The sequence below is a fragment of the Quercus lobata genome, chromosome 4 (assembly GCF_001633185.2).
Source record: "Quercus lobata isolate SW786 chromosome 4, ValleyOak3.0 Primary Assembly, whole genome shotgun sequence".
In the NCBI taxonomy this organism is placed as follows: Eukaryota; Viridiplantae; Streptophyta; class Magnoliopsida; order Fagales; family Fagaceae; genus Quercus; species Quercus lobata.
This window is the reverse complement of record NC_044907.1, coordinates 49,240,937-49,310,003: the sequence shown is the minus strand read 5'-3', so window position 1 is coordinate 49,310,003 and position 69,067 is coordinate 49,240,937. Positions and strand designations below refer to the sequence as shown.

The 69,067-nt window shown below is 34.8% G+C and overlaps 2 protein-coding genes, 2 long non-coding RNA genes and 2 pseudogenes across 4 annotated transcripts; 2 read left to right on the top strand and 4 right to left on the bottom strand.

The window, feature by feature from the left end:
* Nucleotides 1-6,522: 6,522 nt before the first annotated feature.
* On the top strand, nucleotides 6,523-12,070 carry LOC115986729. Its single transcript, XR_004090825.1, has 3 exons — nucleotides 6,523-6,576; nucleotides 6,662-6,724; nucleotides 12,048-12,070. It is a non-coding gene; the product is annotated as an uncharacterized LOC115986729 (long non-coding RNA).
* A 14,284-nt stretch (nucleotides 12,071-26,354) lies between these two features.
* On the bottom strand, nucleotides 26,355-31,175 carry LOC115986728 (annotated as a pseudogene).
* An 875-nt stretch (nucleotides 31,176-32,050) lies between these two features.
* LOC115986723 lies at nucleotides 32,051-34,717 on the bottom strand (annotated as a pseudogene).
* Nucleotides 34,718-36,307: 1,590 nt separating this feature from the next.
* LOC115986724 (salicylate carboxymethyltransferase-like) lies at nucleotides 36,308-39,404 on the bottom strand. Its single transcript, XM_031109990.1, has 4 exons — nucleotides 39,216-39,404; nucleotides 38,452-38,859; nucleotides 36,796-37,050; nucleotides 36,308-36,674 (listed from the first exon to the last, which is right to left on the bottom strand). Exons 1-4 carry the CDS (start codon nucleotides 39,339-39,341, stop codon nucleotides 36,312-36,314), a joined length of 1,152 nt encoding a protein of 383 aa, XP_030965850.1. The 5' UTR covers nucleotides 39,342-39,404; the 3' UTR covers nucleotides 36,308-36,311.
* An 18,299-nt stretch (nucleotides 39,405-57,703) lies between these two features.
* Nucleotides 57,704-60,202, bottom strand: LOC115985391. The gene is made up of 4 exons (XM_031108332.1): nucleotides 59,616-60,202; nucleotides 58,862-59,574; nucleotides 58,420-58,656; nucleotides 57,704-58,305 (listed from the first exon to the last, which is right to left on the bottom strand). The coding sequence occupies exons 1-4, from the start codon at nucleotides 60,200-60,202 to the stop codon at nucleotides 57,704-57,706; spliced, it is 2,139 nt and encodes a 712-aa protein (XP_030964192.1).
* Nucleotides 60,203-62,393: 2,191 nt separating this feature from the next.
* LOC115986730 lies at nucleotides 62,394-64,922 on the top strand. Its single transcript, XR_004090826.1, has 3 exons — nucleotides 62,394-62,439; nucleotides 64,730-64,790; nucleotides 64,894-64,922. It is a non-coding gene; the product is annotated as an uncharacterized LOC115986730 (long non-coding RNA).
* The last annotated feature ends 4,145 nt before the right edge of the window (nucleotides 64,923-69,067 follow it).

The following is a 69,067-nucleotide window of genomic DNA, read 5'->3' as shown; positions in this document are numbered from 1 at the left end:
CCAACTCTCTGACTGCATTAATGTGGAGGTGATACCTGAACAGTGATGAAGCAGCTTTACAGTTGCTGGTTGGAGGTTCCAAGAGGTGTTGGATGGGACAAGAAGGGATCCTTCGAATCCAACCTACACTTGTGTGGTGAAGATGACACCAAGAGGGCAGTATATAACATGGAAGAATGCATTAGGAGAAAGGATTGGAACTTCTAAACAAATTGATACTTAGAAGAAAATCTTATGAAATAGAGAATTTAGCTTGTTTCAAGGACTAATTGAGAGTAATATTTGTATTAATCCATCTAGAAACGTTAAGTTTAATCGTTTTTCTTCTGAAGTTAATCTAGTTCTTTTATATCCACGCTCTACAAATTTATTGTTTGGGCCTTTAGCGTTCAAACCCAATACGAGTTTGGGATCGATACAAATTGAGTCCTTACAATTAACATATACCTCTCCTTATCTTTATCTTCGGTTACCACTTTTTTTTTTTTGTGGTAAATATTACCACTCTCTTGGTTAAATGTTTTCAATTATTTTTAATAGAATTTGTTTTCCTTACTCCGTGATTTTACTTCTTTTTTTTCAAATATTTTCTTATTTATTTTTAATTTGCAGGAAAAAAAAAAAAAAAAAACTCCTATTAAAAAGCTATATTACTATAACTTCCCATCCATCTCCTTAAATTTAGCAAATTATTAACATATACTTCTCCTTCTCTTTATCTTAGGTTACCCTTTTTTTTTTTTTAAAGGGAATTATGTATGGTTAGTTGGTTACTTTAAAGCAAAGAAGCAAACTCTCCTAACAAGATCAAGAAAGTTTTATTATTAAAAAAAAAAAAAATTCAAACAAACGTGAGATCATGGAGTAAAAGGAGAGGATGGCTACCGCGTTACCGAAAAAAGTGTGGGGAAAAGTAAAAGGAGTTTTAATCAGATTTGATGGTTGGCAGAGAAATAAAGCATGTTTTGTTATTTAAAAAGAAAAAAAAAATCAAGCATTTGTTTTTGTTTTTCTAATCTCAAACAAAAAGAATCAAATTTAAAACAAAGTGATAAACTTCAAACTAAACAATTTTTAACAGTCTCCATCATGCACGCCTTTTACTAACTCACTTTCAAATAATTTACATAACTAACAAGCACCAACACTTCTCCTTGCTATTAAAACAACACAAACTTCTCCTCCTTCAAACCGTTTCCAACAACACAAAGCAGATGCAAATGGTAAATCCTTATCAACATCTCCCTTTGTTTACGTTTATTTACTTTTATCTCTATTTTTACTTAATTTTTTTGCTTTTTCAACAGGAATCAACGAATCATATTAGGATTTTCATACCGGTAGACCGAGCCTTGGCGTTTTCATCCACTCCATCAATGACTTAGTAGCCGACAACGTTAGAGAGAAGTAGTACTGACATGTTCATGCAAATCTCTTTCACACTTCAAAGTGGAGAAGAATCCTTCCCATCAAAAAGTAATAGCTTTTCTTCATAAATTTCAAGCCTAAAATAGGCATTCTTAATAAATACTAGCCTCTAAGCTATTTTTTGGGTAAGGGTTTATTTAGAACATTTTTTTTTTTTTTATTTTGGGATTACTACATTTTCCAATTACAAAAAAAATCTAGGAGTGTGATGAGTATTATGTGTGGTGAAATAATTTTTCATCACACCCCTAGGTTTTTTTTGTGATTGGAAAATGTAGTAATCACAAAGTATAATAAATGTTCTAAATTAACCCTTACTCAAAAAATAGAAGAGCCTCTGAGCACGCGCGCTAGTGCGTGCTCAGAGGCTAGCAGGTAATATAATGAATATGTATTTATTTATATAGGTTGAGATTGCTAGATACTTGTTATCGTTCGGTGAAACTACAATAGTACTTTTTATATACATCAGGTTCATTGTTTTACATTTAAAAGTTATTTTTATTCCAATTATTATAAATATATTGTTTGATTAGAAATGTCTACTAAAAAATATGCATTTCAGTTTTCAGTTTTTAGTTTCAGCAAAAATAAGTTCAATCCAAATGGACCCTTTGTGTCCCTACCATCACCTTCATCCACACCTCATAGACTAGTTGTCCATCATTTATTTTTGTATTGCCTCTTTGGGTAAATGGAAATAATGGAATTCTTAGGGGCTTTCTTATTTATTTTTTATTTTTAATAATCTTAGAGGCCATGTGTAATTTTAGGGGGGCAAAACTTTAAATGTTGATATAACATATATATCCTATAAAAAGTAAATTTGAGTGAGGGGGTTGTTGGGACACATAGGTCCCTACTTAAGCTGGCAATAAAAGTATGCCCTGGTATAGATTTGGAAACCAATTGAGCTCCACTAAAGTTACTTTAGTATGACTAATGACTATGACACAAAAATGAAACTAAATTTTTTTTTTTGCGGAAAGTACTGTAGAAAAAAAATTAAAAGCTATCTGAGTAATACTAGGACCCATGAATAATACAAAAAATGTAACAAGACCTGTAAAGAATAGCAAAAATAAGCTAAAAATTCTTATAAGCTAAGAAATTCATGGTCAATGCCACTGTTTTCTACTTATTTCTGCATAAAATATTTTTTGAAATATAATTTTCCTATCTTTCATGTTTTTGGCAATAAAAAATTCATGGTCAGCAGAAACATATACATAAAATCATTTTTGTTCTACTATGAGATTGTGTTTGGTGCAATCATTTTTGCCAACAAAAACATGTTTGGTGGAATAAAAGATTCATCTTGTGTTTCATACACATTCTTGACCCCTTTCACTCCTCTGCATTTCCACTACTACCAATCTACCATGAACTCCCTCTCCCCAATGCTTCACTACTTTTATGCTGCTGGTGCCACCTCCCTCCCCTTACTCCTTTGCATCGCTACTATACTCTTTGGTGTAAGTTGTATGGGTACATTGAAGCAGAATTAGTGTGGTTTGACTTGATGGCCTAGCTCCATAGCGAAATCCCTAAGTGGCTACAACTTTGACATATAAAATTTTGTTTCAAGACCCCCATTGGGGGTATATATTAAGTGAGAGCCTAGGCTAATCATACACTAACCCTAGGATATTATACAAGTTAGAACGTGCAATATAAGTACTATTGTACATGTACAACTTGTAAATGGACATTGAACTTGGACTGATATCTCATACATTCTTAATTCTGATGCAAGTCTATCATAGATAAAGTATCACTTATTCCAAAAGGTTAAATTGATAGGAAATAATGAATTTAATCACTTAATTATTATTCTTAAACTTCCCTTTATGTGTGTGAGCCGACTATCAATCAGGCTGGGACTAGGCTTTTACATATTAAATAAAAATGTCGGACAGGTAAAGAAACAAAAAAGAAAAGAAATTATCCATGTAACTGGATAAGGGATGCATTTTTTTAGTAGTTTTTAATTTGATTATGTGTTTTGCGTCACTCATATGACCTATCATAATTCATTGCTTGGCATGATTTATTCGCAATATATTCATGCTAATATATCCTTTGTGTTCTTTTCAGCGTTGCCAATATCGTCTCTTTTTCCATTCCTTTATTTCATGGTGAGTCTATACATCTTACAGTTTATTGTCGCCTTACAAATGGCTCTGAATGAAAATTTGGAGAAAATGTATGTTTGTTACATATTGGAGTTGCATGTCTAATTCTTTCCTAATGATTCTGAACATTGATGTATTTAATTCTACATACTCTATGGTTATGTCATTTCACTACTTTCAATCAAAATAGCAACGGAGATCTCTTCTAGAATGTCCTGAATAAATCATGGCCTTTCAGTTTTAAAGAGATGATGTTGTCTTATTATCCTCAATGATTAATTGTAGGTAATTCCATATGTAAGAGATAATAAGGAACATCCTAAAGAAATATCCTAACTATTGAAAGCCTCGCAACTCTTGAGGGCATTGGTAATTGTAAAGAATTACCAAAGAATTTAAGAAGATTTCTTCATCTATGAAGTAGATTTCTCATACCTATCAATTGAAGTTCCTAAGTATAGTTAACATTAAGACCCTTTAATGCAAAGTAAAGCTATAATATGCAAGTTTCATTCCTCTCCAACGAAATATTTGGCCTTTTATGCACTATTATCACTTGTCTTCCATGAGCTAATTACCTTACAACGACAAGTTCAAATTATATTTTATCTAATATTTCTTGTCATCTATTTCTTACTTGGTCTTTGTGATGGAAAATCTGGTTTTGTATCACATACAAAACACACAGCGAAAGCAACAAACACAGATCTACTTCATTCATGAGAGATAACATGTAAATTTGAATTCTAGAACAAAGAATAGAAAGCGTACCTTGATGCAGTGAAATTCAAAAACAAGACTTGAGAATACCTTCAATCTTCATCCCAATTTCACATGGTGCCCAAGATGAGTGGTCTCTCAATCAGTTCTTGTGTACATTGATTTTCTTTTGAAAAAGTATATTTCTAAGATTCTGTAGAGAAAAACAGTTTTCTCTTCCTTTTAATCATACGTACTATTTGACTACCTTGATGGTTACTTTATTTAATAACTCTTATTAAATAAATAACTGATTATCTAATTGGGTTAGCCTTTTTGGGCCAACCCAACTGGGTTTAAGTGTGTGGCTTGAGATGGAACCAAATGGACTAATAAGACTCTAATTCCAATGGGTCTCAGACTTATTTGTCAACTTTTGATAAGTCCAAAGTTACCATTAGAAATATAGAAATATAATTGCACTCTAGGCCTTATTAATAAATTATTTCCCAAGACTCTAATATGATATTATTTGACCCCTCCATGACATATTCATAGTTAACAAAGTCATAATAAACTGTCACTTTGTAAACAACTATTTTATTCCTTGAGTACCCAGTTTAATCTCCTGTTATTCATATTTATGAAATCTAATTTCATAAATATAAACTCTAGTAACTCTTTACTAAAGTGGCTAGCCCTGAATAACCAGTTCCCATTAAACTTATCTCAAGGGGATATTTCGTGTCACTATAGAAAGAGATTATGGATTCCATCTTTAGAATATGTGTTCTCTCAACACTACGTGTGGTTACCCAACATACTGAGGTTTTGATCGTTAAACTAGATCTCACTCCTGATATATCAAAGTAACCTACCTTTCATGATCAGGTCCACTATCCTCTTAGGATTGAGAGTCTATGAAATTAGAAGTCATGAGATTAATTATTTAGGTGACAGTTGTTGATTTAATAATTAATCTCATAATAATTAATCTCATAATGGTTCAGTTCAATATGTCTTTACTCTTAAGACACATCAACTAGAAGTCTTCACTTCCATGATCAAGACAAATCATCTTAGTTGATGTGTTATAGTTTTCGCAGATAAAACGCCCAATTTCACCTCTGACTACAAACTACGTTTTGAATTTACAAGGAATTTGTGATTTATATCTTGTGTGACTAAATCACATAAATCACATATAATGCATCTCAAGGGCTATGACGATGTCCCATTATAAATAATCTCATATAATTAAACAATTAATTATTTATGACATGCCAATAAATTGGATTTTAAGGCATAAACCTCAATACTTTGTTTTCATTTTTCTTCTCTAGAAATTTATCGAGTTGAATCTCTATGATTGTGTATTTGAGAGTCTGTCACAAATTTTGATCCAAAAAAAAGTCTGTCACAAATTAATCATAATTTGAGATGAAGAGAAAATAATTTTGTTTCAATCTTGTGTGCTTATTCTTCCTCTCTTTGGAACTCAAGAAATCAGACCTTTGATCATCAAAACTTGACAACCTTTTGAACTTCAATTGTTACACTCATTTGTATATGATAGAACTTCTTGAGCATTTTTATTTGTAATTTCTACTTGCAGATTAGGGATTTTAATATTGCAAAAATAGAGGAAGATATTGGCTACTACTAGTTATGTGGGTGAGAATAGTTTCATTACTTAATCTTCATTTGTAGTACATTAAAATCTTGATATTCTAGTGCCTCAAGAAGTAGTCTGAACAAACTGCTCAATATCTTGAAGGGTCTTCATTTATGCTTAGAAGAGTTTTGACATCTGTTCCCTGGGGAATGGTGGCTAATTGCTATGGTCGAAAACCTGTTATAATTATAGGGACTGTCACAGTGTTAGTACACACCACTATTACCCAATTAATATATTTGCTAATAAAATTTGAATGTTTTCTCCAAAATGTCTAAAATGTCTGTTTGTTTGTGTTATTTTATTTTATTTTATTTATTTATTTATTTTTCCTTAGGGTAATTTTCAATGCTCTCTTTGGCCTTTGTGTAAATTTTTGGATGGCTGTTACTACAAGGTTTCTTCTTGGAAGTTTGAACAGCTTACTTGGACCAATAAAGGTACAATTTCAGTATTTTATATTTCTTTCACGTGGTAAGGAAGTACTAGAAAGTTGATTGTGTTCTCAAATTTTAACTTTACTTGTTGGTTCGCTTAATCCAGTTTTCCAATATGTGCATTCATTAACTTCCTCCATGTTACCAAGCATATGTAACATAAATTTTCCGTGATGAATACCAAGCTTTAGGAGTATCAACAGTGAGTCTTACTTATGTGTATAATGTATGTTGAGTTCTTGAAAGTGGATCATATCAACAAAACTATGAATTATGACTAACTTCAGGTTAGTACAGCATGGGGCATAGGATTGATCATTGGCCCAGCTTTGGGAGGATTTCTTGCATAGGTATGTTTATGTCTTGTGTTGTTGTAGACATCCCTTTTTTTCACCTAGTTACTATGCTGAATGAATAAATAAAGTTTTCATTTGACCAACAAGAAAGAGAGGTTTTTGTTTTGTTTTGTTTTTTGTAACATGAAAACGAGTAAAATCAATGAGAATTAATAGCTTACCCTATCAGAAATCAAAGAAACTAGAGTAGCAAAGTGATCTAGATAGTTGCAGAGCTGAAGAAAAAGTCCAGATCAATGAAATACTTTTCTCAATAAATTTCATATGGTATCAGAGCCTTCCTTCTCTATTTTTCCCCAAAATTTCTAGGGTTTGTTCTTGAGAGCTTTGAAGCTTCTTCAAAGGTTGAAGCAACTAATACTTCATCTTCTTCCTCTGTGCAAGATCCTGCACTCATAGAGGATATCTCAAATCCTCTGTTTCTTCATCACATTGAAAATCCTGAAGCCATGCTTGTGTCTAAACCGTTGATTGGTGAGAATTACCATGCTTGGGTTCATTCAATGAAGAAAGCATTGGTTGCCAAGAATAAGTTTAGCTTTGTCAATGGTAGCATTACTCTCTCTTCACCATTGATAAAGACTCCAATAGCAGTTAATGCTTAGATTCGCTATGGCAACATGGTAGGTTCTTGGTTGATGAAGGCTGTGTCACCTCAGATTCAAGTGAGTATTACCTACAGAGACATTGCTCTGGAAATCTGGAATGATCTCCGAGATGCACATTCTCAAGGGAATGGACCTAGAGTTTTCCAGCTTCAAAAAGACATAGTTTCAATGTGTCAAGGTGAGTCTTCAGTTACCAATTATTTCACTTACTTGAAGTTCTTTTGGGATGAACTTCAGAATTTTAGGCCTACTCCTACCTATTCTTGTGGAAAGTGTACCTGTAATCTGTCTTAAAAGGTTGAAGATCTTTGTCTTCAAGAATCAGTGATGCAATTTCTAATGGGGCTCAACGAGTACTTTCAGATCAAAGGGCAGATCTTGTTAATAGAATCATTGCCAACCATTAATAAAGTCTATTCCTTGTTGATTTAAGAAGAGAGGCAAAGGAGTGTAGGGCTTGGCAATTTTGTCCACAGAATCTTCTACTCTAGCAGTGAAGGGTTCTAATGTCAATTCCAATTCCAATTTTCTTGGATTCTTTGGTAATTATGGTGTTTATGGAGGAAAGAATTCCAAAGGCAAAGACAGACCTATATGTACTTACTGTGGGAAGCTTGGACATGTCATGGAAAAATGCTTCAAGCTACATGGTTTTCCTCCAGGCTTCAAACGTAAAGGCAAGAACTTTATGGTGAATCAAGTCAATGTTTAAGAAGCTTGTGCAGACAATGGTCCTCCATCTACTACTTTTCCTTTCACTCAAGAGCAATGTCAGTAGTTTTTTACCATGTTAGGGACTCAAATGCAAGCTGTTCATCTCAACTTTGGGGGCAAGGAGACTCATTTCAATATGGGCAATAAGCACACATGGCCAATAATGTGATTAAGCTTAATCTAGTTGTTCCTTCTTCTTCTAGTACCACAGATGCTCTTGCCATGGCAGGTATGTTAAGTTCTACTAGTCTTGATTTGAGGCATTCAATCTTTTCTGCCCAAATTGTGCATAGAACAGCTTTTGGTGGTAATACTTGGGTCATTGACACTGGTGCAACAGATCATATAGTGTATTCTGTTCATCTATTGACTGATTTTACTGCTGTTAATTGTGTGGTTGAACTTCCTAATAATGAGACTGCTTTGGTAACTCATATTGGTTCTATATGTCTTTCTAAAAATCTGATCTTAACCAATTTGCTTTGTGTTCCATCTTTCTCTTTCAACCTTTTATCAGTCAGCCAACTCACCAAGAAAATGCATTGTTGTCTTATTTTCTTGTCTACCTTCTATTTCGTTCAGGACCTCAATTGCTGGAGGACAATTGGTGTGGGTGAAGTTCATGATGGATTGTATCTCCTTCAACATAGCCCTTCTGATACTTGTGCCATTCCAACTTAGTCCCATGCTACTCCATCATTCCAATTTGTTTTTAATTTTGTTTTTCATTCCATTTTTAGTACAAATAAGTCTCATGTAATCAATAATGTTAAGATTCCAACTTCTGTCTGGCATTCCAGACTTGGGCATCCCTCTGATGCTGAGATTTCTATTTTGAAGAGTGTACTTCCTGATCTCACTTCTATCTCTAATGAAATTTGTGAAATTTGCCCTTTAGCTAAGCATAAAAGGCTTCATTTTCCTTTTCATAATCATGTTTTTGAATTTCCTTTTGATTTGATACATTGTGACATTTGGGGGCCTTATGTGGTACCTACTGTTGCAGGTCACAAGTATTTCCTTACCATTGTTAATGATTGTACTAGATCAACTTGGGTTTATCTTATGAAATCTAAGTCTGAAACTAGATCTCTATTACAATATTTTTATACCATGATTAAAAACTCAATTTGGTAAGTCTATTAAGGTCTTTAGGATAGACAATGGGCTTGAGTTTCAAATGATTGACTTCTTTAAGCTTCATGGCATCATTCATCAGCATAGTTGTGTTGCCACTCCATAACAGAATTCTATTGTGGAGAGGAAACATCCACATATACTTTGTGTTGCAAGAGCTTTTAGGCTTCAATCAAACATTCCTATTGCTTATTGGGGTGACTATATCCTCACTACTGTGCATCTTATAAATAGACTTCGTTACCCTCTTTTGAACAACAAATCTCCTTTTGAGCTTCTTTACAATCAAATTCTAGATTATTCACATCTCTAGGTGTTTGGTTGTCTATGTTTTGCTTCTACTCTTTCTCATAATAGAGGCAAGTTTGATCCTATTCCTGATCTTACTCCTTCTTTGTCCATTGAACCTAATCATGCTTCTGATTCTCTTCCAGCTAGTCATGTTCGTGATCCTCTCCCTAGGAGGTTTAGAGTTTCTAGACCACCTGCTTATCTTCAAGCCTATAAGTGCAATGCTACTTCCACAAAATACCCCATTGCCAATTATATTTCTAATCACAAACTCTTTCCTTCTTACTCTCATTTTTGCAATATTATCTCTACTCTTCAGGAACCACAGTTTTACCATCAAGTCATTGGTGATCCTATTTGGGATGCTACCATGGTAGCTAAACTTCAGGCTTTAGAACTTAATAACACTTGGTCTCTTGTTCCTTTGCCTCCTAATAAAAGGGCTGTTCGTTGTAAGTGGGTCTTCAAAATCAAATACAATTCTGATGGTAGTGTAGAGAGATACAAAGGAAGGTTGGTTGCCAAAGGTTATACTCAACAGGAGGGTTTGGATTATACTGAGACCTTCTCTCTTGTTGCCAAGATGGTGATTGTCAAGCTTTTCTTATCTTTGGCTGCTGAGCAAGGCTAGACTCTTCACCAATTGGATGTAAATAATGCGTTTCTTCATGGTGATTTGCATGAAGAAGTGTATATGTGTCTTCCTTCAGGCCTGTCCAGCAAGGGGGAGCTTGTGTGCAAATTGAATAAGTCCTTGTATGGCCTTAAACAAGCCTTAAGGCAATGGTATTCCAAGTTTTCAACCACTCTATTGCAACATGGTTTTCTACAGTTTAAGGCAGATTATTCTTTGTTCACCAAGCAATCCGGAGTTTCTTTCATGGCACTTTTGGTATATGTTGATGATATACTCATTGCCAGCAATGATCCTCAATCTGTTGTAGACTTGAAGGTTGTCTTAGATAAGCAATTCAAATTGAAGAATCTGGGCAGTCTGAAATACTTCTTGGGTTTGGAAATGGCTAGGTCTGAGAAAGGCATTTCATTATGTCAGACAAAGTATGCCCTTGAAGTGATCAATGATGTGGGAATGCTTGGATGTAAGCCTGTTAAAACTCCCATGGAGGTCAATTTTAAACTAAGCAAAGATGAATGCAAGTTATTGGCTAATGCTAGTATGTGTAGAAGATTGATAGGGAGGCTGCTATTTCTTATTATTTCCAGGCCAAATATCACTTACTCAGTACATAGGTTGAGCCAGTTTATGTCTAAGCCTAGAAAGCCTCACCTCAAGGCAACCTATAGGGTAATTCAATATCTTAAAGATACATTAGGACAAGGCTTGTTCTTTTCAACTCAATCCTCCTTACACATCAAAGCCTTTGCAGATGTAGATTGGGCTATATGCATTGATTCTAGGAGGTCCATCACAGATTACTGTGTATTTCTTGGTGACTCTTTGATTTCTTGGAAATCTAAGAAGCAAAACACAGTTTCAAGGTCCATGGCAAAAGCGAAGTACCGAGCAATGGCTGTTGCAGTGTGTGAAGTGACATGGATTCTGTATTTACTTAAGGATTTGAATGTTAAACACAATCAAGCTGCCTTATTGTTCAGTGATTCTCAAGCAGCAATCCACATAGGCACTAATCCAGTATTTCATTAGCGTACAAAGCATATTGAGATAGACTGTCACATTGTGAGGGATAAGGTGCAAGCAGCAGTTATAAAGCTAATGGATATTAGAACTCAATATTAGTTAGCTGATTTGCTAAAAAATGCTTTGAGTTGGAATCAGTTTTATGGTCTTCTTACCAGGATGGGCATCTCCAACATTCATTCTCATGATGTCCATCCTGAGGGGGAGTATCAAAAATCAAAGAAACTAGAGCAACAAAGTGATCCAGATAGTTGCAGAGCTGAAGCAAAAAGTCCAGATAGTTGTAGAGCTGAAGTAGAGCTCAACAACAAGTAGCTTAAGCATAAAAACTACATGTAGTATAGTATTGGTTAGTGAACATGTGAGCTACATGTGATTGACTTAAGTGTACACCTCTAGTAGTTAGTTACGAAGTTTGTTAGATCAACTAAGTTAGTTTTTGGCTTGAGTTAGTTGCTTAGTGTTGTATATAAACACTTGTAATTATCTATTTTTACTCAAATCAATGAAACACTTTTCTCAATAAATTTCATATACCCAGTCGACATTGTGTAAAGAAGTGAGAGAGAGGACCAACTACATTTTCAATTTTTTTGTGTTCTAGTATTTCTAAAAAAAAAAATTCATTTGGGAAACATAAAAAAAGGACTGCCTTTAAATGGAAAAATGAGAATGGAAGTATAATGTATGAAAAATGGAAAAAACAATTCATATATGTGGTTAAAGTTCCACAAGTTTGGGTGTACATATCATATTAACACCCAGCTTGTAAGAAGATTCTTCAAAAAGATTGTTATATGTTAGAAGACTTCAATATATGTGATAGTTAGTTACGTAATCAAATTTCTCTGTCTTTGTACATAGCTTATTTACTCCACTGTTATTGTTACACAATTTTGTCATTCAGCCAACAGAGAAGTATCCCAACATATTTTCCAAAGAATCTTTTTTTGGGAGGTAAGTGTATTTTTTTCAGTTGAACATTTAAAAAAAGATGCAATTGAAACTTCTCACTTCAACATTTTTACTGTTCTTTGACGTTAGTTTTATTTATGTGGTTATGATGCAGATTTTCGTACTTCTTGCCTTGCCTTTGTGTATCAGTTTGGCAAAAAAATAAAAAATGAAAAACAATAGGCAAAAAAGAAGTAGTTTATGGTTAGCAAGGTATATCACCATTCATAGAAAAGAATCTTTTAAGTCACTTTGGATGGGTTCAAGATATATACATTATTATTTTTACCGATATTACACCATTTGATAACTTTCTATTGGATGCAATATTTTGACTATTAGTAAGCAACCGAGGAACAATTGAAGTTTCGATCTTATAGCATTCAATTTTAGTTCTCAACCCATGACCAATATGAGTTTGAAGTTTCCTTTTACTTATTCTTACAACTACCAAACTTGCAAAATTATCAAGATGATTAGAGATAATCGAGTTTATGAATCAAATAGTACATAACATCTCATTAATATGAAATTTGGCATAACTTAATAAACAACAAAACATGGAATCAAATGGTGAGATTTCAAAATATTAATTATATAAAAAAATTATTAATTGGTGCAACAGCGACAAAGAATTACATATGTGTAACTTCATTCTTTTTTCATTTGTACGTTGCCATTTTATATTGATTTTTTTACTCCATAATCTCTTATGGAGGCATGATATTTTCTAATTACATCTTTTGTTTGGATATCTTGGTCTATAGATTTTCATGGGCACAAAAGCGTCAAGATGCTGCTTTCCTTACTCAACTACAATTTTGATCCTTTTTCTATACTTGTAAGCTGAACTGCAAATTTCAAAGGACAATTCTTTGTCTACACTTCACATTTTGAGGAGATTGTCATTAATTTCATAAGGATTTTAGAAAACTTATGCATGAATGCCCAAGGAAGAGAGACTACAACTTTAGGAAGCATAGGGTTTATTTCTGAATGTAGACTCTCCTTTTATAGGTAAATGATGGGGGTGGAGATGGGATTCGAACCACATACATGAGGCACCACAAAGGCTATCACTTGAACCCCAACTCCCTTTATTTATGCTTCAATAAATAAACATAGAAAAAAAAGATTTGGCATATTGAATATGTGAAAAGTTTAAGTGTGGAGTTTGATGAGAATAGTAATGATAGAGAGATCTTACTCGATCCTAACAATTTTTGATACTAAATAACTTCAAAATTTGTGTTGAAATATAGGTGACAATATGGTTTTCTTTGTTTTGAACGTGATTGAAGCAATTGGAGTGTTGATGACATTCAAACCATTTCTTATTGAAAGATGAATTCCATGATCAGAGAGAGATGGCTGTATTATATTTGAGAATAGGGGTAATCTTGAGCAGTGTCAATGTTCCGGGGGGGGGGGGGGGGGGAGGGAATGAAAGAAACAACTCAATCCCCATTTATGTCATAGGTCACTGAAAAATTTTAGATGTTTTCCTTCTACTTTTTTGTAATCCATGTATTGTAATTAAACAATTATATCATGATTTAATAAGAAATTGCAACATCAGATTTTTTTTATTGTTTTTTGATGCCTCGATCTCTAGTGGTTTCCTATAGAAGTCATGAAGATAGTCTTGAAGTAGGGAAATGGTGACATAATTGCTGTCAATTAAAACACCAAGCAAAATGGTTTGACTAAAATTTGTGAGTCCATGTAGTACTACTGATTATGAACATAGAACCAATCTAGGGTCCAGTCACTTAACAAAGGCACATGAGTTTTCGAGCTTTGGCACAAATCACTTATGAGCTCCTTATAAATGGGTTCAAAAAATTAAGTAAATTTTATTTTCTTGATGTTGATGCTCATTTTGGAAGGTCCAATAGAAGAAAGAAACCCAGTAACATGGGCAGAAAAGAGTTAGTAAGTGGATAAAAAATCATTAGGCCCAAGTGGTAGGAATAATGGATCATAGGCCTATAAAATAAACAAATGAGCCTTGAGGAAGCAAACGGGCTTAAAGGAGCTCGGAGAGATAGAAGTAGCAAACCCATGGCCAATATGTGATGTAGAAAAGTGAGAATGGGTTACAACAAGCTTGAAGTAATGCAAGTAAAGAAAGTAAGGGGCTGATGGAAAGCCCATGAGCCCCAAGAATGAAGGATAAGATAATTGGGCCAGAGAAGCCCAAAGGAGTTAGTAAAAGCCCATGAGAACGCAAAATTAGAAAAAAGGTCCAAGGATGCCCAAGAAAAGCAAATGGGCCAAGGATGCCCAAGAGGAAAATAAATGGGATATAGGAACCTGTAAGCAATGTAATAAAAAGCCCAATGATCAAACTGAGTCATTGAAAAAAGAATAAGCAGCAGGCTCAAGGAGGCCCAGTAGGCTTGGGCCAAATAACATCACAACAGGAATGATAGAGTGGTATGGTAGGAAATGGTAGCAAGAATGCAGAAAGGAGCAAAAGAGTAGGTTGAAGGAAGAAGAGCCCATAATCAAGCAAAATACAGCCCTTAAAGGGAGTAGGCCATAAAGGATGAAAAATCATAAAATAGTTGACGCCATAAAAAGTCAAAGAGGTGCGGCAGAATGTGTAGATGAGTCTCTAGACCACGGCAAATGCATGAGCAGTGGGCAAGTTTTGGACATACACCGAAATGGAGCATGCGCAAGGCTCAAACATCACCAGCTTGTACCCAGCCAATACAAGAGTTGGTGGGTCATAGGTCAGAGGTAAGAGAAGGCATGGTCTGGTGGTGGGGAGAAGGGAAAACCTATTTTGGGATTCTTGTTCAGGCTTTTTTGGGGGAAATGTCTTGCTGGGATGAAATACAACCCAAAAGAAGTAAAGATGAGTTGGAACCACTAGGTGCATGCCATGAGGGATAGGGATAGAGAGAGCACCCACACCATAGTAGGTAGGAATGCCATGGCAAACAAAAAAACAAAATAGTCTTCTTTATCTGGTGATAGGAAGTGGTATAGCCAGCACAGGTAAGTGGTGGTGGCTAGACAACTGACAAACCAGTAGTGGCCGACAAGGACACCAAGACCAGACAAAAGTAGTTAAAGGCTAAAATGGTAAAAGTCAGTTACGGCAGGCATTATATAAAGGACTGTTGTCATGCACAACCAAGGGGATCATAGTAATGGTAACCTCTGAGAGAGAATCACAACATATAAGCAAGCACTGAGAAAGGGTAAAGGAAAAGGAAAAGAAAAGAAGAATTAGAAATAACGAAAAAACTGAGAGCATAGAATGGCAGACATGCACCAATAGTTTAATCCCCTCTTTCCCTCTAAAGCCCAGCTTTTTGTCAAAGGCAGAGAATTCTTTTGGGCACAGGCCATTTAGGCCCGTTCCTTAAAGCCATTAATTTCTTTCTGGAGAGATTATTTGCATTGAGGAAATGGTTCCCTTCTTGGTTTTGGTCCTATAACATAACTTGGCATGACAGACTGACATTTTCCTCTTTAATTCAACAACTCATTACTATTTCTTCCCCACTTATTTATGCTATTTCTTGCACAGGGTGCTTCTTGTTGTTGCCCTTTATTTATTCTATCCAAGTAGCGAACATATTTCTTTTGTTATTTTTATTATATCTACCTGCCATAACTCTCCCACAGCAGGTTCGCCTGTCATGGGCACATGACCAAGGTTTTTTGGCAAACGGGGTGTAGTTTGTGCACAAGTCAGACTGAGGTGGGTTACAATTGGATCAGTCCCAACTCCCTCATCTAGAACACTTGGGCCCAGTACAGCAAGAGGTAACCTAGCCCAACACCACAAAAAGGCCCACCACACTCGATGCAAATGATGTGAGATCATTTTTAGACAAATTGAGATGAGCAAAAGTAATGGATTTAGCAAGCTCCGTAGTTAGTTCTTAAGATGTCCACCCATTGATACTATTGGAACTCGATAAAATTAAAATCAAGTTATGACTAAATCCACCTGACGTCAATGATTCCCCATCCCTTATTCCCTAGGCTACACCTATCGGGCATTGACTACTTCATAACTTTCTGCATGTGCAGCTGAAACTTCAGAAGATTATTTTCAAACAAACAACAAAACCAAATCATTTTTCTTGGAAATATTTTCTGTTCCACCTAAACAAACAGAACCTAGAAGTGATTCCTAGGAACCTATAGGCATGATGCTATAGTTAGTTTGGGGAAAATGGGCTTTTACCCTTAATTTTTAAACTATGCAGTAAGTTGTCCATGTTTTCAAACTATTTAGGTGTATGTCCCTGTTTTGGAACTTGATTTTCTGAAAATTGAGTTCCCCTTATAACTTGAGTTTTCTTATTATCGATTGGTATTTTGAGTTTTCTTATTAGTGATGATCGGTATTAATTGGGAAATTATTAGTGCCAGTCAATATTAATTGGAACCTAAATAATACCGATCGGTATTAATATGATTTCCCTTCAGAAAATGCTCAAAAACCATTACAATTTTTCAGTAGCGACTTGAATCACATTTTTGTCCTTGCAAACATTTGCGATTAAGAATGCTAGCATACAAATGTATTTGAACATTGCTAAGGACTCTTTTTTCATGCCACATGGCATTACTTCATTGGCAACCCACACCACATCAACATATTATTGATTTTTGGTTGAGACTCTTTAAATCCTAAAATAAGCTCATATTTTATTCAACTACATGGATTGGGTTCATATGGCCCACAAGATCATCACTTCAAGAGGCGGATTCATGGTCCACATTTCCTCTTCATCAATTGGGCTTATGGCCCACGACATCATCAACATCAATATATGGATAGGGCTCAAGTAATCAATCAAAATTCACAGCCCATATTACCTCTCTCATATTCATGGAAAGTGGCTTCTCCAACAAAAGCCCATACATACACAAAATGACAGCAAAGCCCAAGATACATCATCTCATCTTTGGCTATGATCCAATCTCACGAGTCTCTTTGGGAAAACTTTGGAAGTCGTGGTTTGGAGGGCCAAGAAGTATGTTTAGTAAAGTTCTAGCAGCTTAAAGTTGACAAAAAAAACATGTTGCTTGGCATGTCTTCTCTAACTCCTTGAACTCTGACGAGTCAGTGTGTAGCATGTAACATTTGGTAAGCCTCTCTTATCACATGAACACTTAAAATGATAAAACTCCCCATTGTTCTTTGACAAAAACTTAATACTCATTGTATAACAAATACTCAAAAACTCTAGCCATCTAAATGCTAACCAAATAACTATTCATTAATTCAATCTCTAGCTGTTCCTATACGAATTTGGAAACATAATCATATTATTTCGCATAAACTACATTTCTACTTTAAGCTAAAATCCAACTCAAACACATGGTCAAATCTAATTGGCTATCTTTAAACTTCAAATATAAAATATTCATAATATCTTTAAGGCCAAAACTCAAAACTCACCTTCTAAGTTGCACCACTTTTCATTTCAGTCTTCTAAGTTTAGTTTTTGTCATTTCAATCTTCTAAGTTTCATTTTTTCTCAATTAAGTCATCCATTAACAATCCATTAGCTTCTGCTGTTATCCTACCCAAACAATGTTGTTTTTATCAATTATTTAATTTATTATTTATTTACTAATTTTAAGAAAAAGTTAATTTAATTAAAAAAAAAACCAGAAATTGGATTAATCGACGTCGTATTTGGTCCTTGGAGATAAAAATTGAAAGAACAAAGTTGAATCGCCAGCCCGACACTGAGAGACTAAGAGGTAGAAAGAATGGGAAAGCAAGAAAGAGAAAATAGGCTGGTCTAACACAGTAAGAGTTAGATCTAGGCAACCATAAAACATGCAAGCTTTCTTGAGACTTGAGAGTTAAGAGTAAATAAGAAATTTAAATTACAATCACATATCATCAAATCGCACAAATCATTGACCAAGCAATTGAAGGAGGAAAATCAACAATCAAATTGACAGCATTCCCAATAGCTCCACTTGAAATAAAATGTCAAATCTTCACTTCTAATGCCTAAAAGATAAATAGATACCACCTCACCATGTGAAAATTGCTACGTGAACCTGATGCCTAAGATACCGCCTCTACTACTACTAAATGAATTGAGAAAGCCACTTGAAACCATCTAGATACTGCTTGGAGTAGTATGATTCAGCCATAAAAACCTCAAGGGGACGGACATTTGCTGCCAGCTCTACATTACCCTTCCCGGTGGTGACATTGATTAGGTGGAGCAAGGAACAACCGTCATTTTTAGAGCAAGTAGATACATCTCTTGTTGTGCCTAAAATAAGATGCCCTTTCTTCATCTAATTTCTAAGTTTTTTTTTTTTTTTTTTTTTTTTTTTTAAATTAACTTTTTCTTAAAAGTAAAAAAAAAAAATTTAGTTTTAATTTTAATGGTTGTAGCTAACGGATGGTTAACGGAGGACTTAATTAAGAAAAAATTAATCTTAGAAGACTGAAATGACGAAACCTAAACTTAGAGGACTGAAATGAAAAATTGTGAAACTTAGAGGGTGAGTTTTCTATTTTGGCCTATCTTTAATATCCAGTTGCCATCTACCATAATCTGACCAAATATTCCCCTGTCAGTTGCTTGAGCAGAGCATTAAATGCTCTTCTTGCTCACCTAGATTAAGTCACAACATAATGAGACATTGACTAGATCTCTAAAGCTTCATTAATTATCAATCAATCATTCTATTACTTACTAAAAATGTATTGCAATGAAATCTTGGACTAAAAATACAAATACCCAAAAGAGAAAACAGTTCCAGCAGAATACCAGCAGTGTGTTCTGCACTTGATACCTAGCCGAAAGGGACATTACCAGCCATTTAATGCTCAATCCCAACAGCCAGCTGCTAATCCAAAACAGCAAGATATCCTTAAAAGAGATCTTACCATTTTCAGCTAAATCCAAGAAATAAATTCTGAATTTCTCTCCAACAGCTTGACATCATCCAACTGACCTCATCTACTTCAGCTCCAAGCAACAGTTGTCTTATGACAGTTGTGACAGCTTTTTTCAGACAGTTGTTTCATTACAAATGTGATAGTTGACTTAGCAACCTTGGCATTACAGAATTTCCTTATTTGGATAAAAACCAAAACCAAATAAAGAAACTATATTTTTCTAACTAAAATCCCATCCTTTTTTGCTGGTCTTGCCTATAGTTGAACTGATTTAGTTTTAGACTTGGTTCTATATAAAGAGGACCAAGCCACACATTATTATCACACCACAGCACCACAACTCTTCCTACACACTATTACCCATCTTACTCACTCCCTCACTCTCTAATTCTGAAACTTTATCATCTTGCTTCCCATATCTACAAATACCTAACACATCTCACTCTTCACTTCTCTTACAAAACCTCTTCTGTTGGAAAGCAACATAGGCCATCACTATAATCTATCCAGCAGCTATAATATCATTCCTTTACAATCTTACAAATCTCTCATACATCTTAAAAATTACATATCTCACAAAGTACCTACACATATCTCTCATACATCTTACAAGTTACATCTCTCACAACTCATCCATACATATTTCTCATATATATTACAAACACATCTCTCACCAAGTATTCTATTCATACTTATTACCCTTACATATTACAAATACTACATCCCACAAAATATCTATATCTTTTACCATCTTCGTACTTCTCAAGAGATATCAAACACTCATACTAAAAGCCATTTTCATGGAAGGCGTAAACTTCTAATACTAAACCCCTTCTCCTAGAAGGCACAAAGACTTCTTACAAAAGCCCTTCTCATGGAAGGTATTGACTTCTAATACATAAAGCCCTTCTTCTAGAAGGCATAAAGACCTTATACTAAAGCCTTTCTCATGGAAGACACAAACCTATCTTATAAAACCCTTTCTTATGGAAGGCAATACTATCCATAACTTCATAATAACTAAAAAAGCATTATCAAAGGAAAATTCATTTAAGTGCACGATAAAGGGAACAAACTTAACCAGCCTCTACACACTGCTAGACATGCTCTCTTTCCCTCTAGTTGCACCCATTCCCCCCCCCCCCCCTTCAATCTTGAAGTTATCATGGAAGGACATATCATGGCATATTATCTTTCCACCGCTAGAGACATTCTGCTGGAATACTATCAACTCATTGATGCTATACAATTGGAGCTACAAACCATACAAAGATAAGTGACTATTTCCATATCTCTAAATTTACATCATTGAGTACATGATTACTTCACGTTTAAATACAAATCACTTTACTATTACATTACTACACACTAATAATTTGATATGTCATTGCTGGACATATATCATTTCAACATAAATCTCTGCTGGATATATATTATTTGAACATAAACATCTCCTGGACATACTCCCTTGCTGAACATATCCTATTATCTTAAGCATGAATCATACCACAGTTGGACATGGACTATCTTGGACCCATCCTATTGTTGGACATATGAAAATTAATTATTCTCGAATATTGGACATCACCCAGTATACATCATTATGATCTTTAACTCATCATTCAATCAAAATAGTTCAATCAAAATATTTCATTAAATAGTAAATACATATTACTTTTGGTTTTACATATTTTGTAGGCCTAAAAATACGCCGGAAGCCATTGGACTACTTGGTCCAATGTCGAGTTCTGGACTCAACTCCCCAGAAAAATCCGGGTCTAACAAGGTCACGCTTTGAAAGGACAACACGTGGCTGCGCAACAAAAAAAAAAAGGCCCCCAACAAACTCTAGGTTTTGTTTGAGTGCTCCATTCTCTTTTTCCTATCTCCTCTACGCCCTTATTCTCATTCTCTCTCCTTTCTCCTCTAAGCAATTTGGCACCACTGTTGCTTCATTTTACGTCTCTCTTCATTTAGCTAAAAAACTCGGCACATGCACATAAAGCGTATAAATTCAGATTTTAGCAATATTTAGCCAAAGACTCAATTGGGCTTCCATAAGAATATAGTAATATTCTAGGGACTCACATTGTCACCATTTACAACAAGAGAATTAGCAATTAGCAAGAGTTTGTGAAAGAGTATGAATTCTGAACCACTGAATTGATATCAAGACACAACATTAAAGCCAAACCTCTACCTTGACTTGATTTTGGCACAACTAAACAATCCCTAAAGGTCCAAACAATAATAAATGTGATCCATACAACTAGCTTTCTGTCTAGTTTAAGTTTCAATTAAGAAAAAGATGCTGAGAACTTTGTGCTTCATAAGCTCATGAAGAGAACAAATTGACTAAGGGTTCCCAAGCCCGATAATTTTGAATCGTGGGCATTGACCTTTTCCTGGTGAGACAATGTTTTTATACAAGTATGTCACATTTTTGTGTGTGTATTTAGTTTTGTGTGATTGAAGATGTTTATGTTTTACTAAGAGAGTCAATTTCGTATAGGAAGCTATTTTGGTTTGGCGAGAGAAACAAAATATTTCGGTATTAGTTGATACTGATGTACTATTTTAGGATTATCGCTATTTATATATTTCTATGCATATGTATATGTTTGTATTTATTTATGTAAATATGAATTTATTAATAATTATGTTTATCAACATAAAATTTAAAATTCACATATTTTATAAGCCAAAAAATTAGCCTAAGTACAATAACCAATATATTAGCTTAAATAACATATCTTTTTTAATATAAAAATTTAAAATTTTAGCCCTTTTTTTAATTATTTTTTTTATAATTGTACTAGCCGAAACACCTATACCAGCTAAAACACCTGAAATATGCTTAGTACAACTCGGTATATTTTCGGGTACATTTTAGAGGAGTATCATTATCGGTTTAATGGTCGGTATAGTATATTTTTCCGGTATGGCTGATACCAGTACAATATTGATTTCCCTGTGTTTTATACTTTTGCTTATCTTAAAACATGTGTTAATGCTTTTAGATAGGGATAAGATATATAAATAATGAGTTGTTCAGATAGAAGTGAAAGAATGTCAAACTTTATTTAGCGTAGTAGGATGGAGTATTCCAATATGTTGTAGGTTCTAAGTCAAGCAATGTTTGTGGACTGTCTTTATCAACTTCAAAATTGACCCTTGGTGAGGTCTCGATTTTAGAGGTGTGAGTTAAGTCTCTACCAATCATAAGATTTTTTGTGTGATTGGTCACCTAATATCTAATTGATTTTATTATTGACCGAGGTTTAATAGTTTGTGAGGTCTCCTATTCTAAATTAGGTGATAAAGTAGCTATAAACCATTAAAGTCGGTTTGAGGATTCATTTATGCGCATGAAAAGTGTTAGGTACCTTGTAACATTCTTCTAACAATGATTACCATATTAATATTTTTTTAATTATTGATTATTCTAAGATCATTTGCATTAGTCTGTGTAAAAATCCGTGTTTATTTTAGTATAAGAACATACTTTTTTTTATAAAAAAAAAGAAAAATTACATAACTACTTTTCTAAAATGCACTCACATCAGATTATTTATTTTATACTACATTTCATTATAATATTATTTCTTTATAATTTTTTTTATTCTGTCAAATCATCTCTCTCTCTCTCTCTCTCTCTCTCTCTCTCTCTCTCTCTCTCTCTCTCTCTCTCTATATATATATATATATATATATATACACACGGTTACTATAGCAACAATCTAAATTTACATGAACCAATGTTGGTTATTTTTGGAGCTATATGACGGTTACTATAGCAACAATCTAAATTTACATGAACCAATGTTGGTTATTTTTGGAGCTAGATGTAAAAAATTTACCTTTTATGCTATTATACATTAACTGATATGAGTGCTCCAACAATCTATTATATAATGATAATAAAATCATCTATTTATGAATATTATTAAGATAGCATCATGTTCCTATCATGCTAATGTGACTTCGGTTAGGCGGGAGCTTCATCCAAGCCGGGGTCCAAAGTTCAAAAGGGTATAAAGATGTATTGGTGACTTAGATACATCTTTGGGCTAGAGTTTAGGAAATCTCCTTCTTGTAGCTTTTGAATAGTTGGGAAACTCACTATAACTTTTTCTATAAAAAGAAAAAAAACATTCCATGTCTCTTTGGGAAGTTTCTTGGAGTTCTAGGTTGTATTCAAAATGTTATGAATGGTAACGAATGCTTTAAGGGCATTGGTTATGGTGCATTCAATACTTTATTAAATAATGTTTTTATACATTATTTCTATAAAAATAAAGTCAAACTATATATATATATATATATATATATCCAAAAAAGCATATACAAACACAATAAATTTGTGCCTATATAGGCCAATGATTCATTAACTTGCGTATTTTATTTTTTGAAAAGTGTGTGCACATTATGGCTCATAATTCAACATTTTTTAGTTTTTAACCTTCTTCCTTAGGACACTCGTTAACATGACCCATTTATTTATAGTATTTGTACATTTTGTTGTTTGCTTATTGTTCCGATAGAGCATCAAATGTTGGTGGCTCTAAGTAATGGTATAGGACTCCCTCCAATTGAATGTACCAAATATAAGACGTGGTATTTTAAAATAAAATAAATAACACATGTCTCACATCCTTCTAAAAATGAGAAGTAATTAGAGGGGATACTTTCTCAGAAGTAATAATTATTTTCCCAAGCTTTTAACCTCAACAAATACTAACTAGTTGTTCAATAGACAAGTAAATTTATACTAGATTAGTCCACCCAACTATGCAATATATTCAATGTTCTGATGTCCACAAGCTAGACTAATTTTGATTGAGTTGGGGAAATGACCTCGGTTTGGTGACAGTTTTAAAAACTGGAATGTTCAAATAATAAAAAAATGGGTATAGTTCTCGATTTTTACTATTTTTACCAGATCAGTTGAGGGTTTGACTCCCAATTAAACCAATGAGTTTGATTCAATTTTAAAACCATGGACTCAATGGATTCACTTTATTATTTAAAAAGCAAAAACTCTTCAATTTCTATATTTTGGTCATATTATTAATTTGGCCCTTGATTTTCACACCTTTCATTTTGGTTCTTATATTTTAAACTTGCTATCATTTTAGTATCTGTTGTCATCTCACTTACAGAAAATACTATTTTTAAATTAGTAATGCAGTACATTACTAATATAAGATTTTCTATAAATGAGATGGTAATAGAGACCAAAATGATAGCAAATTTAAAAATATAAGAACCAAAATGAATGTTATAGTCTCACTTCAACACTAAAGTTGATAATGTGTCGTCAATGTGTCTTTTCAAACGGTTTTTGTTTATTGTCCAACACTACAAAGATTCAGCATATTTATTATATGAAAAGTTTAAGAGTGGAGTTTGATGAGAATAGTAATCATAGAGAGATCTTACTCGATCCTAACAAATTTTGAGACTGAACAACTTCAAAATTTTGGTTGAAATATAGGTGACAATTTGGTTTTCTTCATGAGGCAATTGGAGTGCTGATAACGTTCAAACCATTTCTTACTGAAAGACGAATTCCATGGTCAGAGAGAGATGGCTGTATTACATTAGAGAACAGGGGTAATCTTGATCAGCGTCAATATACTACTTGTCAATGTTTTTAGACAAAAAGAAAAAAGAATCAAAGAAACCATTCAATCCCAATTTATGTCTTGGGTCACTGAAATATTGTAGATGATTTCCTTCTAATTGTTTGTAATCCATGCATTGTTATTAAACAATTATATCATAATTTATTAGAGCAATTGCAGCATCAAATTTTTGTTATGCCTCGATTTCCAGTGGTTTGCTGTCAATTAAAACACCAAGCAAAAAAACTTGTGAAGCTATTCCCTGCCAATGCTTTCAAGAGGGGAATTGGCAATCTGCTGCTTTAAGCTAAGCGCGCAGTGGAGGCCTGGGCTTTCGCTCACCTTTAGCCAAGCTGCGATAAGTGCGTTCAGTGATTCTTGTACGCTAATAGATGTGATTGCCTGGGTTAAGGTGTTCTCGCTGATTAACCCTGAGGTCGATTAGCGTGACTAGCTTAAGTTGTTGCAATGTGCCCTTCCCTCTCCCTTTGCTTATCTAGCTTGTGAGTCCAAGTAGTAGTCAGATTATGTACATGGAACCAGTCCAGCCACTTATCAAAGGCACATGAGTTTTCGAGCTGTCGCACAGTTACTTAAATGGGTTCATAAAATTACAAGTAAATATTATTTGCTTGATGCAAATGATGTGAGATCATTTTAAGTCAAATTGAGATGAGCTACAATATTGGATTTAGCAAGCTCCATGGAAATATAGACTTTAACATGGTAAATGGTCCAAAGGCAAAGATTTATTCCCTTGTGGTTTGGTTGGTATCAACGCCCAGAGTTCGATCGAATCTACGGGAAGACAAAATTAGTTCCTAGGCCACCCGTTAATACTATTGGAACCCGATAAAACTAAGATCATGTTATGACTAAACCTACCTAAAAAGATCTGTACTTCCCCAACTAGGCCCCTCAGGTATTGATTACTTACCAAGTATTGTTATGGTCATGTCCTCCATCTACCTCTCCTCTACCCCAAATCGCCACCGTTACCACCTTCCCCCAATTGTCTGATTCTCCCACCATCATCTATCGACTTTCTTTTTCTTTTTTTTTTCTTTTTTTTTGGGGGGGGGGGGGGGGTTTAATTGTAACTTCAGATTTTTCTGTGCAAATAAAAATTTAGAAAATTATTTTCTAGATCCCAACAAAACAACATAATTTTGCTTTGAAGTATTTTTATTCCACTGAACAGACTGAACCTAGAAGTGATTCCAAGGAACCTACTGGCATGATGCTAGTAGTTATCTTATGCTTTTCATTTTTCTCTCTAGGAATTCCATCAAGTGCAACCAGTTCTGTTTGCATTAGTTCCCAACCAATTTCATCAATTCCCCAATCTTTTACAATCCCTAGCCCTAATTCCAAAAACCCTAGAATCTTCTTCAACATACGACTGCTACATCAAAGACTAAGAAGTGCCAGCATACAAATGTATTGGAATGCTAGGTTTCATTGGAGTGTTCCATTGTAGGAAACAATGATTAAACTCAATATGCTGGAATATGTTCCTCTGCAATGCTAGGGGGAGGACATGGAAGACACCAGAAAATCAAATACTTGAGAGGATTGTAGTCCTTGGTATCTATAGAATGATTACAGAATCAATTGTATGTAGTACGTACAAAAAAAAATAAGTGGTTTCACAAATATCTACTAAAATTAAACATGTGAGACTGCAAGAATCAGACAAAAGGCCATTCTTTTTTCTGAGCTCAAAAATACAAGCAGGAGATCCAATCCTCACACACCGTTGCAATAAGCTTCCAAGAGCCTTTCAAATAGGAAATCTACCAAGTAGAAACCACTAAATTTGAGGTATAATAAGTGCAAAGGAAGCATGGTGAGGCACGTAATTTGACAAGAGCCAACCCCAAGAGTGAAACATTGATTGCCTTCTACGAAAACTTGGACCCCATTGGTTACAAATCAATCACCACTTCTTTTCGATGCATGGATCCTGTTAAGGCCAATTTAAGATTAATTCCATTAATTTTTGGGTCATAAGGCACCTCAAGATGTCGATTCTAAAACCACAATTATAATAACATTTGAATGAAAAGTATATACTAAGAAAGCAATTCAGAATGCAACAACCATAACAAATGAGGCAATGTTTAGGAGCCTTAAAATACATCTGGAGTGCAAAGGTACCAAAGAGAACTGAAATTGCAGAGTTCTTGACTAAATGGAGCTAATAAAAGTATGATGAGTTTACTCAAACATACACAGAGAGAGAGAGAGTAACGAAATCAATTTCCATGCAGTTACACTGCAGAAATTGCTTGATACCCTTCATCCTCCAGAAGTTTTGCTATCGAACTGTCTCCCGTCCTCAAGATTTTCCCATCCTCCTAAAAACCATGGATTGAAATAATTATATTGTGATTAATCGGGGATTTAGAAACAATTTCATAAGTTGTATGATATTTACAACCTTTTCAATTGCACAAGGAGTGCCTTGGCACAGGAACCAAAATCTGCTTTGTGACCGTATCAATATATCCACTTTAGTGCATAATTTGGTGCATGTAAGTGATGAATCAATTTATAGATCAACAAAATCATAATAAAATTGAAAAGAAAGCGCTAATTTTTCAATTCTAATGGAAATCATTTCTTTCCATGGCACTTGAAGACAGTTCCTATAGAATTCAACCATTAGTTTTATTGAGCCATCATCAAGGCTATAGCAAAAATCAAAGCTAGAGTTGCAGCTTTGAATGGTTGAGGCGTTGAGCCAACTTAGAGGCCAACCAAACCTCAACTTGAGGGATTCTGCCACTTATCCCAACCTTGCACAATTATCTAGACCATAGTTAGGCTCATTTTTAACAAAATTGTGCTAAATTTTCTTAGATACATGCAAGTCAAAACTTCGTATTGAATGCCATGTAAGATTTTATAACTCTTTTTTTTTTTTTTTTTACATAATAGTCCCATGCCCTACCCAATCCCCCACATCATGGCAAACCCTAAACCCAAAACAAAATTAAGTAATTCCTGAAGATCTTCGAATGACTTACCATAACATGTATATATGTAGGCTTTATGATATTCAAAAAGTCTTGCATAATGAGTAATCATCAACACAGAATTCTTTGGAGTCAAAAGCCCATTCACCGCAGCTGCTACGTCCCGAAGTGCATCAACATCCAGTCCAGAATCAATTTCGTCCAAGATAGCCAAGTCTGCACCCAGAACCTGCAATTAAAACAGCATATTTATACGAGAGAGATTGAGTAATTTATATAATTCAAGCTATGCAACAAATCACAGGTTAAAAAAATAACACAGATTTTATACTCCTGTGTACACCACGTGCACCTAAGTTCCTTCTCATAATTGAATCCACATCATTTTAGCCTTCCTGAGAATCCTGACCCTAATGTAGGGTCTTAATTTCAAACTACTTAACTGTTATAAAAGGTAAAGTTGACTTCACTAAACCCATAACACACCATCCATCTCCTAATTAATATAATGGCACCCAATACTTATTGTCAAAATGTTAAAAAGAGAAAGAAAGAAAAAAAAAATCCAGTTTCCATCTTATAAGGTCAACTTTGCCTGACCAGATCACAAAAGAACAAATTTACAAGAAGAAATCCATAAGGTCCCGTTTGGTTGGGGTGATTCTAAGGGGGATAGAAAAATTGGTGAGAAAATGGGGGAGAGGGTTGTTTGGTTGGGAGAGGAAAGGGGACGGATTTTGGTGGGGCCAAAGTGATTTCTCCCTGAGCCCACCAAAATCCTCTCTCCCCAATTCGGGGAGATTTGAGGAGAGAAAATAGGGGAGGAGAGGGATCTTGAAAAAACACCAAAACTACAACATCCCCCCCCCCCCCCCCCAAAAAAAATGTGCCTTTATTTATTTATATCAAGTGGTGGGTTTTCTTTTTTTAAATCAAACAGTGGGTTTTGGGTTTTTTTTTTTTTAATCAAATTTTTCTTTTTAATTAAATGGTGTCTTTCACTTCTAATACTATATATATATATATATATATAGGGTTGAGTTCAAGTTACACTTGGTGTAATTCTAAGTAATGTTACACCACTCAATATTTTTTAATTGGATGCGAATATTGACAAATCCACCGTTAGATTACATTATCTTTGTATATTCTTTATGCTTGCAAAATTTCAAAGTGATCAAAAATTAATATCCATTTTATCAATCAATTGTTAAAATTCAAATTTTTGTAATTTAAAATAGTGCATAAAAGATAAGTTTATGGATCAAATGGTAAATAGTATCCGATTGATATAAAAATTGACATGCATGTTAAGAACATATAGAACATGTGATTCAACGGTTGGATTTTTAAAATATTAATTCAATAACAAGTTATTGGGTGGTGTAACATTGCTTAGAGTTACACCGGGTGTAACTTGAATCTAACTCATATATATATATATATATATATGTATAATGGAATCATGGAAAAGTATATTTATTTTTATTTAATGATTATGAAAAAATTATTTCTTATATTATGTAATAGAGAGGCATAGGAGTAACTTTATACAAACTATATTTTCTATTCTCTCATTTTTATTCTCAACTAAACAAAGGAGTTTTCCACCCCTTTACTTTTCCATCCTCCAACCAAACACACTAAAAGGGAAAATTAAAATATTTTCTATCCCCCATTTTTTCATCCCCCAACCAAATGAAGCCTAAGAGAATTGGCCAAGTATGATTATCCTCCAAAAATAGGTTCCACATGGATTTAGAGAAAACAGATCTTTTCTCTAACTTCCCATTGTGTCTTATATGAAAGACACAATGGGACGTTAATTCAAAAAATTAGTAGTCTGGATAATATGACACAAGATGGAAGATAAAATAGAAAAATATTCTTACTGCAAGTTGTAAAATTTCATTCCGCTTCCTTTCGCCACCACTGAATCCTTCATTTACATTTCTATTAAGAAAGTCTGCCTTCATATTCACAAGTTCAAGTTTGGGAAAAATGTAACCATAGAACTGCAAGGACAAGAACAAGGTCAGTGATTCAGCAAGACAGCAACAATCACCCAATTACTTTGTATTCCATCTCATTAATCAGAAACAGAAGATCTATATAGTCGCATAAATGTAAAAATGCACACAGATGCAAAGGAAAATATATTAACTTATCTAGCAAATCCAAATTCTCATATATACACATCTAAGCTCTGTATTTGATCAGCCATACAATCGTAATCGAATTTTCCAAATTGATGATGCATAACAGGGAGACAAAAGGTCACCAATTAATTTCTATATCATCTAAAAGGTTTAACCAAGAAGATTCTGATGCAGGAGCATCCGCATTAGTGCTTTGCATTAGTAATTGTAGTTGGCACTGTAGTAGCATGTGATAAGTCCACTAGCAGTGCAGCAGCTGGAGGTTGGTTCGTGCGGTGGTTCAGCTAGGGTTCCCAGGCTAATTTGCAGCTAAATAGATAAGTTTTCATTGTTACAAATACCACTTGTTGTAAAAAAGGTAGATATGCAACTGGTTAGTTAGAATCCAGCCAATCAGATTGCTTGTAACTGTCTGTTAATTGCAGCAGCCAATCATATAGACTTGTAACTAATTAGTATTAATAGTCTGCTACAGAGTTGTAAAGACAGGTCTGATTGCATGCATTTAGTCTTAGCCTTGTGCTATTTCAGGGACTGCTTTCTCTGTGCAGAGTTGTTGTTCACAAAAATTTTCTCTAATCAACTCTCACTAGTCTACACAGCAAGCATTAATAGCCTGCATCAGATTCCCAAAAGAATTTCACAAAGAACAAACTATAATGCCATTGTTGTAGCTTTTGTCCTAAGTATCATATATCACGCAAAGGAATTCATACTCATCTCCTTCCAGTTAAAATATTAGAAAATTTAATTCAACTAAACCTTAAATAAACTGGGGTTTAAGATATATCTTGTCAACTTATTGGGGTGGCTCACACGCAATACAAGCAATATATACTGATTTACAGGATTAAGTACAACCATCAGATTCTCAAGTCTCTGTAATAGCTTATTTAGAGCTTGAAAGTTAAAAGTACTTCAGTATTGTGAGGCAATGAGTTTAAACAAACTTAGTTCTGCAAAACAAACCTTAGATGTATTAAGTTGTTAAATATATTTTGAGTAACAACTAATAACCCAAGTCACAGAATGATAGAAACACTTATTCTTATTATTTTTATTTTTATTTTTATAGAATACAATAGAATTAGAACCTATGGTTTCTACTTTATAGGTGATAATTAATTTGGTTTTTGGTCTAGAGGAATTCAAACTCAGTTCCCTTATTTGACAATGGGGGATTTTATCAGTTGATCTAACTAAAATCCACGATAATAGAAACATATTTGTAAGTGAAACAACATGTAATGCAAATGAAATATTTAAATTTTGGTATATAACAATAAAACAAAGACAAAGATAAAGATGAAGGCAGTTGCTGATAACTAAACCTCAATAGGTCCAAGCTCAAGCAAACCAAGTTTTCTTCTCCGAGCATTATAAGCCATATTGAGAAAGTCAATATTGTTGAACCAAGTTTAGTGATGTAATCTAACAAGAAGTTAAAAAATGTGCAAGTTGTGGCAAAGTATATGAAAAAGTACGTGTCCTTAGAATAGTTGAGATTTAAGAGCGTGTGAAATCTCCTATCCTAAATTGGCAAACAAGTTTTTGCAAACCATTTCAGTAGGTTCAATGATTCATCTATGTTCATGGAAGGATGCTTTTGATGTCATTTTTATTATTCTAATAATCTATTACATAATGATGATATGATCATCTATTTATGAATATTATTTAGAAAAGCATCGTGCTATTATCATATATCGTCTTTAGAAATTGCGTTTTGGTCATTAGTGGGTAAGTTTGATAATGCAAAGTGTCAAAACGGTTTCTTATAGTATACTAATCAATGGTGCTCCAAAGGAAAGATTCAATCCTACAAGAAGAATCAGATGAGATGATCCGTTATCTCCATATTATCCTCCGCACAAATATTTTATTGTTCCCACAGAGCATCAAATGCTAGTGTTGGAAGTAATAATTTGTCTTTACAAGCTTTTAATTTGAACCAAATAATAAATTAGTTTTTCAATCATCAAGTAAATTTTTTACTAGATTAGTCAACCCAACTATGCAAACCAAATATCATATGTATGGGTGGGAAAGTGAATTTTGTTGTCATTCCTGCAAAACGGCTACAAACGCTAGTTAAGAAGGCCAATGGCACTTGTGAGTCAGGGAATCATGGTTTATAGATTCAACCGTGGCTCCATGAATGCAACTAAACTAACACAAAATTACAGCACCTTAGTACCACTACCAATATGTTCCATGAAGTATCGTTAAGCATTTTCAGATCATGAAGTTGTCAATGTATCAATTACTACCAAGCTCTACAATCATAGTTCCAAATGCAAGCTTAAGAGGCTGCATTATGCAAATAATTAAAAAAGAAATATGAGTGTACATAATACATATCAATTTGAGTTGCAATTTGGCCTCATCCTCCATCATCCGAATGACAATATATGCTGTGCCAATTCATTCAAGGCATTGTAAGTTGAACCATCCTCACTCAGGCAAAGCTCAGCTTTGTGCTTTAAATCCTTTGCTCTCTTTCCTATCTCCACCCCTTCAGTTTCCACCATTAGTCTTCTTATAGCTCTTTCTATTTTCCCTCTCTCCAAAACACCCTCCAATTCCAAGCCTATCTTCCATACACTACACACATACTTTGCACTCAAACCTTGGTCCCCAAAATAGGGTCGACATAGCATTGGAACTCCTTCACAAACACTTTCCAGTGTTGAATTCCAACCACAATGGCTCCAAAACCCTCCCACTGCACCATGTGCCAAATCTTCCTTTTGAGGTGCCCATTTCACAATGCAACCTCTTCCTTCTACTCTTTCTTTGATACTTTCTGGCAATAGCTCAATCCATTCCGACCTGCGAACTGAACCAGGTCTAACCACCCACAAGAAAGGTTGCTCACTCTTGGCTAAGCCCCAAGCTATCTCTACCAGCTCTTTCTCATCCATGCTTACCATGCTACCAAAGCTTATATAAATTACAGACTTGAGGGCTTGTTTGTCAAGCTAGGAAATGCAACTAGTATCTTCCTTCAGTTGTGAACTAGAGGCAGATGGAGCTAGTTTATGGAAAGGGCCTAAGGAAAAAACTGGAGATGGGAAATGTTCTTGAACCTTTGTCAGCGTTTGTTGTTCATGGAAGTGCACAGTGTTCACTACTATTGATGAGGCCTTTTTTGTTGCATCTGTCACTGTGAATCTCAGCTCCAATATGGGAGTTGGGATTTCTGTGGATCCTAGTAGGCCCTTCAGATCAAGGGACTGAAGCTCAGGCACGGGGGCTTGAGCCAGACTTTCTGTAACATAAAAAGAAAAAAAATATTAATATCATGACATAACAATAAAAAACAATTATCAAAAAAATTAAAAAAGGATGTCGTAAATTTAAATTATGTTATATCTATTACCAAAAAGGAGCATTTAAATTTTTTTTTTTATACGGAATTGTTAGTTGACAATTCTACGTTTCATTAGAACGTGATCTATTACCTTGGATTATCTATGAACTTAAATAGTGAATTCCACATAATCATACTAGTTAAATTAGAATCATATACAGAGTTAACAGTTAACCGTTTATCAAATGTTTATGTCAAGATAGAAGAATAATTTCTAATTCCCAATTAAAATTCCTTGTCAAAACTTTAGATCCCAAAGTGACTACCCCTATCCAAGATAAAAATTTTCACTCAAGTATTTAGATTTTCTTTTCCAATATTGTTCTGCTTTAGAAATCTTAGCTAGATATGACCATATGAGAAGAAAAAAAAAATTACAATAGCTTCAGAAAACCTATCTTTCTCATGTAAAGTACCAAATTAAATCATCAAGTTAATCAAGTCTAATATGTTGATTAAACTCATCAACTATTTGGTATAACCATGGATACCATGCTTTCAATTTTTGTTAGTGTTTTTCAACAGTACTGTATACTATGTTACCACAGTTCTTCCCTTAGCAGAACTGAGCATGCTCTGTACCATTGAAGAACCCAATTCAAACGCATTGTTGTATTGACTATTAAAATACAATTTATATTTTCTAAAGACAATTAAATTCAATACTGCTATGTGTTTAAATTTAATTAAAGAACTTAATTAATGTACTTTCACCTAAGGAATTGTCTACCCCAAAATTAAAGCTTTCAAATTCACACGTACCTGGAAAGGAAATATAGCCTTTCTCATGATGAGCATCAGGAAAGACGGCAAACAAAAGCAAGGTGGCAGCTGCACTTGTACGCACATTAATCCCAGGAAGTTTCAAATTGTTAGCCACAGCTTGAGCAAAGTACATGAACCCTTCATAAACAACACCGGCAACCCGATCATGTGGATACTGTACTTTCATCATCTCCTCCATGTATTGCTGAAATGGAGCTTCACAATTACTATTAAGAGCTGATATTGCGGCCATGAAATTGGAATGTGAGAAATTGGTTTTAGACAAGCCATCTGGTATTGATACAAAGTGAAATTCAGGATGATTTTCATGGTTGGGAGATCGAGTTGAATTGAGGGTGTGCTATGGTGATTGAAAAGCCCTTGGAGTATAGGATTGTGGCAAGTTGAAGCATGGGATTTATGTGGCCTTGGAATGGATATACTACAAGCACCAACCGGTGGCCAAGCCTTTTAGCTTCTTGCTTCTCCATTGATGATCACTTTGCAGCTTGTGGGAATTTAAGGCAATCTTTTTGTTTTGGTTGCAAGTTGCAATAGACTAGAAAATGGCCACGACTTGAAAACAATTACGTCTTTTGGATATTAATTTATACAAATGATTTTGGGTTGAATTGTCATGGTATATATCTTACGTACGAAGAAGTTTTCAAGAGTTGAGTTTTGACTTTTATTCATTTATATGTATTTCCTACGTATCACTCACGTCAACTCAACACTTCAAATATTTTGATTTTTCTGCCTAAAGCTTGGAGAGAAGGGATTGAAGAAAGGGTTTTGACTGTTTCACATATATGATATAACAGTTTTCACATTCTTTCATGTCACGGGGTAAGATGTGAATCCTTAATGTGAAGGTGCGGACATTCTATAAACTTCCATATTGTACATTTGGAAGTGTAAAACAATAAATAGTCTAAAAAAATAAGGATAATTTCGTTACTGATATAAAGTTGGTGTGATTTTGCACCTAAAAATACTAAATTATTGTAGAATACTTCAGAGTTATCTAATAATTTTTGCACTTAGCATCTTATCTATGCTTCACAAAGCAACATCAATTTTATCTTTTCGAGGTTACCAATGACTTCAATTATTTATTAAACTGAAAGTTCATCTTTACAAAAGATTTTACAATTACCCAAAGTTTCTTTAACATTTTCATGTTTAGTATTGTTAGCATACAAGCACATTTTATTGCACTTTAAAAAAATTACAATTCAATAGGTATTATGAAGGATTTGAGGGGATTAGAACTTTAAACATTTCAGTTGGAAACATCAGAATTTACCAATTGAGTTACAAAACTCATAGCTATTGTATTCATATTTGTCCAAAAATCATTTTCGTCCTTTATGATTGAAGTTGGTTATTTTGGGTGATTTTTTGCAAGGTTACCAGACTAAATGATTCTTTAGAGGAATAAAATGATTTTTGACAAGATTACCAGAATAACATGATCAAAAACTTGAGACTTAAATGACAAATAATTTTTGGGCAAAATTACAAGACTAAAATCATCAAATTCAAACTTAAAGGACCAAAATAAATTTTGGGCATAGTTAGCTGGCGTAAATTTTTATTTTCACCTAAATTTTTACACATCAATATACGATAAATTCATTCTCAATTCTAACGAAGACCATAACATCTTTTATTCCATGAATTATCTAGAATTTTGTTATCACGACAACTATTAAATTGAAAGGATAAGAATATCTTTTACTTATCCTTTCCATTACCTTCCCTCTCCTATCTCATCTCTCTAATACCTCATGCCCTTCCTCTTCTCTCCTCCCTTGTTTACTTTTATGTATGAAAGTGATAATATTGTAGCTTATTTCCAAAATCTTTAGTTCTTCATGTCTTGTCTCTTTATACTTTTAAGTAGAAATCTTATTTAATAAGAAGGATGTTTTTCTTTAAAAAAAAATTATAAAAGGATTAATTAATTGTACAACGGTTCTTGTGACTCCCCATTACTCACAATCAGTGGAAACTCAGCAAACATTTCCTTTCCCTTTCTTCTCTAGACGGTTGACCACTTTCTTTTAGAGTCATTGCATGGAAATAAGCATTAAGAACACTAATTTAACATTGAAACAACTTTCAATGATCACAAGGTAAACTAGGCAAAATCATACACACATAAAATATATGGTACTGACTACACAATACATTGCCATACACACATAAAATACAACGCTTGGTGTACCATGCAGAGTCATACACTCATGGCATAGCTACAAGCATACAAGAAACAATTTATTAAAAACAAAGCCAGACTAGGCAAAAGCATAACATCTGGTAACAAGTCCAACAAGATGATGCGTCCCAATTATATGCATCTTATTTATTCAAGATACATAGTTTCAGAGATTTATTCATTTCCTTTCCATTGAAATTAGGATGTTGAAATTCTTTATCTTCTCCATGGAAAGATGCTCACCGATACGCTCTGCGTACCTCTCAAATAAATCATCTATGATTGCCTCTCCAAAGTGATCAGCAAGCAAGGATTCTGAAATCGCCCTATAGCTACGTGACACATTTTGTCCACATGTAAACTTGTCAAACACGTAATTTTTGTTTTCCTCGTTGTCATTGGCATCCAAATTGACTTCAAACGTTTCCAGTCGATCAATAACAAAGGATCCCTCTTTTTCAACAATGGTTTTTACTTCTTCGATGAAAGGATTGTATTGAGGCAAATTGAACGTATCAATATCAGCCTCTTCAATTAGCCCCTATACACATAAAATTGTGGCCATTATTTCACTTTTTAAGTGAGATAACAAAACAAAAAAGTATCCCTTAATTAGAAGAATTAATTTTAAATTTTAATTATCAAAAGGTTAAAGAACCAACTTCAGCAGCCATGTCAAGGAGACACTTTGCTAGCAGCTCCCAAACGAGGCAACAATCTCTACTAGTGGGATCTTTGATACTCCTACCAATAAAGGTTAGAATCATTTGCCCTCCAAGTTTTATTTCATCAGCACGAGAGCGAAGTAAAAGTGAGAAATCACTCTGAAATTGCTCCAAGTATGCCTCGAATACATTGTGAGGGCTTGTCTTCCCCATGTATATGTTCCCCTTATTATTGTTTATCCCTTGAGGTACCTAATAATTATAAAATAAAAATAAATTTAAAGAAAAGAGAGAAAATGCCATTACCAAAATGAATTATGAAAATTTGAGTATGAATTTTCTCACCTGTACATTTAGTGCGCTTTATGAAATTGATAATTATTTGTTTAAATGTGACAATTTATTCTCATATTCTACAAATAGTAAAAATTACTTTGCACTTCATCGCAAATCTGATCAAAATCCACGTAAAATGGAAGGGAAAATAAAGGAATGATTTATTTATTTTTTTGTGGATGAAATGAACAATAGAATGCAATCTGATTTTTGGTGGAATTATCCATTAAACAAAGAAAAATTACCTTCTCTTTTCTACTTAATAAGTAGATAACCATTGCCCATCCTTAGTGCAATGGTCACTCCATAAGTATAGGTATTTATGAGGTGTAAAAGGTAAGAACCGAAATTTAAATTTTTAACAGAAAATTTCACACACATATTTTTAGATTAATATATTTTTAGATTAGGTTAGAATAAAATTTATATTTTATATTAAAAATAAAAAGTACATAATATAATCCCAAGAAGTTAGCTTAGTAGTTTTTAAAGTGTCATGATATTTATGATATCTATAAGATTTTCGATTCGAAATCTCTTACCAGCACTTTAAGGTCACCCCAAGAAATTCCTCCCTATATACTTGAAAATGTTTAAATATTCTTGTTTGTATAAAAAAAAAAAAAAATATATATATATATATATATACATAATATAAAGTAGTTATTATGTTTTATTTTCATTTATTTATAACATCCCTAATACAAACAATCAAGGGGAAATATCACAATCCATAATGTGCCGCCATTTGCTGAAACCCTTTTGAATTACCTGCTAGATGTATACTCAGCAAGAAGTGCAGAAGATGTTGTACGACAAAAACCAAGCGGCTAAATATTGTTATTGTTAGTGCTCAAGGATGTGGAGCCTATTTTGAGCCGTATCTTTTTGAAGCACGGCCTTTTTAAGTCACCTTTTTTTAAGGTACATTATTTCCTATCTAATCATTTTCAAAAAGTCAATTAAAAAAAAAATGAAAAAACCAAATTGTACCAAACAAACACGTAATCCCATAAATATTTCTCAAGCATGGCCATTTGTGAATAAGTGGATCACTACGGGCTTATTTGGTTTGTGTTGAGGATATATTCGTTTTCTATTTTTATTTTTTGTACTCAAATCTTGTACTCATATTTCCATGATAATATTGCGGATCATATAATTGAGCTAAATTAGTAATTAATCAATGCAATGTTTTTAGTTTTTGATAAATTTCAAGTGGAAAAGGGGATTTCGATCTTTTGGATATCTCCATTGAACCTAAAGGTCATTGACCAATTGCAATGCAACGATATTTTTGAGTGTGAAGATGCTGACCTTAGAGAGCCAATGCACACTATAAGAAGAATGAACAAAATCCAGGCTTTTGCTAGGAAAGAGCCTGCCATAGAAGGACCCTGGCATTCCCGCTATGAAACATGGCCCTACATCGTTGCCTTTCTCCCTCTTCAACATAGCATAAAAGTCTGGCAGTAATTTGAAATCAGTGTTGAAATCATTACTTGGAAGGTCATTTAGAAACACCATGAGCTCGGGAGGAGAGTGTCCAGTTTCTCGGCACAGTCCGACTATGGCATCAATCATTTCGTAGGTAACTATAAGTGTGTTGGGTCCTGAAGAGCAACCCAAGTCTGCTACGGAAAAATAACGAGGAAAGTTTTCCTTGCTATATAAAGCTCTGACAGTGCCCTCCAACACTGGTCTTACCTTGGATATCACTGTTTTCTGAGAGATATGCAAGATGGAAAATCATTTTTTTTTAACTACTACGTAAACATAAAATCATAAATGTGAACTTTTTTTTTTCAGCTTTGGAAACAAGTTTCTGTTGTGTGTGTTGAAAAACATTTAATGGTACAAATAATGTTAGTATCACCACAAAACTCACAACTTGGTTACTTGGTGAACTGTGGCAAGAGTTATGGATTTTGGTGTGATATTAGCATTCTTCTCAATGGTACGTACACTATAAATAATGATCATCATGGCTAGCTTTAACATGTATGGCTACATAGGAAACTCTCTCTAAATAGTTGATTCCATAAAAAGAGAGGTAAATTAAGTGAGAGTGAGAGAATTACTTGAAGTGCTGAGTTCTGGGAATAGCTTTTTTCTCCTACTCCTGATGTCATGTGAAAAACCTTCTCCACTTGCAAGACATGGCCATGTCCATTTTCATGGATTGAATTATGGGCGTTGCTATCCATGTCTTCCTTGGTGTAGTAATTGCTCTATTCAACCTGTATTTATAGATGTAATACTTGTAAAAAAAAAAAAAAATTAAAAAGAGAGGTGTTTAAGTAAATCTATTTATGGAATTAATTTTATAATTAATATTACTAAGGAGATTTTTAGAAAATAAGATTAAAATCATAGTTATATATAAGTTAATTAAGTCAACATATAATGGTAGATATTTTGAGAAAAGAGGTCACTAAAAATATTCAAGGAGAGATAGATAAATTGTACGCTTGAGATAAGAGCTTAAAAACCTCATTCTTGCCAAATATAAACTTTATTTAAAATTCAAGTATTTTTTTATATGAACATTTTGGTCAATGATAAAATCATTTGAATACTTAAAAATTTTTATAATACAAACTACGAAAAGTTTAGATTTATATTTTAGTAAATCAGACGCCAGGGTCCTACAGATCTTTCTATGCTCAGTATTTTAATATTTTTTTAATATACACTTTGTTGTGATAAGCGTATTTCGAAACTGCAAATTTTAGGCGTAAAGGGCCAGGTCAGGTTTCTGCGCAGTTTTTGTTTAAGAAACTGTACCCGAATTTATGGAATTGGTAAAAAAACAAAAGGGTCTGGTTAATGTGTGTCTTTAAGGTACATATTAAATTTTTTATTTTTGAAAATATTTTCTTCGAAATTGAAAAAGCTGTCATTACTTTTTCAATTCTCAAAATTTTTTTTTCTACAAATGAAAATTAATGTGTGTCCTTAAGATACACATTAGTAAAATCCAAAACAAAAAGCCAAGTATAGGTTTAGGTTTGAGGTCTGACAAAATGTGAATGACAAACCAAAATAAAAACAACAAAGTACTACCCTCTCAAGTCCCAAGTTTCAAGGGTGTGTTTGGATTGAACTTCTTATTACTAAAATTGAAAACTAAAAACACTATAATAAAATAATTTTTAAATATATAAATAGTATCATGGGATCTATTTTTAATATTTTTTAATAAATAAAGTGACTGTAGGTCTCATAAACAGTATTGCTACAGTACTGCTATAGTGTCGTTTGTCTTCCTTTTCTGCAAAACGCATGAAATGTAAAAAAAATAAAATATATATATATATATATATAAAATAAAATGAAAACGCAGACCAACAACGCAATACGGAACCCAAACACACACCAAGTCTCAACTCACTTCCAAAAAAAAAAAAATATACACAAATCAGGAGCAAAAAAAGGTGTGAAAGCCTCCATTTCTCAAAATTACAAAAAGGCAGCCATAGCTTTTTTCAGTTTTCAGTTTCCACCCCCAAAATTAGATACGTATCCAACAGACTAACACCACGTACCTCTTTCCCTCTTTGTTTTGTCTCTTAAAAGCTAAACTGTGAGAAGGGCTCCGTGTCAGATTCTGCAAGACCCCATATCTTTTCACCAATTCCAAGGGGAAAAAAAAAAAAAAAAAAAAGGAAAGAAAGGTGTAAATGTAAGTGTAGTACTTGAAGATGGCCCGCGTGCCTTGTCTTTCCTAGTGACTAGTGTGACATAGTACAAGGAGTTATAGCCTTATGTAAAATTTTGGTGTGAGACCACAGTCAACAGTTATTAGATATTTTTAGTAGTCTTTTTTATAGCTGAATATCATTATAAGTGTTTTTTTGAATTATTTGATTATCAAGTAAATAGTACTTGTAAATTATTTATGTGTTATTTAAGGATTTTTGAGGAAATGTTAGGGAGAAATTCTTTTGTAGTAAGCTAGTTAAGATAAGTAACCTTCTCCTAATTAATATTATTTTTATTTATATTACTATATTTTGACTACTGAATTTTGTTTATAATTGTTACAATTTTATTTAATTATTTTAGTTACATTGATTTAAAGTAAATAATAAAGAATTATCACAAATATATTTGATTAATGAATATATGGTTATATATATGTATGTATGTATTTGGATGAAATATATTTTTATTTGAAATATGATTTGATATATATGATTTTAGAAAATCTGACTATGTTTTGACTTTGATGCCCAGCCAATAGGGGTTATTCATTGGTACTTTGATACCCAACCAATTGGAGTTTTTCATTGGTACTAAAACTAGTACTATCTGGGGTATCACGAGTTTATCGTGTTTCTAGACCCAACTAATGGGGAATATACATTAGCAAGAGACTAGTTTCATCTGAATCTGATGCCCAGTCATGGGGATATAGAGTGACCATAGTTGTAAATATTGTTAAGAATATGAATTATGATTGAATATTTGAACTGTTTTAAGTCCTTGAAACTGCTTATGTGTTTTTGGAACATATTGTAAATTATAGCTTTCATATATGGGAAATTGATTATTTTCTAATCAATCTATAATATATTTTTAAGATAAAAATATTCGATCTATGTGCAACTTTATTATTTTACAAATCTATTTGCTTGATAGAACTTATTAGGACTTTGGTTACTTATTGAGTTATTAACTCACCCTCCTCTTTCCCCTTTCAAATTTTGATCAGAAGAGTAGCATGTGTTTGAGCTTCTGCTAGGATGTGCATATGAGTGAAGTTTAGGAATCATTGGAATCAGATTTGGACTTTTATGTTTAATATTGTCTTTTGTTTAGACTTTAGTCTCAAAGATTTAGTTTATTTTCTTTATGATGTTGGAAGATTATTGTGAGTTTTAGTTAGTTCAACTGGTGAAGTCTTTGATGGTTGTATAAGAGATATTGGGTTCAATCCCTACCTACACCAAAAACTAATAAGTGTCTTGGTCTGATGATATAGAGCTATCACCAGGAGTAGACACTATAAGTTGAAATTTTCTCTTAAAAAAAAATGTAAACTTTAGTTGAAATTCTTTAGTTAAAATGTAAACTTTAAGGACTGAATTTGGATTGGACCTAGTATAAAATTGAGTTTTAGCCCAACAAGTCCAAATAATGAATTTGTAGAGTGTGAGTGAAAGAACTAGTTCTATTCTAAAAGAAAGATAATAAAAGTTGTTGATTTAAGATCATTAAACACAAGTAAGATAAGAAAATCTGTCATCGGCACGGCCTGAGGAGCTTATGTTATAATATCTTGTTGATGAACAAAGTTACAAGAGTTCACAGTATTATTACAAAAATTTCTTGATTTTTCCCGATTCCTTTTTTTAGGCCACTTTCTCATGCTATATACTACCATCTTGGTATCATCTCTACCATACACGTGTAGGTTAGATTCCAGGAACTCCTTTTTCTTTCATCTAACACCTCTTAGATCCATTAATTAGTAGCTGTAAGGCTACTTAATCATTGTTCAGGTATTACCTCCACATTAATGCGGTCAGAGAGTTAGTCGAGAGGTATTTAATGTGGAGGTAGCAACTTTTGAAGATATTTATTGCCTCCCTTTGTTCATCCTTTATCCAATGTTCGACTCTTAGTTGTGATGCAACCTTGAAGGATGTCTGGGATAATAAGATATTCTTACTGACCTCGGATCTCTGTTTCCAAAATGACTTTTCTCCTTGGACGTATTTTGGACTATCATATATAATCTTTATTTCTTCTTCTTATACCATTCCCATTATAACCTTATTTGACCACCTCAGATTGGTTGATATCCTTTGAGCCATAGGCCCAATTCATACAATTTTAATAATACCTTTTGGATAATTGGCTCCCACAATATATATAATTTCTTTTTACCCTTTAAAATAAAAATTTGAACACTCTTAACTCTAAATTATTTTCTAGGGAGTTAGTAAGAAATATAAATTATACAAAATTTGTTGGAAAAATAGTATGTGGTGAATAAGAAATTGACATTTAATATGTTCACTTGAAGATATTATTAAAAATGGTGAAAATCTTGAGTCTCACATAGGAAAGGAAAGAGATAGTATATGAGTTTATATACTCATGGGCTAGACATTGAATTGGGTTTTGACATATGTGAATTAGGCCCTCTTATTCAAATAATAATTTTATTATTATTTTATTTTTGAGTCAGTCAGTTTGTGCATAGGAGTTATTATTTGAACCGTGTGTCGGTTCACTAACGTATATAAATTCATAGTCTCTCATGCATAAAAAACTAACTTTTCTGGAAAAAAACTTTTCTAGAGAGAAAATATTTTGTGCATTCATTTGAGTCAAAGAGAGAGAAAGAGTAGTTCGTAGAATACGGACCTTGTGTGCTTCTTATTCATACTATAGATCATTTTATCCTGAGAGATAGATGTGAGTCTCAAAGTACTACAAATTGTGAGAGGAGTCAAATTTTTTTTATATATGTACCGTATTTATTTATTATTTTTGCTATTTGCTTATATTTAGATATATACATCGTTATTTTTGGTTAACCATAAAAGTAAAATGTTGATATATATCCAATAAATTTAAAGCAAATTTTATATATTTTAATTTATTTTTGTAATTACTGTGTGCGTCGGTGTCAATTACTGTGCTATATTTAATCTTTGCTTCTGGGCGCGAATTGATATTGACTGTGCAAACAGCTTTCTTTCACGATATTACTTTGGCTTTCGTATTTAATTATTTTGTGTTTATGTTTATCACAAATGCCTTCTTGTTAATATTATAAAATTAATCGGTGATCTTTGATTTTTTGATAAAGTTGATTTGTGTTTGACAGTTGGTAGTTTTGATTCAATGACTTCCACGTACTTTATCTATATTATATAATATTAGGTTTTTTTTTTTTTGGCCTCTTTTGGATCATTGGTTGACTGGACATAGTGTAGATTCATCTGTGTAAACTGTATGATCTGTTTCTAACCTTTCACGTGAACCTGCAATCTATTTTTTCGTGTTGACATCGTTTCGCGCAGTTTTCTGTCTATTCTATAAAAAGCAATTTGCCGACCCTGGCTTGATTGTACGTTTTAATCTTTCTCTGAGTTTCTCTTTCTTATTTGATTTTTTCTGCTGCATTCTGTATTTCTACTGAGGGTGGAGTCTTGTGTAATAAGACTTCTAGATGGGGTCGGGGGCCTACTCGAGTGCTTGAGTTGTGGGCCTTGTGGCTGACTGGCTGTGGCCGCTGGAACTTGAAGTTTTAGTTTTAGGGAAATGTTAACAATTATTGTGTGGTATTTGTTGACGTTTTTTTATTTTTTATTTTTTTTGATGTTTCACTTATAAAAAAGAAAAAAAATTGTTAAAAAAATTGCCAAAATAGATTAAAAAATTACCCTAAAGAGAAAAATCATAAAAAATTGAAAAAATTATCCAATAAATTAGTCAAAAATGTATTGTTAATGGGCATCTTGTAGTGCCCGTTAACACAATCTTTAGTTTTAAATTCTTGCATTTTTTTATTTTTTTATTTTTGATTATATGTAATAGGGTCTATTTTGTTTTTTTGTGGATGAGTCTTATCTAATAAGACTTGTCTGGCTTAGGCTGGAGTTGTACACTTGTACTTCTGGTTTGCTTTGGAATTTTTTTTAAAAAAAATTTAATTTTAATCTTGTATTTATATATATATATATATATATATAGGAGTTGTCCACTTATACTCCTGGTTTGCTTTGAACTTTTTTTTAAAAAAAAAAATTTAATTTTAGTCTTGCATTTATATATATATATATATATATATTTGGTTATAGGTAATGTAATGAATATGTATTTATTTATAAAGGCTAAGATTGTTAGATACTTGTTATCGTTCGGTAAAACTACAATAATAATTTTTTTATACATCAGGTTCATTGCTTTACATTTAAAAGTTATTTTTTATTCTAATTATTATAAATATATTATTTAATTAAAAATATCTATTAAAAAATATGCATTTAAATATGAAAAACTTAAAAAGGAAAAAAGAAAATTAATCTTGAATCTTTTCGTATTGGCATCGTTTCGCGCAGTTTTCTGTCTATTCTATAAAAGCAATTTGCCGACCCTGGCTTGATTGTACGTTTTAATCTTTCTCTGAGTTTCTCTTTCTTATTTGATTTTTTCTGCAGCATTCTGTATTTCTACTGTGGGTGGAGTCTTGTGTAATAAGGCTTCTAGATGGGGCCGGGGGCCTACTCGAGTGCTTGAGTTGTGGCTGGGCCGCTGGGACTTGAAGTTTTAGTTTTAAATTCTTGCGTTTTTTTTTTTTTTTTTTTTGGTTATATGTAATAGGATTTATTTTGTTTTTTTGTCGGTGAGTCTTATCTAATAAGACTTGTCTGGCTTAGGGTGGGAGTTGTACACTTGTACTTCTGGGTTGCTTTGGAATATTTTTTTTAAAAATATTTAATTTTAATCTTGTATTTATATATATATATATATATATATAGGAGTTGTACACTTGTACTTCTAGTTTGCTTTGGAATTTTTTTTTTTTAAATTTTAATTTTAGTCTTGCATTTATATATATATATATATATATATATATTGTGGGGCCCGACCCAAAAATAATGGGCTATTCCAAATCCGGGCCCATCTGAGGAGCGTCCTATCCGAAGAGAAATCACGTATGAAGCATTACTCAATCCCAATAACGCCAAGGAAACCTTTCCGAGGAGTAACTCCTCCTCGGACATCACGAAGCCCAGACGAGGAACTCTCCCCAGCCAATTCAGTTCATCCTCCCAACATATAAAATGAATAAAATCCAAAATATCTCACGGAAAGCTACCACCACATTAATTGCGCCCCAACCAACCTCTTGGCCGCATTAATGAGGAAAAGACTCCTGAACAGTACCACCTTGGCCTCTGCAACTCACAAAGGGAGTGATAAGGACGGCTGATGGGACAGGTGCTCAAATAGATGCTTAGATGATCAACAAGTGTAAGGTTGAGATGAGAGGAGGAGAACTATATAATGTAGTGGAGTCCCTCAAAGAAGTGGACGGAAAAAACGGTATTGAGGCCTAAAAGGAATATAATCCCACGTTAGAAATCTCTCTTTGTATTTTTTATCTTCTCCAACAGTATTGTCCATGCATCCGACCGAACAGGCTCACTGAAGCTAAGTTCTTTCACCCATTCTCTACAAATATTTATTGTGGGTTGCGCTTTGGGCCAAAGCCTGATCAATAGAATTTGGGTCAGGAAAATCGTGCAACTACATATAGATATATATATATTTGGTTATAGGTAGTATAATGAATATTTATTTATTTATATAGGCTAAGATTGCTAGATACTTGTTATCGTTCGGTAAAACTACAATAGTATTTTTTATATACATCAGGTTCATTGCTTTACATTTAAAAGTTATTTTTTATTCTAATAATTATAAATATATTATTTGATTAGAAATGTCTACTAGAAAATATGCATTTAAATATGAAAAACTTAAAAAAGAAAAAAGAAAAATTAATCTTGAATCTTTTCTCAAACATGATTTTTGTAGGTATAAAGGGTCCAAAACCATATGTTGGGCCTTAAACTTTGTAGACATTGATAAGTCTAAAGAGGAGCAAATAATTGTTACATATTCCCAGTTAAAGTTTCATAAGTAGGGAACGAATGAAAGGTGGTCTGAAGAGGAACTCCTCCTCGGATATAATGAATATAGTTCAAAGTACGTACTCCAGCAATCAGAGTGATCCTCCAAGAAACTCCAATGATAGGGACATGCCTCATGAACATACGAAAATGAAGAAAACCTAAAAATATTTAAGGGAAAACTACCACCATCGCATTAAAGGTACTACAGCTACTTTTTTAGCCGCATTTATGTGGAGAAGATCTTTGAATAGTGCTACCTTGGCTACCACAACTCACAGAAAACTAAAGAGGGTGTTTGATAGGACAGGTACTCAAGTAAGGGCTTGGATGATCAACAAGTGTAGGATGAAGTAGTCCAAAGGAGGATATATAATGTGAAATGCTCTTCATGGATAGAGGATCGGAAAAAGAGAGAGAAAACACTGTAGTAACCTAAATTATTTTTGTATCCATCGGTGATTAATTTGTACAAGAGGAACCTCCTCGAATTGAAAGGATATTAAGATCAAAATCTTTTATTTGTGTTTGATTGTCATTCAAATTAAAACTATCCATTGTTTAATTCATTAAGGTCTAGTTTTTCGACCAAATCTCTACAAATTTATTGTATTGGGCCAATATCCCATACGTATTAGGTTTAAATTGTAAATCAAGACCCTACAATTGACACCGTTTGTGGGAAGAACTTGTATGATAGTGAAAACAAGGATCAACTATGGTAGATTTAGGCCCACACCAGGCAGAATCCATAGCATCTCAACGTGAAAATCCTTTCGCCAACCTTGAGCATAGGAGATCAAGAGGGCAGCGTGCACGTTACTCATACAAGCAAAAGCCACTCTCAAGTTGGGAGTCACATCTCTCAAGAGCAACACAATAAAGTCATGCAAAGGGAAATTGACCAGCTAAAGAAGAAATTACGCCATGCACAACGAAAATGAACTCCCACCTCATCTGATTCCTCTTCCGACGATGAGAAGGATAGCGGTTATCGATGTAGATCAAGGATTCCTCCTAGTGAATCTTTCTCATATGAAGAGGAGCACCACATTCATTGTGTAAGGATTAATTTGTTACAAGGATTAAACAGAACTTAAGTTACAAGGTATGTTACTTATTTCCTTCAAATTCAAAATTCATTATGTAAGGATTAATTTGTTATAACTCTCTCTCTTGTTGATACTTAGTTATACTTCTTGAAACATCAATAATGAATTACTGTTAGAACATATTGAAAATAGAGCAACAACAGTTCAACACTATTTATGACAATCATAAGCTTTGAAACACGCAATAATAAAGGTACAAGAAATAAAAAGAAAAACACTTTTCATTCAACAGAAAGGAATACATTATCTGAGGGCAGAATGCCATTACAAAAAGTTATAAAAAAAAAAAAAAAAAAAAAAGGACTATGAAAGAAAATCCTATATCTGGGATTCTAGGCTTTGTCTTTGAGGGGATCTTTCTTGGGATCAGCAGACTTGGAATGGACGTCATCAGCTTTGGACTTAACCTTCTACGTCCTTGGCTTGAAGGACCACATCCTTGATTGTAAGGGAGTCCTCAGAGGCTTTCCTTCATTGGTGGTTGAGCTTCCTTACCCACTCCATCCTTTTCAGGAACTTCAGCATTAGGAAAGGGAGCTTGAGTAGGAAGGAGCTCTCAAGAGGAGGGTCCGACTCCGGGATTTCTCAAATATCCTCTAGGAAGAAGATATTCTTGGCCCTCTTTAGCTCGGAGTTTGCAGGGAATCTCACTCGGTCCATTGCCACTCCCTAGGACTCGGTGCAGTAGTCCCTGCAGACTATGGTCACCTCCTATAATAGCCACACCTTCGTATCCTACACCTTATGTTTGTAGGATGCCTTCACTGTAGCCCCAGCGGCTTCTTTGGCTACCCAAACTGCGTTTTTGACTTTTTACAACTCTGCCTTGAGGTCGAAGATAGATTGTTTCTCGATGGCTAGGTTTATCTCTGTGATATGCAGTTGTTGTCGCATATCCTCGGCCTACCTCTTCGTGGTCTTCAGACCCGCTTCAGCACTCTGGCGAGCCTGGATAGCTTCCTTGAGCTTCTTAGACAACCCTGCCTGTTCTTGCTTGAGGGCTCCAAGGGCCTTCTCAGTTTCGAGACGAGAGTTAGCCTCGGCCCTAACTTCCTCACCGGCATTCCTGACCCACTCCTCAGCTACATATACTTGTTGAGTAATCTGCATAACAATGGCAAAGGGGTTATGAAAGTAAGTGCATATATAAACGAACATGTGACTTAGTATTTAGCAAAGAGGGATGCTGGTTAGTTTTCCATCGCAAGGTCCCTCCTTAATGACATGAAGAGGTTCAGTTGCTTGATGCATCTGAGACCTTCCATGTCTCGGGGGAGGAGGATAGGTTGCCCCAAAGCCTTGACAAGGTAAGTGGAATACCCCCTTTGAGACTCCCAAATTGAAGTGTCCCAACTAATGGGAGTACTATCCATTTCCAGCCATGGCGCCTAGGTACGTTGCCCTCGGTGTATTTCAGCTTTGTCTTGGCTATTTACGGACTTGGCCCTTTTGTCCTTAGAGTCCTTAGACTTCTTCTGCTACTTGGCACCCTTCTAAGGTGCCACTTCACCTTCCTCTAGGTCCTTTGCTAGCCTCTTCTTCCTTAAATCTGGAATGGCTTTCGATCCAAGATCAGTAGGGAGTGAGGGGGGAGGAAGAGGAAGGTTGGGAGTGACCTTGGTCTTAAGGGCTTCTTTAGAAGTTTGCCCCTTGTTCCTGTTGGCCATTAGACCCTTTAAACCCGTTCTTTGCTTCAGATCCATGCTTTCTCGTTCCTCGGAACTTGTGTTTGGCCGAGTGACTATTAATCTAGGATGATGGACGGTAGAAAACCTATCAGACTCGATCTCCGAATCTGAGAGCTCTACAGGACTCTTTGGAGCCTTTTCCTCTTTCTCCAAAGTGGAATTGGTCGATTTCGGCGTCTAAAGAATGGCGAGACGAGGTCGACTCCTCTCTCAGAGCAGCTACTTGCTAAGGAGCGTATTGGGGTGGTAACACAATCGGGGGAAGATCCCTTTGAGCCAAAAATCCTGACTTGGATACGTTTATGCGGCTCAACCTAAAGTCCCCGGCTTTTCTCGCCTGCCCTGCATCCTAGAATTGACGAGACAAGGGCTCATAATCTAAAATCAGATGAGCGGCTCTTAATTGTCCGTCTTCGCTTACGAATACTTCAAACTTCAGCAACTTATTGAGACCTGGTACGTTGACAAAACTTAGTCTAGAGGCGACGTGGTTTTTATCTGTAAAAAGAATCTGATAAGAAGATTACGATTAGATTGATTGAGACTATTATCTGAGAAGACGAAATGTTAAGGTAGGTTATAAAAATAAATAAATAAATAAATTAAGAGAGCTAAAACCCCCTGCCAAAGGGACTGATCCTAGAGGTACCACACTGGCTCTCTTGCCTGAGTTGGGCAATGAAGACCATCGTTCCACTCCTCGGAGGTAATCAAGTAGTCATCTTTCATGCCCTTATTAGACTTAAGGAGACAAGATATCAACTTACGACCTCGAATCAAGACTTAAGAAAGTATCCCGCACCGACGAGCATGTGGCATTCGTATAGGTGAACCACATCATGCCATGTGAGTCCAAAGCCCATTTGCTCGTTGAGAGCGTCCATGCAGCCCAAGACCCTAAATAGGTTAGGGGCGCATTGATAGGGGGTCAGTTTGTGGTTAAGTAGATAGTCCCTGGTTATCCTACTCATGAGAAGCGTCATTCCTCCTTCTATGAAAGCAATCATAGGAATGATGACTTCACCCACCTCTTTGTTAGTAACTATTCGATCCGAAGGACAATACTCTAAAACCACCCCCCGTGGGATATGGTATTTGGCCCTAAAACCCTCTATACCGGCCGGTGAGTCTACTAAGTGTTTGAATCTATCCATCTAAGTAAACATAAATGACACAAAGAAAGGTTTCTAAAAAAGAAAGGCCGAGAAGAAAGAGAAGAATATAAAGAAATAAAGACTTACGGGAACTAGTATGTTAATCTTTGAGACTTTTAGAAAGATTTTTGAAGACTTCTTATAAGAAAGAGTTGTAAAGACTCAGGAGTTTAGAGTGTTCTGTGAGATGGGGAGCTGGAATTCTCTGGAGCACTTGAAGATTTGTGAAGTAAAGAAGAAAATGAATTCCCTCAAGGCTTTATATAGAGGGAGAAAGTAAGTGGGAATACTCCCGCTCAAAATTCTAGGAAAAATGTCAGCCGTTGGATTGGCGCCTCATTGTTGGATATGGGGGACATAAAGTCACCTGGAGTAATTAATAACGCCTCGTGGGCTATGAAGCGTCAGTAGCAATTATGAGGTGCGTAAAATCGCACTCCCACACGTGTGAATCAAGAAATCAGTTGATCTTATCTCCTAAAAATCAAAACCCCACTTTTTCTCCTTGGATGAGAGGAAAAACCGGGATTTTGAGGGACTGTTATAGGGAAAAAGGGCCCAAAACCATATGTTGGGCCTTGGGCTTTGTCCAAGGACATTTATAGGTCCGAGGAGGAGCAAATAATTGTTACATGTTCCCAGTTAAAGTCTTATAAGTAGGGAACAAATGAAAGGTGGTCAGAGGGGGAACTCCTCGTCAGATATGATGAATATAGCTTAAAGTACGTATTCCAGCAATCAGAGTGATCCTCCAAGAAGCTCTAATGATGGGGACATGCCTCATAAACATATGAAAAGGAAGGAAACCTAAAAATATCTAAGGGAAAGCTGCCACCATTGCATTAAATGCACTGCAGCTACTTTTTTGGCCGCATTTATGTGGAGAAGACCTCTGAACAGTGTTACCTTAACTACCACAACTTACAGAAAATCAGAGAGGGTATCTGATGGGACAGACAGTCAAGTAAGGGCTTGGATGATCAACAAGTGTAGGATGAAGATGGTCCAAAGGAGGATATATAATGTGAAAGACTCTTTATGGAGAGGGGATCAGAAAAAGAGAGAGAAAACACTGTAACAATCTAAATTATCTTTGCATCTATCTGTGATTAATTTATACAAGAGGGACTTCCCCAGATTAAAGGATATTAAGATCAAAATCTCTTATTTGTGTTTGACTATCATTCAAATCAAAACTATCTATTGTTCAATTCATTAGGGCCTAGTTCTTCAACCCACTCTCTACAAATTTATTGTATTGGGCTCATTGGACTAATATCCCATACGTATTGGGTTTGGACTGTAAATTGAGACCCTACAATGTTTATTATGATATTGATGGTTTAGATTTATTTTTAAAATTAAAAGTTTTAAAAGAAATTTTACAAATAAATGAATATACTCCAATTGACATACTAAATTATATAAAAATGCTAGATTTATTTTGAAATACATGCATTACTTATCGAATTTTACTAACAATACCTATTATAGTTGCTTTTGCCAAAAAATGTTTTTCAAAATTAAAATTAATAAAATCATATCTAAGATCGACAATATCCCAAGAAAGATTCAGTGGATTAGCTATATTATCGATTGAAAAGGAGTTAGAAAAACTTGAATACAATAATTTAATTAGTCAATTTGCATATTAAAAAGTAAGAAAAATAGATTTTAAATAAAATATATTATAATATAAAAATATTAAATATATATTAATTTGATTAATACATAATTATAAAAAATGCTCCATTTTACTTCTCGCCTAAGACCCAAAATGTCTAGGTTCGGCCTGGAGAAAAAGTATAAGGTGCACGAGAAAGGTTGTGTGAAGCTATTAACTTATAAAGCAACTCTGCTACCAAAGAGTGTTTCATAGATTGACTTTCAAAGCTTTGGTGGGTAGTGATGGTAGCTTTAAATTTGTACTTGGTATACCATATGTATATGTCTCAGAAAGACCACCATTATTCTAATTCTTAATTATATGCTCTTCAAAAATTATTTATTTATTATTATCATTATCCATGTATAATCCAGTTTATTTTTATTCCAAATATAGTGGTTTAAGTTTGTCTATTGAATTCATGCATAATCTGTTTAGTTAGTCAATAACTAACCTTGAGACTATTTTTGTAAATGTGCATGCCTTTAATCATCTGTAACCAAGACAAGATATCACTGCTCCACGCCAAAACTTATCATTAGAGCATCTCCAACTGATATCTTCAAATTATTCTATTTTACCATTTTAAAACCTACTTTATCATTTATATCCTACCATTTTACAACACTCCCAACATCCCTCAACTTTATATTTTTTGCTCCTTTATTTAAATATTCTTTGTTTACTATTTCTCTATCACCACCAAACATCCTCCAAATACAATACAATGAACACACTACCTGACTCACCACCAAACAGCCTCCAAATAGCAACACAGTGAACACACTACCACCCTCATGTATCCTAGTACCACCATCGGACCATCAAACCAAAAGCAAAACCATGTTAAAAAAAAACCATCAAACTAAACCAGACTTTCATATATACTAGCAAACCCAGAAAAAAGAAAAAAGAAAAAAGAAAAAAACCATTAATGGAGCCATTGAAGCCAATCAGAACGCCATACTGATTTGCCAAAACCCACCAGCGATGTGCCACGATCTCCACCATTAACCCACCACAAACCCACTCGATCTTCACCCACAAACAAAACAAATACCCACTCGATCCTTCACGCCACGTTGATCCCCGTGAGAGACCCATCACGATCCTCCACACCGATTAATGCCCACGCCATGCTAGGCCACCACCAGACCACCACACGCACGACCACCATGATCCACCATCAAAACTCAACTCCAAACCCACAGCCAAAACCGATTAGTAAACCCATCACCACCCACAACCAAATCCGTGGAGCTCCATTGGTGTTTACCCATAGGTTGATGATCATGGTGGAGCTTCGTTGATTGTAGAGAAGAGGGAGAAAGAGAGGAAAGTGAGTGAGAGATGGTGTGATGAGAGAGAAAGAGGAATAAAATAGAATATAATGTTTTGATAACGTGCTACAGTACCATCTTACCTTTGGGATGGTACTATAGCACTATGCCAAAAAAATTTGGATTTTTACACTTTTCCACTTCCAGTTGCTGAGCACGTTTTGGGCCTAAATGCCAAATGTACATTACATTTGGCATTTCGCAAGCTCACTGCATATGCTCTTATTGTGAGATATAGAAATTTAATAAGGTGATAATGCCATGTGTCATATCCAAGGCCGAGGAGGCCAATATTGTTTTGAGGAGCCCATACACTCAGACGGTAAAGTTGGAGAGGCGAGCCATAGTCACGTCAAGGGCACATTACTAAAGGGAGGCCACACTGTAGAGGAAGAGCTTCAGAGAGGGGGTTAACCCTGACGTGATTGGAGGGATGATAGTTGCCACCACATTTATTGCACCTCACCAAACCCTCTGCCCGCATTTATGTGGAGAAGACCCTTGAACAGTGTTGTCTTTGTTGCCGCAACTTACAAAAGATTGAGGAGGGCGTCTGATGGAACAAGTACTTAAGTAGTGGCCATTAGTCACGAGATTAAAATTGTTCATTTTATTTATTTTTACGATACCCTATTTGGGTGAATTGAATTCTTGGGGTTCCTTTCTTACAAATTTATTAAAAGAAGTTCCTAAATTTTGCTAAAATTTCTCTGCCTATGCAACAATTTTTTTTTTTTTTTTTTGGTTTCAGGGTAAAATATATATATATATATATATATATATATATATTTTTTGAAAAGAGTAACTTCATTCATGAAAATAAAAGAGCCCAAAAAGGCATTACAACAGAGGAGACCAGCAAAGACAAAGAAACTAATAGTCTAAGTGGGGTCTGGAAAAAGAATAGAATAAGACAATGGAGGTAAAGTTCCTTTCCATACTTGAGCAAAGCCAGTCGATTTGGCTAATTTGGCGAGCTCGTGTGCTACTCTGTTGTGATCCCGTTTCAGGTGATGAAGATGCCAGCTGCAAAAATGGAGTAGAGAGCTACGGATTCCACTGATGATATGGCCAAGCGAACCTCCAGATTCCATAAAAACCACAGATTGCACCGTTGCAAGGGAGTCCGATTCAAAAATTACCCGGGTAGTATTCATTTCATGCGCCAAGGCAACACCATTTTCCAAAGCAAGAATTTCGGCAATTTCAGGGGAGTAAGGGGCTGATAGAGGTTTGCTCAAAGCTGCAATGACTTGCCCAGATGAGTCGCGAATGATGACTCCAATACATGAATTTGAGCCATTTGGACAGGTAGCACCATCTACACTTACTTTATGAAAACCCGGCGGAGGAAGAGACCAATAGGAGGCACGGTCACCTTGCTGGTAGTTATGTGGAGATAATGCACCCTTAAAATCCTTAGCAAGTCTCAAAGCTGAGTTCCATATTTGACCAGGAGGAGTGGAGAGGGATTCGTGCACAACCTGATTTCGGTTTAACCAAATGTACCAGGCAGTGACGAAAAGGGTCTCTAAATCCTTTTGACTGCCAATTTGAATTACATGGAGAGCCATATCAATAACATCCAAAGCCCCACCATCCAAGGCAGCAGGTCTTCCAACCCAAAAATTCCAAACCAGCTTTGAGCTATCACAATTAAAAAGGGCGTGCATAGTATTTTCAGGGCCTTGACCACACAAAGGACAGTAACCATCTATATTGACCCCCCTTACCTTTAGGTTCTGCATTGTAGGAAGGGCGTTCATACAAGCCCGCCAAGTGAAAATTTTAATCTTCTCAGGAAGGTTGAGATGCCACACCCTCTTCCATATTAAAGACCGGGAGTCACCAACTGAAGATTCACCCTCATTGCATGTCTCATACAACGATAGGGCCACATAAAAAGCGCTCCTAACCGTGAAAACTCCCCTCGTGTTTCCCAACCAAATGAGCTTGTCATCCGGGAGGAAGTAGCTAAGGGGAATGCTGAAAATGGTGTCCGCTTCAAAAGGGAGGAAAATTTTCTTAACAAGATCAGCTTTCCAACACTTTGTATCTTGGTCAATGAGGGCAGATACCATGGGGAAGTCGTCAAAGTAGCAGGGTGGGCTGATTGTCTTATAGGTGGTGGGTGTAGGGAGCCATTTGTCCGCCCAAATGTGAACCGTCTTGCCATTTCCAACACGCCACCTTGTGCCTTTCCTAATGACTTCAAGGCTACTATGGATACTACGCCAAGCATAGGAGGGATTGTAGCCCAATTGGGCATTGATTACATCCGAATATGGGAAATATTTTGCCTCCTAAATTCTTGAAATCAAAGAGTCCGGTCTAGTGAAAAGTCTCCACGCTTGCTTAGCTAGCATGGCCAAATTGAAAGCATGAAGATTTCGAAAACCCATACCCCCTTGAGATTTGGATTTGCACATCTTTTTCCAAGCGACCCAAGCTATTTTATTCTCTTGTTTCCGCTGCCCCCACCAGAAGTTGCGTTCCATGCTTTCAAGATCATCACATAGGCCCTTTGGAAGAAGAAAACAACTCATAGTATATGTGGGCACAGCTTGAGCGACTGCTTTGATAAGAATCTCTTTTCCTCCCATGGATAGCATTTTTTCCTTCCACCCCGAAAGCTTTTTCCCCACCTTCTCCTTAACATCCGCAAAAACCTCATTTTTGGATTTGCCAATGATGGATGGGAGACCGAGGTACTTGGAATGCCTAGAGTCTTGCATTGGGCCAAGAATGTCAAAAATCACCCCTTTTGTCTCTTGAGATGCATTAAGGCTGAAAAACACGGATGATTTATCCGTATTTATTTTTTGACCCGATGCAGCTTCATACATGGCCAGAATCTCAGTAAGCTTATGGCTTTCTTGGCTGTTTGCATGGCAGAAGAGCAAACTATCATCAGCAATGAACAAATGGCTCACTTGAGGACATCCTCGGCTGATAGAAATACCATTTAACTCCCTGTTTTGAGTAGCCCGAGTGATGAGAGAGGAGAGACCCTCAGCACAGAGAATAAAGAGGTAAGGGGAGAGAGGGTCCCCCTGTCTAAGGCCCTTAGTAGGACTGATACAGCCGTAAGCCTTGCCATTAATGAGAACCGAGTTTGTGACCGTAGTAATACAATGCATGATTAGGCTGATCCACCTCCTATGAAACCCAAGCTTTTCCATTATCGCTTCAATGAACCCCCACTCAACACGGTCAAAAGCTTTGCTCATATCCAACTTTATAGCCATTAAACTCTCATTCCCCTTACTCTTGTTTTTGAGATAGTGCATTATTTCATAAGCCACCAAAATGTTATCAGTAATGAGGCGCTCAGAGAGGAAAGCACTTTGATTTTCAGAAATAATCAGAGGAAGAATAGCCTTAAGCCTGTTTGAGAGAACTTTAGCAATGATTTTATAGGCAACATTGCTTAAACTAATCGATCTAAAATCAGACATATGAGTTGGAGACTTTTTCTTTGGAATTAGAGCAATGTTTGTTTTATTCAACTCAGCAATAGGCATATTAGAATTTAGCACATTTAGAACCATATCAGTAACACTACTGCCTACAATATCCCAATATTTAAGAAAAAATATTGCAGACATACCATCGGGTCCAGGGGCCTTAGTTGGATGCATTTGCTTTAGTGCAGTGAGGATTTCATCTCCGGAGAACTCTTTAATCAGCTCTCTGTTCATTTCATCAGTAACCCGAGTTGGTATTGCTGTTGTAACGTCATCAAAGCTTGCTGGCTGGGACGATGTATATAAATTTCTAAAATACTGTACAGCAACATCAGCAATAGTGTCGTTTGTATCATACCAATTTCCATTATCATCCCGGAGTCCCAAAATAGCATTCTTCTTCTTCCTTTTAGATGCTCTAAAGTGGAAGAATTTTGTGTTGCGATCCCCTTCCTTTAGCCATTGAACTCTTGACCTTTGGTTCTAGTAAATTTCCTCGTTGTCAAGGAGTTCGTTTAAATCCTTCCTCAAACTATTTATTTCAGCCCCAAGATTACCATCAGAATCACGGAGTACAAGAGATTGGAGAGCTGTCCTTTTTGCTTGTATCTGTTTAGGAATATGGCCAAAGACTGAGTGACTCCAGCTTGTAAGGTCCGCAGCACACTTCCTAAGGCTAAGTGCAAGTCCCGCTGGGGTACTTGTGTCTAGACAGGCATTCCAAGTCTCTTGGATAACTTCCTTACATTCCTCTCTGTGCGTCCACATCGCCTCAAAATGGAAACGGCACCTCTGTGGAGGCTGCACCACCACCATATTAGAAACAAGCAAGGCACAATGATCAGAGGTGGAGTCGATGAGATGATGTACCCTCGTATTTTGGAAAAAACTTTTCCAGTCATCCGTTGCAAGCACCCGATCAAGACGCATATAAATCCTATCAACCCCCTCTCTCATGTTACACCATGTGAAATCAGATCCATTGTAACCCAGGTCCCTAAAGTTGCATAGATTAATCACATTTCTGAAACCGTCCATTTGATTTTGGGACCTTTGAGCACCCCCCTGTTTTTCACTCATTGAAACTATTTCATTAAAATCCCCCAGGCAGAGCCAAGGGAGCTAGTATTGATGATGAAGGGAGGTTAAAAGCTTCCATGATTCATGTCTTTGGTGTGTTTCCGGGTGACCATAAAAACCGGTGACTCTCCATTTAAAACCAGATTCAGGCTCAGTGACAATGGCATCAATGTGATGAGGGCCGTAGGATACTATGTCAAGGGAAGTATCCTTAGTCCAAATCATTGCAAGCCCACCACTCTGACCCTTGCTAGGAACAAGAAGGCAATTTAAGTGAGACATAAATCTTCTTTTCTTGTTTGATTCTCTTTTATTCAGTTTTGTCTCCGCAAGGAAGACAATTTTGGAGCCCAATGCTGCATAAATTCACGCAGCACTCTAACTGTCCGGGGGTTCCCAAGCCCCCGGCAGTTCCATCCAAGGGCAATCATTGCTCCCGGCGGTGCTGCAAGGCAGCCACCGCCGATATATTATCAAGGGGGGAAGAGTGAGGAGGAGAGAGAGCAGTGAATAAACGTTTTTGAGCTCTGTTTTCTTCAACTTCTAAATATTCAAACGTACCTGGCCTTTTGAATCCTAGTCTCACATCTGAATTAAACATTTCTGTGTCTAAGGCCTGTGTTTGATGTTGGGCTACTTGTCTAGCTATTTTCTTCATATTGGATTTTTTCTTTTGTTGGGTATCTTTAGTAGGGCCTTGCACAGAAGGAGTGGCCACACCTTTGCACTTGCGGTCCAGTTTTTGCCTTAGTGGACTAATAGCTTCATGGGCTTTTCCTTTTATCTCTTGCGCTTGGCCCACAGCAGAGTGCTCATCTTGCTTTTCTTCTTTTGGGTTCAGAGAGCTTTGTGGTATTTCCTTAATGCTATTGTCACGTGAAATCCCTTTAGCTTTCTCCCTACGCTTCAAATTTAAATTTTCAGTCTTGTCCCATCCATCCTGAGAATCCGCCGTCCGTAGGAGCAGAGAGGACAGATTTTTTGCAGAGGAAACCCCTTGGACAGACCCCAAAGCCGGGTTTGTGTTTGACCCATTTGTTTCACCGAGGCTGTCAGGCTCAGCCATGCCCAGGACGTTTGCAGAGGCGCGCATTCCAGCAACATTAGTGCCTTCTGCCGCCGCGGTTCTGCCTTCACTACTGGTGGACCGGGATCTGCTCGGTCCCCATTTTGAATCCCAGCCCGCTCTCATCCAGTCACCGTATTGGTTGCCTGTCTCATGCTCTACCGCCGCTTCCAAGCAATGCTTAACATCATGCCCGATCTTACCACACCTGAAACAAAGCGTAGGAATCCTCTCATACTTATAATAAACCCAATGCTTCCCACTCTCTGGACTGGAAACGAAACCTCCTCTGCGAAGAGGTTTGTCCAGCTGAACTTCGACTTTAATGCGCATGTACTTTGCTTGATCGGATTGCCAGGATCTTTATCCACCTCAAGGAAATTTCCTATTGTGCCTCCTACATCTTTGCCTACTTCCCCATTCATAAACTCAAAAGGAAGGCCCCATACTTGGACCCAGAAAGGAGAGTGAGTAAAGATAATGTTTGTTGAGGTAAGGCCTGCTCTCCAGCGACATAAAAGGAGCAAATTGTTTTCAAAATTCCACGGGCCACTCTTTTCGACCCATTCCATTTGAAATCTAGAGCTGAACTTAAACTGCCAAATACCATTACCTACATCCACTATCCGTAGATCAGATCCCAACTTCCATGCCATTCTGAGAGTATTCTTGAGAGCACGGCTATTCTGGTGGCGATCTGAAAGAAGCTTTCCAAAAAGGCTTAAAGAACATTCTTCAAGGAGGTTGCTTTGGGTTTTGCTTGTGATGTAGATTTCTTCTCCTTCTTCTTTGGTTAGTTTGAGTTTTTGGAGGTCATTTAGGACTGTTTCGTCCATGGTAGTGATGGAAAAAAGGTTTTTTGACAAGAGTGATGGAAGATGGTTTTTTGATATGGCGATGGAAAAAGGTTACTGTACATAGAAGAGAAACTGAAAATGGGTAAGAAAGACCCTAGTGAAGGGAGGAAAGACTCGTGTCAGCCGAGAGGAAAAGCTCCTACTGGGGAGAGCAAGGCCTGTAGCGGGTAAAATATTTTTAAATAAATAATATTTTGTATTTTATGATGTTTGGTACTTTGGTGCATTCAAAAATTTGTGGACAACAAACATCCACGTAAAATATTTTCTGACCAACTTATGCTTCCTGAGTTCCTAAATATGGTCTTACACCCTTCACTTTGTGTCCCTACCATCATCTTCATCCACACCTCATAGACTAGTTGTCCATCATTTATTTTTGTATTGCCTCTTTGTGTAAATGGAAATTATGGAATTCTTAGGGGCCTTCTTAAATTTTTTATTTTTTTTTAAATAATCTTAGGGGCCATGTGTAATTTTAGGGGGGCTAAACTTTAAATGTTGATATAAATATATATCTTATAAAAAGTAAATTTGATTGAGGGGGTTGTTGGGGACACATAGGTCCCTACTTAAGCTGGCAATAAAAGTATGCCCTGGTATAGATTTGGAAACCAATTGAGCTCCACTAAATTTACTTTAGTATGACTAATGACTATGACAAAAAAATGAAATTGAAATTTTTTTGCCGAAAGTACGGAAAAAAAAAAAAAAAAACTAAAAGCTAGCTGAATAGTAGTGGGATCCATGAATAATACAAGAAATGCAATAAAACCCAAAAAGAATAGCAAAAAGAAGCTATAAATTCTTATAAGCTAAGAAATTCATGGTCAATGCCACTGCTTTCTACTTATTTTTGTATAAAATATTTTTTGGAATATAATTTTCCTATCTTTGACGTTTGGGGCAATAAAAAATTCATGGTCAGCAGAAACATATACATAAAATCATTTTTGTTCTACTATGAGAATGTGTTTGGTGCAATCATTTTTGCCAACAAAAAAAATGTTTGGTGCAATCATTTTTGTCAACAAAAACATGTTTGGTGCAATAAAAGATTCAGCTTGTGTTTCATACACATTCTTGACCCCTTTCACTCCTTTGCAGTTCCATTACTACCAATCTACCATGAACTCCCTCTCCCCAATGCTTCACTGCTTTTATGCTGCTGTTGCCACCTCCCTCCCCTTACTCCTTTGCATCGCTACTATACTCTTTGGTGTAAGTTGTATAGGTACATTGAAGCATAATTAGTGTGGTTTGACTTGATGGCCTAGCTCCATAGCGAAAATCCCTACGTGGCTACAACTTTGACAAATAAAATTGTCTGTTGCAAGACCCCCATTGGGGGTATATATTGAGTGAGAGCCTAGGCTAATCATACACTAACCCTAGGATATTATACAAGTTAGAACGTGCAATATAAGTACTATTGTACATTAGTACAACTTGTAAATCGACATTGAACTTGGACTGATATCTCATACATTCTTAATTGTGATGCAAGTCTATCAACGATAAAGTATCACTTATTCCAAAAGGTTGAATTGATAGGAAATAATGAATTTAATCACTTAATTATTATTCTTAAACTTCCCTTTATGTGTGTGCTCCGACTATCAATCAGGTTGGGACTAGGCTTTTACATATTAAATTGTTAAATATTAGCATTGATATACCATGTTTAATATGCTAGTATAAATGCGAAAGCGAAAGTATAAAGTATAAAATACAATAACATATGAGGATTACGTGGTTCAGCCTAACGGCCTACTTCCACGGAGGAAACCCTAAAGGGTTACATCAATAATATATTATAGTATAATACAAATCCTGTGTTATAATGAATCATAACATATGTATATATAATAGACTAAACCTTAAACTAATAGACTTTTATTACAAGTAGGAGACTTGGCTTGCACACAAAGTAGAATTAGGTTTGGGCTTATGCTAATAGGCTAATATATCTCTAACATAAAAATGTCGGACATTAAGGTAAAGAAACAAAAAAGAAAAGAAATTATCCTTGTAACTGGATAAGGGATGCATTTTTTTAGTAGTTTTTAATTTGATTATGTGTTTTGCATCACTCATATGAACTATATAATTCATTGCTCGGCATGATTTATTTGCAATATATTCATGCTAATATATCCTTTGTGTTCTTTTCAGCGTTGCCAATATTGTCTCTTTTTCCATTCCTTTATTTCATGGTGAGTCTATACATCTTACAGTTTATTGTCGCCCTACAAATCGCTCTGAATGAAAATTTGGAGAATATGTATGTTTGTTACATATTGGAGTTGGATGTTTAATTCTTTCCTAATGATTCTGAACATTGATGTATTTAATTCTACATACTCTATGGTTATGTCATTTCACTACTTTCAATCAAAATAGCAACGGAGATCTCTTCTAGAATGTCCTGAATAAATCATGGCCTTTCAGTTTTAAAGAGATGATGTTATCTCATTATCCTCAATGATTAATTGTGGGGAATTCCATATGTAAGAGATAATAAGGAACATCCTAAAGACATATCCTAACTATTGAAAGCCTCGCAACTCTTGAGGGCATTGGTAATTGTAAAGAATTGCCAAAGAATTTAAGAAGATTTCTTCATCGATGAAGTAGATTTTCTCGTACCTATCAATTGAATTTCCTTAGTTAACATTAAGACCCTTCAATGCAAAAAGCTATAATATGCAAGTTTCATTCCTCTCCAACGGAAAATTTGGCCATTTATGCACCGTTATCACTTTTCTTCCATGAGCTAATTACCTTACAAAGATGAGTTTAAACTATATTTTATCTAATATTTCTTGTCATCTATTTCTTGTTAGGTCTTTGTGATGAAAAATCTGGTTTTACATCACATACAAAACACATAGCGGAAGCAAAAAATTACAGATCTACTTCATTCATGAGAGATAACATGTAATCTTGAATTCTAGAACAAAGAATAAAAAGTGTACCTTGATGTAGTGAAATTCAAAAACAAGACTTGAGAAGACCTTTAGTCTTCATCCCAATTCCACATGGTACCCAAGATGAGTGGTCTCTCAATCAGTTCTTGTGTACGTTGATTTTCTTTTGGAAAAGTATATTTCTAAGATTTTGTAAAGAAAAATAGTTTTCTCTTCCTTTTAATCATACGTACGATTTAACTACCTTGGCGGCTACTTTATTTTATATCTCTTATTAAATAAATAACTAATTATCTAATTGGGTTAGCCTTTTTGGGCCAACCTAATTGGGGTTAAGTGTGTGGCTTGAGATGGGACCAAAGGGACTAATAAGGTTCTAGCTCCAATGCGTCTCAGACTTATCTGTCAACTCTTGACAAATCCAAAGTTATCATTAATTATATAACAAGTACCACTATAGAAATATAATTGCACTCTAAACCTTATTAATAAATTATTTCCCAAGACTCTAATATGATATCATTTGACCCCTCCATGAAATATCCATAGTGAATAAAGTCATAATAAACTGTCATTTTGTAAACAACTGTTTATCCCTTGAGTACCCAGTTTAATCTTTTGTTATTCATATTTATGAAATCTAATTTTATAAATATAAACTTTAGTAACTCTTTACTAAAGTGGCTAGTCCTGAACGACCAGTCCCCATTAAACTTATATCAAGGGGATATTTCGTGTCTCTATAGAAAGAGATTATAGATTCCATCTTGAGAATATCTGTGTCCTTAACACTACTTGTGGTTACCTAACATACTCAGGTTTTGACCGTTAAATTAGATTTCACTCCTGATATATCAAAGTAACCTACATTTCATGATCAAGTCCACTACCTTCTCAGGATTGAGAGTCTATGAAATTAAAAGTCGTGAGATTAATTATTCAAGTGATAGTTGTTGATTGAATAATTAATCTTACAATAGTTTAGTTCAATATGTCTTAACTCTTAAGACATATCAATACATCAATTAGAAGTCTTCACTTCCATGATCAAGGCAAATCATCTTAATTGATGTGTTATAGTCTTCACAGATGAAATACCCAATTTCATTACCGACTACGAACTATGTTTTGAGTTTATAAGGAACTTGTGATTTATATCTTGTGTGACTAAATCATAAATCACATACAATGTATCTCAAGGACTATTACAATGTCCCATTAGTTCATTTATAAATAGTCTCATATAATTAAACAATTAATTATTTATGACATGCCAATAAATTGGATTTTAAGGTATAAACCCCAACACTTTGTTTTCATTTTTCTTCTCTAGAAAGTTAACTAGTTGAATCTCTATGATTGTGTATTTGAGAGTCTGTCACAAATTAATCATAATTTGAGACGAAGAGAAAATAATTTTGTTTCAATCTTGTGTGCTTATTCTTCCTCTCTTTGGAACTCAAGAAATCAGACCTTTGATCATCAAAACTTGACAACCTTTCGAACTTCAATTGTTACACTCATTTGTATATGATGGAACTTCTTGAGCATATTTACTTGTATTTTCTACTTACAGATTAGGGATTTTAATATTGCAAAAACAGAGGAAGATATTGGCTACTATGTTGGTTATGTGGGTGAGAATAGTTTCATTACTTAATTTTCATTTGTAGTACATTAAAATCTTGATATTCTGGTGCCTCAAGAAGTAGTCCTAACAAATTGCTCAATATCTTGAAGGGTCTTCATTTATGCTTGGAAGAGCTTTGACATCTGTTCCCTGGGGAATGGTGGCTGATTGCTGTGGTCGAAAACTTGTTATAATTATAGGGACTATCGCGGTGTTAGTACACACCACTATTACCCAATTAATATATTTGCTGATAAAATTTGAATGTTTTCTCCAAAATGTCTAAAATGTCTGTTTGTTTGTATTTTTTTTTTTCCTTAGGGTAATTTTCAACACTCTCTTTGGCCTTAGTGTAAATTTTTGGATGGTTGTTACTACAAGGTTTCTTCTTGGAAGTTTGAATGGCTTACTTGGACCAATAAAGGTACAATTTCAGTATTGTATATTTCTTTCACGTGGCAAGGAAGTACTAGAAAGTTGATTGTGTTCTCAAATCTTAACTTTACTGGTCATTAACCTGTGTTATGCACGGGAAAGTTCATCAATTTTATTTTAATATATTATATGTATTTGTTTTCTTTATTAAGCACTAAGAAATAAAATTTTAATTAATTTCATATTAATTGTGATATAATATTATATATGTAATCTACAGAGTATATTTGAACAAATAAATCAATGTTTATAGTAATCTAAGGGCTATACCATAGGTTCATATAACAATTTCCATATTAAAATTGCAATAACATAACATCAAAAACTCATATACAAATTGTAAGGACCTAGTCTGAACTTTTAGCCCAACAAATGTATAGATTTAAGCCCAAAAAGCCCAAAGCAATAAGTTTGTAGAGAATGGGTTGAAAAACTGGACTTTAGTGAATTAAGCAACCGGCCTATAGAATTAAATGACATAAAAAGAAAGATAATAGATGTTCACTAAAGAAAAAAGTCCCTAGCCAAGTCCGAGGAGACTGATTCTTAAACATTATTCTCAAAGCTTTGCTACAAGTCTGGTTCTAGATTGCTACAGTGTTTCTTCCCTTTTCTCTTTTCTCTTTTTTTTACCCCCTTTAGAAGGAGGGTCTCTCCCATTATATAGCTCCCTTTGGGTCATCTTGATCCCACACTTGTTGATCATCTAAGCCCTTACTTGAGTACTTATCCCATTAGACACCCACTTTGGCTTTCTGTGAGTTGTAGTTGCCAGGGCAGTACTATTCAAGGGTCTTCTCCACATAAATGCGGCTAGAAAAGTAGCTGCAGTGCATTCAACGCGGAGGTAGTAGCTTTTCCTTAGATATTTTTTGGGGTTTCCTTCTCTTTTGCACGTTTCTAGGATACGTCCTTCTCATTGATGCATCCTGGGAGGTCTCCTTAATCATAAGGTCCTGTGTTTGACCTATTCTTAGCCGGTACAAGGAGACACTCCTCCTTAGACAACCTTCCCGTCCATACTCTATTCATAAAGTCTGACTCAAACCATTTTGTATCGCATGCTTGTCTTCGAATTACTTACCTCTTCGAACCAGACCCAAGGCGCAGTATGTGATTTGGGCCCTTAACCCCACACAAATAAAAAAAAAAAAAAAAATTAGTTTATGCTTAATTGTATGCTTCCACTTCTCATGGTTGAAAATCTTCATTACTGTATACAATTGTATTTTTATATGATGTAATCTCATTTTTAACCTCAAAGCAAAGTTAAATCATGGTCCCAAAGAGCAACATAAAGTTGTTTTCAACCCTTGGCAATGTTCTTTCTTTTCCATGATACCCTAGATCTCCAAAAAATGCAGCTTATATGCCTTGAAAAAGAAAATAACTCATTAACTTCCTCGACAATAACAAAGACCTCCACATAAAAATGTCCAATCAACAAAATAAAAATCATATTCTTTAGTTTCAATAATCCACAGTTGAATTTAGTAACTCAAATTAATGATAACACCAAAAACTTTAAATTACATACTATCCACCATTCCCATCATGAAAATCAAAAGATATGAGCATGTGTTTTGTAAATTATCATCTAAAACATTGCCATGTCAAATAAGAAAATGAATAAATCAAGTATTGAGCACACATTTAACACAAGTGTAAAAACCTGGAATTGAATTAATTTCCCAATATGAATCTCTTTGATCATTTTTTTTAACTTGATAACCACAACTCTTGATCTAACTTCAAAAGTAAAATCTACAAAATAGGAATTTAATATTTTTAAAATTTTTTATATCCCCAAACTTGATGTTTAACTAGCAAAGAGAAAGCAAAGAGTTAAAAAAGAAAAATATGATTTCAAATCTATCTTAGACATGAATCCTTTCTACAATCCACACAAAGTCAATCACTAAGCTATCATGTATGAAAATGTTTATGGAGTGGTCTCACTTCCATCAAACCCCATTTGTTCTATAGATCATCATGCACAATTCAAATTGTCATTCTCACTACTTTAAACTTTAAAGTAGCACCACATCAACAATAACAATATTAAACAGTTAAGTGATATTATTATCGATCTTTAGTACTCTTCTCAAATACTACCAAAATGCATGAGCATTCATTCATCAAATAAAAAATTTAATATGCATATGAGTAATCAAGTTAGTATGTGGAAACTCAATATGAAAATTTTAATTTGGTACGTGCAAAAATGTAAATATGACATTTCAAGTTTAATTTGCATTCGGTAGCATGTGATTTTAGAATCCTTAAAAGTGATGTGCACAACTTTTCTTTTTCCTTTTTTCTCTTTTAAGCTAAATGTGCACTACCATTCTAGAATTTGTAAAGTATATTAGAAGATACTGTAAAACTGGAGGAAAAAAAAAAAACCAAAAAGAAATTGAAAGAATTTGGAAACACACACCTAAAAAGATATATCAATTCGATGAAGCACTCATTATATATTTATAAATTCATGATCAACTGTACATAAATTGTACATATCAAGAAGCCAACTCTACCTCAAAATGAGAAGTTTGTCTTTGTGAGTTTCTATGGGGTTCAGATTAGAGATAAGATTTTTTATTCTTAGATAACATATCTACTTGTTATAATTAGTACAAAGCTAAAAAGAAAATCTACTGCAAAAATTTCACAAAATAATATAAATGATTCCATCAATAAATGTGATTGTACAGCTAGGTTTGTTAATTTGTAATTACCAAAATATTAGTCATCTTATCAGATACTACCTTAAGAACACCATTGTTTTTTGTCCATCCCTTCAAAAGAATCAATAAAAATAGGTGCTTGTGTTATTGGGTTTATTAATTGTCAAGCTCACATTAATCTTCATCCATGGCTTCTTTGGGATGTTGTTGGTCTAATTTCATCATCTATTAATTTTCTAACTTGTACACCAATTAGATTTTAGATTAATGTCATGATACCAAGGGATGGACCCAGGATTTTAAGTTGGGGGGGGGAGGGGTGCAGAGATAAGCAAAAAAAAAAAATTTTCAAATACACATCCATATAGTATTAATAAACTATCAACGAAGACAAATACCCAAAAATCATTATTTCTTAATATATTAAGATACAATCATCTACTAACAAAAACAAAGGACACGAAACACTATTATTTCTTTATACAATCATCTATGAAAAGGGAACTCGACGCTCTTTCAAATCTTCAAAATCATCTACGATTGAATCCAAACTAAATGTCGAAGCTATATCTTTTTCAATGTATAACATCAAAGGGTCCATCAAAAAATCATTTTTCATTTTGTTTCGAAGGTTAGTTTTGACAACTTTCATAACTGAAAATGCTCGCTCTGTAGTAGCAGTAGAAACTGGAAGAGTAAGCACAAGTCTCACCATTCTATAAACAAGTTTGTAGTGTTCTGAATTTCTAGTTCTCACTAACCATTGAGACAACTCAGATAAACTTTTCAATTCTTTGAACTTTGGATCTTGGATTACATTATGCTCAAATTGATAAAGCTCCTTCTTCAACACTTGTTTGTCATAATTTATGAAATCTTGTGGATAGAAATTCTCTACCAACAAACAAAGATTACTACTTCTGAAAGATTTTAATGCCTCTTGAGGTTCTAAAGCTGAGCTAAGCCTAAGTAACTCCATCGCATCTTCATTAAACTAGTAATTTAGTTCCTATAGTTGAGAATCTATTGTAGCATAAAAAATATTTACTCGATAATGATGCTCAATTGTGATGTTATCTTGCTGAATACGAGCTCGACCTTGCCTCGGAACATAACGAGCATTCATATCTAGGACATTAATGCAATGCTTCTCACAAAATGA

Coding starts and splice junctions, on each gene's coding strand:
- LOC115986724 (XM_031109990.1), bottom strand. CDS start 39,341: ATGGATAGCAACGCCCATAATTCAATCCATGAAAATGGACATGGCCAT. Junction 38,860..39,215: donor CCCAGAACTCAGCACTTCAA/GTAATTCTCTCA, acceptor CATATCTCTCAG/AAAACAGTGATATCCAAGGT. Junction 37,051..38,451: donor GTGTGCATTGGCTCTCTAAG/GTCAGCATCTTC, acceptor TATAATTATTAG/GTACCTCAAGGGATAAACAA.
- LOC115985391 (XM_031108332.1), bottom strand. CDS start 60,202: ATGGACGAAACAGTCCTAAATGACCTCCAAAAACTCAAACTAACCAAA. Junction 59,575..59,615: donor CAGAGAGTGGGAAGCATTGG/GTTTATTATAAG, acceptor GCTTTGTTTCAG/GTGTGGTAAGATCGGGCATG. Junction 58,657..58,861: donor ACTAGGATTCAAAAGGCCAG/GTACGTTTGAAT, acceptor GAATTTATGCAG/CATTGGGCTCCAAAATTGTC.